The sequence below is a fragment of the Cucumis melo genome, chromosome 8 (assembly GCF_025177605.1).
Source record: "Cucumis melo cultivar AY chromosome 8, USDA_Cmelo_AY_1.0, whole genome shotgun sequence".
NCBI lineage: Eukaryota > Viridiplantae > Streptophyta > Magnoliopsida > Cucurbitales > Cucurbitaceae > Cucumis > Cucumis melo.
In genome coordinates, this window is record NC_066864.1 from 20,626,853 (window position 1) to 20,698,941 (window position 72,089).

At 33.4% G+C, this 72,089-nt stretch overlaps 2 protein-coding genes and 1 long non-coding RNA gene across 7 annotated transcripts; 2 read left to right on the forward strand and 1 right to left on the reverse strand.

Annotated features, from left to right (window-relative positions):
- Positions 1-16,230: 16,230 nt before the first annotated feature.
- On the forward strand, positions 16,231-29,468 carry LOC103486104 (1-acyl-sn-glycerol-3-phosphate acyltransferase BAT2, chloroplastic). 2 transcript variants are annotated; one of them, XM_008443949.3, is made up of 7 exons: positions 16,231-16,684; positions 16,778-16,821; positions 26,797-26,863; positions 27,623-27,814; positions 27,931-28,337; positions 28,484-28,585; positions 29,120-29,468. In XM_008443949.3, the coding sequence occupies exons 1-7, from the start codon at positions 16,630-16,632 to the stop codon at positions 29,339-29,341; spliced, it is 1,089 nt and encodes a 362-aa protein (XP_008442171.1). In that variant the 5' UTR covers positions 16,231-16,629; the 3' UTR covers positions 29,342-29,468. The 2 variants fall into 2 exon arrangements, with proteins under 2 accessions (XP_008442171.1, XP_016899552.1); XM_017044063.2 differs by lacking the exons at positions 16,231-16,684; positions 16,778-16,821; positions 26,797-26,863 and adding an exon at positions 27,509-27,535.
- Positions 29,469-32,344: 2,876 nt separating this feature from the next.
- LOC107990567 (uncharacterized) lies at positions 32,345-33,852 on the forward strand. The gene is made up of 2 exons (XR_007823248.1): positions 32,345-32,799; positions 32,896-33,852. It is a non-coding gene; the product is annotated as an uncharacterized LOC107990567 (long non-coding RNA).
- A 25,348-nt stretch (positions 33,853-59,200) lies between these two features.
- LOC103486102 (putative pentatricopeptide repeat-containing protein At4g17915) lies at positions 59,201-64,038 on the reverse strand. Of its 4 annotated transcripts, none has more exons than XM_051089421.1 (4): positions 63,744-64,038; positions 61,911-63,405; positions 60,950-61,137; positions 59,201-60,451 (listed from the first exon to the last, which is right to left on the reverse strand). In XM_051089421.1, the coding sequence occupies exon 2, from the start codon at positions 63,367-63,369 to the stop codon at positions 61,999-62,001; it is 1,371 nt and encodes a 456-aa protein (XP_050945378.1). In that variant the 5' UTR covers positions 63,370-63,405; positions 63,744-64,038; the 3' UTR covers positions 59,201-60,451; positions 60,950-61,137; positions 61,911-61,998. The 4 variants fall into 4 exon arrangements, with proteins under 4 accessions (XP_050945378.1, XP_008442169.1, XP_050945379.1 ...); XM_008443947.3 differs by having other exon boundaries at positions 60,950-61,226; XM_051089422.1 differs by having other exon boundaries at positions 61,870-63,405.
- Between the last annotated feature and the right edge of the window lie 8,051 nt (positions 64,039-72,089).

The following is a 72,089-nucleotide window of genomic DNA, read 5'->3' on the forward strand; positions in this document are numbered from 1 at the left end:
AGAAAGGAAGTAAAAGAGAAAGAGGAGAAGGAAAAGTTGAAAAAGAAAAAGGAAGAAGAAAAGAAGAAAAAGGAAAGATGAGGGGAAAAAGCAAGGGAAGAACGCGAAAAAGAAAAAGAAGTCTCCTCACCCATGGTGCAAACGGAATTTGAAAGGGTGGTAAATAAAGCCCAAGAAAAAACGGAGAAAGTTAGAGCTAGGCTTCTCAAAATTAAGGTAAAGGCACAAAGAGCTATGGCCTTAGCCGAAGGAAAGAAAGAGATTAAGTTGAGGCAGCCAGAAGAGCTCCTCAACAAGGTGGATAAATTGGCCCTCTCTGTGGAGAAGGGTAAGGAAAAAGAAAAGACCTTCGAGGAATTTTACAAGGAATTTGAGAAGGAGATAGACGAATTTAGTCCTTTGGAGGACAATGTGGTGGAAAGACCTGCAAAGAAGAGAAATGTTACAATGAAAAAGAAGGTCTTGAGAGATCAATTTGCCAAGAGGCGAAAAGAAAAGAAAAGAAGAGGTCCTCAGAAAGAGAGTGAAAAAGAGGTCGAGAGAAGTGAAAAAGAAGGGTCCCTCTCCGAGAGACATGTTAGCATACTGTTCATGAGAGAGAAGGGACTCTACCCTTACAAGAGGAACATGTCTCAATTTCTCGAAGCACCCATTAGGGTATTTAGATGAAAAAGATTTTTCCAAGGAGTGACTGCGATAAGACCTAATGTAATAAATTTATTCTACGAAGGCTATATTAATACATAAGAACACTATGCAGAGGTGAAAGGAAGAAGAGTGAATGCTAGCCCTAAAGCAATCAATGCATTATACGAGTTGAATAATAATGAGATCGGACATGTTTTATTTAAAAACCCAAAAGAAAGTGATTTGCAAGAAGCACAGAAAAGGTTGCTTGGCCTAGGACCAAGTGGGACAGAACGCCAACTAAAAAGTACTAGCTCTTCTTGCATAACCTTAACACTACAGCCAGTGTGTGGTTGGTGTTCATAAAGAAAAATATCATGCCAACTTGCCATGACAACACCATATCCTTGGAACGGATTATGCTCTTATACTGCATTATGATGGAATTTTCGATGAACGTGGGCAAGATAATATGCGATCACCTAACAGCTTGGGTTAGGCATCCATGCAGAGAAAAGCCTTTCCGCATCTCATTGAGCAGCTCTGCATCAAGGGATGACCTAAATTAGAAAATTTTCCTCAAGTCGAGATAAAGGATGGAGTATGCTCTGCAACACTTTGCTGCACTAGCGCCCTTCACCAAAACAAAGCAAGGTTAAAATGCCTGAAGACCAAACAAGAGGGTTAAAGAGAGGTTATGGAAGTGGAAACGAGTGAAGAAGAAGTAAGGGAAGAAGAAGAAATCCCCTAGAAACATAAGAGGCGAGGCGAGAAAGAGGCTTCAAATTCAAAAAGAGCTAAACCTTCTAAGGCCAGGGATTCTAAGGAAGCCTTACCTCGCTTGTCAACAAGTAGTCTCAAGAAGAACAAGCCCAAACACCTTTTCAGCCACAAAATCGATACACCAAAATCCTTCAAAGCCACAACATCTTATTATATCCCGTAAATCTAAAAATTTACTCCCTTTAAATCTAAAAATAAATCACCTTTACCACCCGATGAGATTTTATCCATCTCTTCCTCACCAATGTAAGAAACCAATAAATATCTTGTCATTTTTTTGGATAACACAATAAGAACATCCATCCCATGGCAAAAGGATGCTCTTAAAACTCTTCAATTAAACCTGCTTGACCAAACCAAGCCATATAGTCGTGAGGAGTCTAACCAAGAAATGCTTGAAGGTTCACGTTCAGTCTCGTTAGCATTCATTGACGACGTGTTTAAAGGGTCTGAGGAGGTGACACTAAGTACTGAGGCATGACCAAGAAAAGAAACCCTCAACAAGGTGATTGATGACCCACTCCAAGAGGAAACAGTAATACCCTCTAAGGAAGGTGGCAAAACAAGTCTACCTTCACCACTAAAGGAAACTCCAAGTACCTCAACATAGAATGATCTGCAAAAGGACGGCGGTGAAGGAAAATGAAGAAGATGTTGATCATTACGTATGTAAGCCAATGGAGAGAGGATTTGAAAATGTAGTTTAATGTTAGAGAAACCTCTAGGAGATGCATTTGCGAGGTCAAAAGAAACTAAGCAATTTGAAACTCAAGGTTGACAATGCAAATGTTCATCTCCAATATGAAATTAAAGAGCTTAAGATGCAGAATCAAAAGCTCCAAACACAACTTCAAGTAATCAGAAAGCAAAATCAAACAATAATGGGTTTGATTGACCAAATCGCAGTGTAGAATGATGTCCACATCAGAGCTTCACTGAGATATCAACACTTATTAAGGAGCAGCACCATTCATGTGCTTGAGGTTCCACCAGAGTTAGTATGGCCCCTTACGCGACATGGCTCTACAATTCGCGATGCAAGAAATCATCCTCCACCACCACCGTAATCTTAAATTTGGGGGTGTTCATATTTTAATTATCTTCATCTACAATTTTGATTATTACTTATGTACTTTATATTTCCAATATATTTATATTATTTACAAAACATGTAAAACTTTTGAAGCAATTACTATATGTTTAGTCTTTCTTGGCACAAACTCGACTCTCCGTGTCTATGCACTTTAATTTTCCTTTACAATTCAAGGATAACTTCAATGAAATAACCTATGTGGAATAAAGTTTGATTTTCTATATAGATGTTTAACTTGTTAAGGAAATTAACTTAGGAAACATGTCTAAAGTTTATTAGGTGAGTAAGTTTTACCTCAAACCTCTTTTGTAAGATTTTTCTGCAAATAATCTTATCAATCAATTTAGACAATGAGAACATTGCCTTGAGGGTGTACAAGGTCCGAGCTAAATCTTTTGAAACTTTTTAAAAATCCATTAAGGCGTCCAAAATAAGGCGTTTTAACATAAAACAAAGCAAAGTAAAAAATTGTGCAAAAACGGCAAAATTTCTTTCACTTTGTTATTCAATTGAAATAATAACTCCAATGTTGCCTCCTCTCAACAAAACTAAAAAGTATAGCTTCAAAGTAAAAGTCTGGGAGTTGAGTAATAAGAGACAATAAGAGTTATAGTTGAGGAGAGGAATAGACTCATAGAGTGCCTAACATTTCTCACTCAATGTCAAATGCCAAGTAAATAAGAAAATAAAAATATATATTCTTTTTCAAAGGACTCAGAACTCTTCGAAAATTTTAGCCAATCCTAAATTTTGAAAATAAGATTTTTGTGAGGAATGAACAAGGGTATTTTGAGTATTAAGCTTGCTGCTTTTTGAACCTAGAAATGTTTTCAGGAAAGTACACGATGAGAGTAGACACTGAATAACAAATAAAACTAGCTCGCATTTTGAGAAGTTTAGAAATGCAAAGAGGAAGGTAAGGTAAGTCTTTGAGATGGAATGATGCTTGGGGACAAGCAGTATACAGAGTGATGCTTGAGGACAAGCATTATTCTAAATTTGGGGATGTGATAACTTGCAGAAATAAAAGTTATTATAGTCTCTTAGGTAAAATAATAGGATTAAAATGCGTAGTAATCGTGTCAAAATGCGTAACTTCTATTGTAAATTCGTAAGTATGTAGAAATACATTCTATATAAGTCACCATGCATGTTTTACTTTGTTTCCAATGTCTTAAAGCAAGATTAGGAATAAAGGAAGACTAGTGAATCGTAGAGGAGCTTGTACAAAGGCTACGTAAGAAGACCTTGTCTAGCATATACAATTTTTAGGCAAGATCCACATCAACATGCAAGGAAGGTTCACTAGAGACAAGAATGATAGCAAGAGTTGATGTGACTTGACAAGGCTGCATTCAGCGCTGACATGTTCAGAAGGATAAAAGTTTCCCACTGAACGTTGCTTATAAAAAAACTCCTTCACTACCAAAAGAAGGGGACAACTTCGACAGAAGTTAAATGTATCGACCCAAACCCTAAAGAGTGGTAGAAAGGTGTAAGACCCGCATGAAAATTAAAAACAAATAAGTAAATTTTGGTTAAATGTTTTGAACTAGGCATTTTGAAGTAAGAGTAGGCAAGGAGAAGTGGAGGACTAAGGTAGTTCGCAAGGAAGACTTTTGAAGTTTAAGTGCTACTATGCGATTAAGGCATTACGCGAGAAGAAAGGCTAGGCAAGAAGAAGTAAGGAAACTTCTCAGAAATTTCCTAAGTTTATCTAATAGGTCACATGTAGAGATTAAGTTAAGCATTTTTAGGTTAAACCTTAAGCTTACACATGCACCACTAAGGGTAGGAGATGGCAAGAGGGCAAGGATTTGAGATCAGACTATTAGTTGTTATTCTGCTTATTTGAGAAGGAAAACTAAGGAGTTATAGTGTTGCCTTTTTGTCAACACGAGAAGAGGAGGAAGAAGAGTAATTAGGGTTGGAGTAATCCAGAAGTGTAAGTGTTTTCTTTAAAGTATTTGAATGATTTTTAAGCATTCTTATAAGTTCTTTGATGGTTTGAAATGATGATTTCAATTTAAATGTTTCTAAAAGAGATTTACATGAAAACCTTGTACGTTTCAAAGTATGATTTATGTATTTCAAAGCATGAGTTGTTATGAAAGGATTTTCAAACCATTAGTTACTTCCTATCAATGAGCTAACTTTTATGTGCACATAAAAACTTAAGGCAACCATAGGGTAAAAGGGGCTACATGGTAATGAGAAGCTGGCTTATACGTTGAAAGGAACGTATTAAGCTTAGCGGTCTAAGCAACAAGGACGAGTCTGTATATTCTCGGATGCTGTTATTACAGTAGTCTAAATGTGAAGTTACGTGACCTAGTGTAAAGAATGATTCGGGATCCATGGCTAGAGGAATGAACAGTAACTAATGAGTGTTATACAAAAAGAAGGTTTATCTAAGACTTACATTTTTAAATCTCATCTTCCAGGAGTCGGGCGAAAAGGCCAAGTAAGAAGAGTTTGAAAGGCTTGCTAGGCGAGGAAGCTGCCAAGGTGTTTTACATTTTTTTTAGTTTTTAGAGTTGTGTGTATATATAGTTGTTGTAAAGTTATTATATGTAAAACGCTTAATAAAGGATAATAAAGTCTTACTTTTTTACTTCTCTGTGTTATATTTTCATATCGCCTAAAGATTTTTCTTAAGTACAAGTTAAGATTTAGGAAGTTTATGAGGCGATTAAGCACAACTTAAGAAAACTCAAGACTGAGTGTCTTTGGTGTTAGACACGTAAAGGATGCTTAAGTCGCACCACATCTCACATACCAAGCAAGGATGTGTGTGGGGCGAGGTGTGACAAAAAGAGTAGTCGTTCCTTCGTCTGTAAAAGGTTTTTATTTTCTTTTCTAGTCGGTTCGTGAGTGAGAGCTCAAGACAGAGTAGAGAAGATTCCATCACTTCTTTTCCCCTAACTTGAAAAGTCATTCTCTTTACTTCCACTTTTATATTTCTTTGTAATATATATGTTCATATTGTACAGTAGTCTAAGTCCTATATTCTTTAATACATTGCATGTTTATACCTTTTTGATCCATCTTTTCTTCATTGTTCATTTGTCAATGTGTTATGCATAGCATAGTCATGTGATAAGTTCTTCATAAGAAGCTTAACTTATAGAACTTGTCGCGTTAGTTGCTTAATGACTTTCGATTGCCAACAACTTGCTTGTTTGTTGTTGCGAACTTAGTGAGGTACTATATTTCATCCTTTATAATGTATCATTGATTCAAAATCATTGCATGCAAAATGCTCCTTGTGAATCTCTTCATTATATTAAAGCTATTTCATTGTCGTGTACAAGTTTTTCTATTGTTTGCTCAAGTATAATTGAAATAATAGGTTTATGCAAATGATCCAGAGTCGAACACAGGGAATTAATATCAACAATTAGTTCTAGGATTTACTCATCAATTTGGCGATATAAAAGAATAATAAATAATGAATAAATGAATGTGAACTAAACTAAAACTACTTATGTACTCTAGAGATTCTATAAAGGGGAGTTAAATGGATGTGAAATGAAGATGCAAACTAACTTGTATGAAGAATGAGTGAAAGCATTGATGCAATATAGCTCTTATAACTAGTCTATGATTAAGGCAAGCTCCTCTCGAAGTCTCTAAATGCCACACTTGTCCTCTTTTTAGGGTACAAATGACTCAACCTAGTTAGGCAGATATATCTAGAAGGATTTACTTATAAATGTATAGAGCTTCGCGATTAAAGACAACAACCTCTCGGTGCCTATTGTCCACACTTGTCCTTCTTTCGGGGTACAAATGATGGAAGTTATCTCGCCAAAGTGGAGTTTATCTCCAAACTCCTCCTCGCGCGCGTTAGACATATTCTTGCTACTTGCCCTCTTAGGTAGTTGACGATAAGCACTGGCCAAGTGATGAAAATAGCTCAACTAACGCGATAATAGTTATAAAAAAAGCAACTTATCAAAAACTTATCACAAGACTAAACTACAAATAACACATTGATAGATGAACAGTAAAGAGATGAATAGATTAAAAAGATATAAACATGTAATACATATTAAAGAATGTAGGCCTTTGGCCATTGTACTATATGAACAACATATATTACAAAGAATACGAAGATAGAAAGAAAAGAGAGTGAAAATGTTTACAAGTTAAGGGAAGTGGGAAATGGACTTCCTTTCCTTTAAATTCTAAGCTTTCACTCACAGTCTTGTTAGAGAAGAAGAATATGACTTTTACAAGTGGCAAAAAGGCTCCTTTCTGCCACTCTCTAGGTTTTGGTCTCTTTGGACCTTGGGTCCATTCAGACCTCTAGCTGGACATAAGCATATGACTTTTCACATAGTCGGCCTCCCTTTTCTTGATGGTGATGAAGTCCCTTATATAGGAAACTTTCAGCTAGAAACTTCTATTCTTCTGATCCTGTCAATGTCGAAAGTCGCCATTGTCAAGTTACATCATCCCTAACTACCATTTTTGTCCTCTAGTGAACCGTCCTTGAGTGATGATGAAGCTCCTCACCTAGCATTTGTTCTCACCAAATGGACTCTTCTCGCGTAGCTCTTGTGTGATATCCTCTGTGATTCACTAATCTTTTATTTTGCTTTTATTCCTGTGTTAAGACTCTGAAACGCAGTAAAACAGCCATTTACGCTTATGTAAAGCGTATTTCTAAATACTTATGCTTTTTCAACGTAATTATGGAGTTTTGATACACTTCTATTACATTTTGGCCTCCTTATTCTATAAAAGAGGCTACAAGAACTTGTATTTCTACAAGTTATCATTAGTTGAGCTATAATCATCACTTGTCCAGTGTATATCGACAATTAGTCGAGAGAGTAAGTAGCAAGGATATAGCTAACTCGCGTAAGAAGAAATTTAGAGACACATTGATGAGATAACTTCCATATCTGTGTCTCAAAAGGAGAACAAGTGCGGGTGTTTAATACCGAGAGGTTGTCACCCTTAAAAGAGAAGTGCTATAAGTTGTTTAAGCAAACTCTTCTAGATAAGTCTTGCTTAACCAAGCCTTATCATTTGCATCCCAACAGGTAAGCAAGTGTGGTGTTTACAATACTGAAAGGTGCTCGCCTTAATCATAAGTTAGTTAACTGGTCTCTATTGCATTAAAATTATCGCATTGCTTACTTGCCGAAGTAACACATAAATGTTCCTTTACTCTTTCTTTAATACATGTTAGTTCATATTTCCATCTCGTCACCATTTTGATTCCCCCTTTTTATGAATTCTATAGCATAGATAGTAGATATAGTTTAAACTTGCACTTTGCCATAACGTATAAATAGTAAAATATACCGTCCGAATGAAGAAGTAGGCCTTGGAACTAAGTTCTAATATCAATTTCCTGTGTTTAACCTTGAAATATCCAAGAAACCTATTGATTCGCTTATACTTAGGCAAACAATTGGAAAACTTGTACTCCACGAGGACTTAGTAAGTACACGATGAAGAGAGACATAGTGAGCATATTGCATGCAATGATCATAACTCACCGCATAGAACTAGATATAAACATACATAAAACTAAACACTAAGCTCGAACTGACCAACCACTTAATCAACCCCAGGACAATGCAGGTAAAAGGAAAGATCAAAGACGAGGAAGTGATAATGTTAATAGATTGTGGGGCAACTCACAATTTTATTGAATTTATCTACGAAGGAAACATCAAACTATGGAGTAATTTTGGGCTTGGGTACTGCCATTAGAGGGAAGGGGGTCTGTGGAAAAGTAGAGTTGTTGGTAGGTGATTGGAGGATAGTTGATAGCTTCCTACCGTTGGAGCTTGGAGGGGTAGACGTGATCTTAGGGATGCAATGGTTACATTCTTTAGGAGTGATAAAGGTGGACTAGAGGAACTTGAACATGAAGGTCGTAAGGTTATAAAAGGAGATCCAAGGTTGACTAAGACCAGGATTAGTTTGAAAAGTATGACGAAATCTTGTCCCTAGGCAATCAAGGCTTTTTCATAGAATGTAGAACTATGGAAGGGAGTTTGATCGTAGCATAGATGTATGAGGGGAAGAGATACCTACAATCTATGGGTCCATTCTGACATTGTTAGTTAAATATGAGGATGTTTTCAACTGGTTAAAGGAACTACCACCTCAAAGAAGTATTAAGCATCATATACCTTTAAAGAAGGGAATGGATCCGGTTAATGTGAGGCCCTATAGATACTTTCGTTAACAGAAAGAAGAAATGGAAAAGCTAGTTGACGAGATGTTAGCCTCGAGGGTAATTGGGCCGAGCAACAGCCCCTACTCAAGTCTGGTGTTGTTAGTGAAGAAGAAAGATGGAAGTTGGAGGTTTTGCTTTAACTACCAGGCCTTGATAACATTTTCATTCCAGATAAATTTTTTATTCCCGTGGTTGAGAAGTTGTTCAATGAATTGATTGGAGCTCATATGTTCTCTAAAATTGTCCTCAAGGCAGGCTATCACCAGATACAAATGAGTGCAGATGATGTGGAGAAAACAACCTTTAGGACTCATGAAGGCCACTACAAATTCTTAGTTATTCCCTTTGGGTTAACTAACGCCCCATCCAGCTTCCAATCCTTAATGAATACAGTATTCAAGCCATATTTGAAACGACTTATATTGGTATTTTTTTTACGATATCCTAGTATACAACAAGGACTTGGATGAGCATTTACAACATCTTGAGTTGGTTAAGGAGATCTTAAATGAAAATGAATTATATGCAAACTTAAGGAAATGTAACTTTGCAAGAGAAAGAGTGGGTTATCTCGAGTACATAATTTCTAGAAAAGGGTAAGAAGTGGGTTTGGTGAAAATTTGAGCCATCAAAGAGTGCCCAATACCTACAAATAAGCAAGAGGTACGAGGGTTCTTAGGTCTCATTAGCTACTTTAAAATATTCATGCAGAACTATGGGTATGTAGTAGCTCCTTTGACTCAGTTGCTAAAGCTATGAGCATACAAGTGGTTAGAGGAAGCACAATTAGCCTTTGAGAAGTTAAAAACAGCAATGATGACTTTACCAATATTAGCACTGCCCGACTTCAACCTTTGCTTTGAGATTGAAACAGAGGCTTTTGGTTATGGGGTTTGTGTCGTCCTAATTCAAGTTAGAAGGCCTATAGCTTAATTCAGCCACACATTGTCAATACAAGACTAAGTAAAACAAGTGTATGAGAGGAAGTTAATGGTTGTTTCCCTTGCGGTACAGAGGTGGAGACCTTACTTGTTGGGAAGAAAGTTCCTTGTTAAAACAGGTCAACAATCATTCAAATTCTTATTAGAATAGAGAGTGATAACAACCATAACATAAAAAATGGATAACCAAATTATTAGGCTACATATTCGGAGTGGTTTACAAGCTTTGACTAGAGAACAAATTAGTTGATGCTCTATTAAGAGTACCCCCTACAGTTCATTTAAGTCATATATATGCCCTAACTTTATTAGACTTAGTAACTATTAGAGAAGAGGTGGAGAAGGAATATAAATTGAAAGAGATCATGGCTAAAATAGATGAACATGATGAAGAAGTCTCTGATTTTTCCTTCCAACAACGAGTACTGAAGTATAAGGGAAGACTTGTATTGTTGAAAACATCAACTTTATTACCCACAATCTTGCATACTTACCATGACTCAGTGTTCGGGGGGCACTCGGGTTATCTTAGAACCTACAAGAGGTTGACAGGAGAATTATACTGGGAATGAATGAAACAGGATGTGAAAAAGTATTGTGATGAATACCTGATATGCCAACGCAATAAAACTTTAGCTCTATCCCCGGTTGGCTTGCTGATGCCCTTAGAGATACCACCCTTAGAGATACCAGATGCTACTTGGAGTGATATCTCCATGGACTTCATTGAAGGTCTTCTAAAAGTTGTAGGGTGGGAAGTGATTCTAGTAATGGTTGACAAATTAAGTATGTTTGCGCACTGTATAGCTCTAAAACACCCCTACAGGGCCAAATCAGTTATTGAAGTCTTTGTAAAAGAAATAGTCAGATTGCATGGTTAACCGAGATTTATTATATCTGATTATGACAAAGTATTCCTTAGAAATTTTTGGAGTGAAATATTTCAATTATTAGGGCTCAAATTGAACAGGAGTTCAACATATCATCCACAGGCGGATGGTCAAACTAAGGTAGTGAATCGAGGGATTGAAGCTTACTTGAGGTGTTTTCGTGGAGAGAAATCGAAAGAGTGGGTGAAATGGCTGCATTAGGCATAATACTAGTACAACACCACATATCAAAGTTTAATCGGAATAACTCCCTTTCAAGCCGTGTATGGACGACTGCCTCATCCATTGATATATTATGGTGACATGGAAACACCAAACTCCATGCTTGATTAGCAATTAAAGGAAAGGGATGTGGCGTTGGGTGCCTTGAAGAGGAACACCCCAGAATGGCTCAAGAAAATATGAAGAAATTTTCAAACATGAAGAGAAGAAATGTTGAATTCCAAGTGGGAGATCTGGTGTTTCTGAAAATCAAGTCGTACTGACAGACTTCTTTGAGGAAGAGGAGAAATGATAAATTATCACCAAAATCTTTGGTTCGAAAAGAATAGGCCAGTTGCTTATAAATTGGAATTGTCAGCTACTTCCTCAAAACATCTTGTGTTCCATATATCACAACTAAAAAAGGTAATTGGTGACCATGCCAAGGTAAATCAACTTAAGCCTTATATGAATGAAAATAGGAGTGGTTGACAATACTAGAAGGTGTGTTTTGGTACCAGAAAAATATTGGAATTTATATCCTAAAACTCATAGTTTGTAGATAAAAATTATATTCTATTCAATAAGGTAGTTATTGAAGACTTATTAGTGAAAATAGAATACTGAATTCAATAAACTAAGGTCCCAAGGCTATCTACTATAGACTTGAACTTTATTTAGAGACATAAACATGGATCAAGTTCGAGTATATAGCCCAAACGGTCTATAGTGTATGAATAAGGTTGCATGTCTTATTTTGGGAACATCATGGATGCGGCCTGCTTTATAGTTACAAACGATGTGATCCTAAATTGTTCATGTAGAGACATGGGAGTGAAAATATCAATATCGAATATCAAATCCATGTATCGATGGAAATTTAATATTGAATCCATGAATATGTGAAAATATTGATAGAAATATCAACATATCGATGGAAATTTAAAATTATGGTTTTAACATAATATTTTAGGTGCTCAGAAATTTGGTGTAAAAAATGGATTAACAAGAGTATTTCTTTAATTTTTAAGTTTAAGGGTATCTATCAAACTTTTCAATAGTTCATAAATGTCACGCCTAACTCCTACATCCTATGCAAAATAATAGTGGCCACTACCAAAATGATGCGGGTACAAGGCTGCAAGTTCAACACTGGATGTTGTTTGCTACCTCGGGGGTAGGGGGAACAGAATAGATATTTGAAAGGTTAGATGAAGACACCTAGTGAGTGAGGTCTTTTCACAGTCACTTGTATAAATCAGTTTTTGTCGTATTATCACAAAAAAATTATCAGGGTAGGCATTATAGCAAAACATGATTTCATCATTTTATTCACAGTTTATCACGTCTTATGCCTCTCGCATACCAGATGGTTATTTCGTGGAATCATCCGTATTTAATTTCATCCTTGTACCATTTTCCTCAGCTCAAGTGTTTACCACACTCTTTTGCCAAGTTGCGGCTATGCGAAGTAAACTCAACGATTATAGCAAGTTCCATCAATTCCTCTATGTGTGATGCGTCTTCCAATATCAGATCACACAACAAGCAAAGAGCATCTCATACCAGATCACACAAGTATGAAACATCCTATTTAAGATCACACAACAAGAATAGCCCATTTTATTCTAGATCATATAGCAAGAATAAAGCATCTTATCTTAGATCACACAACAAGAATAAGGTATCATATCATCAAGGGTATAAGTTGACTTAATTTGAATACAATCATCAAATCTCAATATTTTTAGCATAAAGCAATACAATATTCAAAGAGTATAATATCATAACATTCCTCAAACCCAGAGTTATTCAAGAAACACTTCCTTTTCATAAGTACAAATCACTTACGTGTGTGAGGAGAAAACATGTTGAAAATCATATGATTCATGAACTAGAAGAGATGATCACTAAAATTTCAAACATGATTTCAGAAATTCTTTTATTTATTTGGAACATTCAGTAAATAGAACCGTTCGCTGTCACTGTCGACTAGTCTCCTAGTTCAGCTTCGCAGGCTGAAACCTCCCTACTCGTTCCAAAATCTTTGATTGAAGATAAGCTCGTTCCTCGTCTTGAGTCCTTAACAATTCTCTAGTTCTTTCTCAATAAAGTCAAGGTAAAAGCAACTTCAAATGCCCCAAACTCTCTATTTATAGACCTTCATGGCGAGTTTTTCATACCGAAATGATTTCTCTAACTGACAGTGGAAAATGACCCAATCCTAAAATGCCACGTTCCTCTGTCGACCCTTATCCTAAACTCAGATTGGGCTATCGGGTCCCATCAATCGTCGATCTACTGATATTTGAGTCACATCACTATCTCTAGGTGAGGTAGACTAACTTGTCCGTTTGATCATCGCGTACCCTCTTCGCGTAAGGATCCTTATCGCATAACTCATCCGTAAATTGCACTTTACTAACATGGGTCTCCTCGTGCATTTTTCTTATCTCAGGGCTTTTATCGCATTAGTGATTTGCGATCAGGGTTTTACAATAGATATTTCTGAACCACACTAAAAAATTTAAGACAATTTTTAAACATTTAAACGTTTAGAGGTATTTTTTTATACAAACCATAAATCTTAGGAACATATTTTATTATGGGCAAATGCACGTTTGGTCCATGAGATTTGAGGTTGATGTCTATTTAGTCCCTAAAATTTTAAAATGAACACTTTAGTCCCCAAGGTTTGAGAAATAGTTCTAAATGATCCCTAAAGTTATTTAGACCATTAGTTGACTAACGACGTGCCACTAAATATGATTAGTTTTGCAAAAATATATTATAATATTATTTTCTTATGATATTGCATTCCTTCCCTCTTCCATTCTCTCTCCTCCTCTCCTTCAACCTTCTATCACACACCTTTTTTTTTGTTAATTTCTAGAATTAACAAGAACAATTTCGAAGCTCCCTTAACTCAAAGCCATTCTTATCTTGCAAGCGAGAATTTTCGACGAACATAGAGTTGGTTTACAAAATACAACAAATTTGTTTCCTTTTTTTTTTTTTTTATCTCTATTTATTTGCTTCATTTCTTTCTCTAAATCTCGATTGTTTTTTTATTTTCCAAAGACCAGTCTCCCATTTTTTTAAGAAAATTTTCATATTTCTAGTCCCTTACTTCTTGTCACTATTAAATTCTGTAATTTTTACTTGGTTTTGGAGTAAATCCATCCATTTTCTCCATACAAATTCAAGATTTTTTTGTGTGTTTTAAAACCCTAACAAGTTTCATGGAAGAAAACCTATCTGTCTCAATCAAATCTTTTGATTTATAATGGTAGTAATATTTCTTTTCAATTTGCAAATTTATTGTGAGGAAAAAAAAATGAAAGCATAAGAGTGGAGCTTGAAATAGGATGAAAGTAAAATGAAAATTTCATGGCAGAGAAGAAGATAGGAACCTATGGAAGTTGGGATTGATTTGGGAGTAAAGAAAGAAAACTAGACCAAAAAAAATGAAGATAAATAAAAAGAGAGGAGGGGAGAGATTGGAAAAGGAAAGGATGACTAACTTTACAAACCATTTAGAGCTATTTCTCAACTCTTAGGGGGTGTTTGGAAGAGGGAAAGGAGAAGAAAAGGAAAGGAACTCCTTCCCATGTTTGGGGTAAGGAATAAGGGGGGAGAAAAAAATATGTTTAATCCCCCTTATTCCTTCTTAAGTATTCTCTTTCTTCCTCTCAATCCTCACTTTCTTTCTTTGCTATTATTATTATTATTATTATTATTATTATTTTAAATTAAGAAATTTATTATTATTATTATTATTATTATTATTAATTTTTTTATTATTTTAATACGATATTTCAAAATAGAGTTGTACGATATAGTTGATGTTCATCATTTAATTGTATTCGAAAAAAACATTTGTCTCCCATATATCATTTCGTTTCAATGCAATTACGTTGGTCATTGTTGTTTTAAATCGATTGTTAACGATATGTAATTTTTTGATATTGCATTTATAACATTAATTTAAAGAAAATATATGTAATTTCTGCACGTAACCATCAATTAATTTTTTAACACGGAAAGCTTCGTACAAAACGATCAAAATTGACATCGTATTTACGAAAACTAATTAAACATGTTTTTCGATAAAAATTTCAAATTTCAGTAAATAAAATACAAATATTTGTGTATTTTATTTACAATATGAATTTTAAAAAAGAGGTCTTTTTACAAATAAAATAAAGCGGCAAAATATTTACAAAGTATAGAACAATTCTGAAAACGGAAAAAGCCTACAGGCCCACCGTGTAAAATACAAAAAATGCTCCATCAACAGCGCGCGTGTAATATATTTGGTACAACAATGCGCGCGTAATATATTTAGTACATAATCGTTTAAATTTGGATATTGTTTGGTACACGATTGTTTAGATTTGGTCATTTAATTTGTCAATTATTTTTTTTAATTCTATCGTTTGATTTGGTTACACGATCGTTTAATTTGGTTAAGTTTAAAATTGGTTACACGATCGTTTAGATTTAGGTAGACAAATTGTTTTTCTTTTGGTACACAATCGTCAAGTACACGATTGTTTAGATTTGGATAAACGATTTTTTTTTTAATTATTTTGGTACTCGATCGTTTAAATTTATCCACATGATGGTTTTTTTATACGATCATTTATTTTTTTTACACAGTTGTTTACATTAGGCTACTTCAATCTAAATGATTTTTTTCAAGATTCTCTATACACGATCTTTTAGATTCTGCTATTTTTTGTACACGATAGTTTAGATTTGGTTATCCAAATTTAAACGACGTAAAAAAAAAGAATAAATGAAGAAAGACGATGGAAAGGAATCGTTGAGGAAAAGAAGATGATGAAAGAAATCGCAGCGAGGAGGAGAAGAAAGATGGAAAGACAAACCTAGAATATTTAAAAAAGGACTAATTTTATGGGCTTTGTTATACGAGCCGTATATAGTTTGATACTTTGTTATCTTCATGAAAATTTTCCTTAAAAAAATATATTTGTACGAATTAAAAAAATAATAAATTTCTTTAAATTGATTGTTAAAGATACGCAATTTCCTGATATTGCATTTACAACATTAATTTAAAGAAAATACATGTAATTTCTTTCGTATGTAACGCATAATACAGAAAGCTTTCATACAAAATGTTCAAAGTTGACATTGTTTTTGTGAAAACTAATGATACACGTTTTCGAATAAAAATTTCAAATTTCGATAAATAAAATACGAATATTTGTATATTATATTTAAGATACGAATTAAAAAAACTACATTTATACGAACTAACAAATATTATAATTTATTTTCGTCGTACCCTTTCCATTTATTCCACACTTCTATTTCTTCGGCAACAAGAAGGTTATCACTTTTGTTGATGATGCCCATCCCAAGAACCCATAATGGTTAAGAAGACTGACAATGACGTAAATATCATTATAACAACTTATCTCAAGATTAAAAATATTAAATATTCCACACTTCTATTTCTTCGGCAACAAGAAGGTAAAAACGCTTTTTGCCCGCTTCTCTCTCTTTTCACTTTCTGAATCTTCCGCCATTTCTCCCCATTCAACTCTCTTTGCTTCTGGTAATAATCACTCCATTTCTTCCATCCCCAACTCCATTTCTTCTTCATCTTGTTGATTTTATCCATGTTTTTCGTCTTTTTCTTCTGAATCATCTCTGTCCTAACCAAATCCATCTCATTCCTTCTTACTTTCTTCCCATAAATTGTGCTTGTCGATGTTCGTTTCCTGATCCCTTTGACTTGTCTTATGGTGATTGAACTTTTGGGTTGTTGTTTATCTTCTCTTAATCCTCAATTTGTCGTGAAATAGAGTTTCTCTATTAAACCATCATTCTGCTCATGCTTTGCTCCCGTTTTTCTCCATGGAAATTGTTTCTCTCTATCACCATGCTTTTTCGCTTCCTCTTCATCGCTCCGGTATTTTCTGTTTCTTTATATCTCTCGCCTTATGGTGTTTTTACAATTTTATGTGTTCCTGATTGATGTATTTCTATTGGATCAAATGTTTAGGTTATCAAGAACTTGGGCTTTTCGGTACTTCATCTTCTCTGCTGGTAGGCAGTTCCGTCAATCTATTTATCACTTTTGTTTCATTCTATTTGTTTGTTTTCTGTATATTTGTTGGAAAGTCTGCACTCGGTTGGGCTTATGATGGAGATAAGAAAATATTCATCTTATTACGTTTGTCTCAATATTGTAATCATGAATCAAGTAGGGACTTGTTCTCTGGAATGCTTTTTGCGGCTAACCTAATGCAAGATGAACTCTAGTGTTGCTAGTTTACGAGGCAAAAGCAATGAATGTCTAAACCATAAAGAACACAAAAAACATTATCTGACTGTTTTCTCCGTTTGATCTGCTAGCATGGGAGCCAAACATTTGGGAAGATTTTGTGGCTCTAAGTTTTGAATTGGGATGTTATCGAATTGCTTTGTGAATTGAAGTATTATCTGGGTTTTAGCACAATTGTTTATAGGACACAAACTTAATTAAGAAAAAAGAGATAAAACAGTGGGGAGGAGAAATCTCCCACCAAATCCAGGGGGTTTAAAAAAAAACCACAATTTGTATTGTATAAATGAACAATCATAATTACAAAACTCTTTTGGCGGAGAATACCACGTCGAAGAGAAAAACAACTGTCCCAAAAGTCCTGAAAACAACTAGAATCTCCTTGAAAGTTTCTGTGCTTATTTTTTAGTCTCAGCTTCCAAATGATTTTATAGAGCCTTAAAGATGTTCACAAAGAAATTGAAGGGAGGCAGAATGGTTGTCTTAGGGAAGCTAGTAAATGTTGAAAGAGAGTTCTACAACTCTTAAAAACGTAGAGCAATGTAAAGTAAGATCGATTTTGTCTTCTATAGCTCTTGCACAATGCCATTACCACCAGCTGGGAAGTAAAACAAAGTTTAGAAACCTTTTTGAATTCTATGGCAACAAATTAGCCAGTCTTGGGCAAGACCCAAAGGAAGAAGTTTCTCTCTTAGGAACTTCAGCATTCTAAATGCCCCTACCTATGTGGAATTGAGTCAACCATGCTCCTTTAAAGGCTCATGCTGGAGAGACTTTCTAGAAAACACTCATTTCAAGAGCCAAGTTTTGGAATCTGACCGCTCTGAAATTGCAGCTCCTTTTTTCAGACTCTCAAGGAATGGATGCACAAGACCAAGGAAACTAATCATAATCTTAATGAATCAAGGAACCTAATCCTAATTGTAGTCAATTAAGGTTTGATTTTTCTTTTCTTCTCTTCTCTCTCTCTCCCCCTTGGATGAAAACAACAAATGAAGTTATCCTAATTTACCGGAATCCTACTACATCAATAAATACACAAATATCTATAAAAATATGAACTCCAATAGAAAGTTAACGCAGTCCTCCGAGAAAAAAAAATGATGTTATAACCTCGAGAGATTCTATACCATTTTTTATGACAGATTTCTTTCTTTCCTTTTTTTTTTTTTAACTTTTGGCTATAGAACTCTAAGGACCCTTTAAACTTAAAGTACCTTTAAGGCATGCTAACCATTCACAATCTGCTATAATGTTATCTACTAGTAATCCTCCTCGAGGGATGGTCTCATCATGAATCTTCAACCCCATTTTGTTAGGAGGCTGAAAATGTAACTGCCAAGGGTATTGGGTGATCTATTGATGAGGGCAGTGTTTTTAAAGGCTCAAGGCGCACTAAGGCGCAATGGTCCTCTGGGGCCTAGGCGCAAGGCGCACAAAAAGGCGCAGGCTTTTTTTCATGAGGCGCACTATATATATATATATATATATATATATATATATATATATATATACATACAAAATTGAAAGGAACAACAATGTATAAAATATAAGTAAATAACCAATGTGGAAATGAGAATTAACTCTAATGTATAAAATATTATAATATTAGTTTTCTACCCAAAAAACAAAACACAATAGAAAACTAATCAGAATTCAACAACAATCGAAATAAAAGTTCATTCCTAAAGATCAAACTCATCATCACTAAATTGATCCTCATCTTCATTCACTCCTTCGTTGGACTTATAGCCATCGGTATCTTCTTCGTTGGACTTATAGCCATATGTAAAACACGTAATAGGTATAATAGTTTTTTTTTTTAATTACAGCTTAGCCCAAATAATAAAGCCCGCGCCTTTGGGGCTTTTGTGCCTACTGCGCCTGGAGGAAGGCGCGCGCCTCAGCCGTGCCTCTTCATCTGCACCTCGCCTCTCCACAAATAAGCGCAAGGTGTGCGCCTTGCGCCTAGGCGCGCCTTTTAAAACACTGGATGAGGGGGCATGTTGAAAAAAGTAAAGGTTCTATGGGGTTATGTGTTCAAACTGTTAGTGGCCACCTATGTTAGATATTAATATCCTGCAAGTCCTCCTGTTAGAATGGTCTAAACTCTAATCATTCTATAACATTAGTGCTTGATTGGACCTCTCTAGTTTTTCATCGGCTGTGACGTGGGTAGTTTCTTGTTTTCTTATTTAAGGTTGATGGTTTCCGTTATAATCCCAAAAGAGGGACATTTGGAACCAGATTAAAACAGCTATGATTCCTAAATAGCATCTTCTCTCATGAAGCACGGACATATTTTCTTTTTTTTTTTGGAGAGTGTCAGTGTTGACCACGTTCGACACCAACACATGCCTGACACGCAAAATTTCATATATTTTCTTTTTTATTTTTTTTTAATTCCAACACGCTTTGACATGCACAGACACGTGGGGAGGGACACACTGGCATTTTTCAATATTATTTTTTAATATCATTAAAATACATTTTTCAAAACTAAAACACATTCCTTTTATTGCATAACTATTCAGCCCTTTCGTCAAAATCAAACCCTAAGCACTTTCACTCTCCTCTAGTCCTCTCCAATCTTCAACGTTCGGCCCCTCCCCTCCGATCAGACCAGCCGTGCTTGCCCTCTGTTCTGGTTACTTCCTGTCTCGGTTTAAAGGCTTTTCCCTTCTTTTTTTCTTTTTTCTTTTTTGTGTATCAATGTTTGAGGAATGTTTCAACTGGTTTGATAGAACACAAAAAAACACACATATATCCTTTTTCATTCATTACTTCATAGTAATATGTAGTCCCAACGGGGAGGTTGAAATTTATATGAAACATGGTTTAGGCCTTGGGCTTTTGTGGTGCATTTTTTAAATATATATATATATATATATATATATTTACTATTTTTGTATTTATTTAATGTGGAATTTGTAGATATATGGTGTGAGTTTTTGGAATATTATTTGGAATTTTCAATATGGTTTAATCAGATTTTTGAGACATGATTTGCTTTGGAAAGGTGTATCTTAATGTTTTTGGTCTGAGAACATTTTTTTAATGAATTCATTCTATTTTTTATGCTAGACGTCATCTTCCACCTCGTCTACATCTACCCAGAGTCAATCATCTACAAAACATTTTGTTTTCAATGAAAGTGTGATCTCTATTTAGGATTTTGTATTCGTATCGTAGTTTGGAACTTTTTAATGAAATCAGACAATTAATGTACTCTTTATTTATGTTTTAAAGAAGTATTGTTATGTGCTAACGTATATGAGTGCTTTATTTACAAGTATTATCACATATATTATTTAAAAAAATAAAAAAATTATAACGTGTCTTTAACGTGTCGTCACTTTTCTAGAAATTGGTCGTATTGCCATGTCGTCACATGTGTGTCAATGCCCATGCCTCCTAGATTTTCTCTAAGGGAAGTAGGTCGACTCTCATCCAATTTATTTTGTGTGAGATCCCAATTTACTTCCTATCCGTACCTAGAATCCATGTTGCTAGTGGTAGCTTTAACTTTGGAAAAGTTCTTTTTGTGGGTAGTAGTTCACAAGAGTGGGAGTTGGCCGTTCATTTGGTCAGTGGAGAAAATAGTGTTGAGGTTGGATGATCTAGGAAGCGTATGTAATTTGAGACTGTGTAAGAAGGCCTTGTTGGTTAAACTTGATGCTCTTTGGCATTGGGTTATTATGAGCAAGTTATAAGTATGGTCCTCATGTTTTGTGTGGTTACTCATGCACGTGGGCCGTTTTTTGTGGCCTTGTGTGCATGTCATAGAAGTCTATCAACTTTTTCCCATCCAGAAAAATTAACTCGTCCTCAAGTTAGACAGACAATTGGAACTCATATGGGACAAGCAAGGAAAACAAAAAGCTACATTGTGAAAGTATTGCTAATAGTCATTGATGTAGGAAGATCTACATGACAGGCCTTGTTTCCAAATTTTTTCAGAATAGGAAATGACCTGAACTTCTTATTGGAAGCTTAGAAAATGAACCAACTTGAAATCTGTTCTTGTGAATTTACACCATCACAAGGCCATCGGGCTGAAAAGTAATGTGGTGACTATGAATATCAGCTTGAATCTTATACCATTCATTGGAGCAATCAGATTGTTCAGAACTTCTCATGAATCTGATGAATACGGTCAACTAGTGGTCAACCTCGGCACTAAGATCAACATTAGGCAAAAAGGCAAGACGGAATTGATCAGACTTCTAAGGATAGAAGCAAGGAAAGGAAGTGGAGAGAAAAAGTGAGACTAAGAAGGAAAGGAATGCAAGCGCAATCAATGAACAAAGGAGGAGGTTCACTTTACCTTGTTTTCATGTGCCAGGCAAAATAGGGATTTGAGTCCAATTGGGCAGTAGGATATGGAAGGACTGCAGCCTTGACCCAGAAAGTAATTTAGGAAGGTCAAATGTAAGATAAGTAGGATAAGTATAGATAACCTCAAATCGACTCTTCCCAGTGGATCAATTTTGCATGTTAATTGTTATTATTTGTAAATTCAGCTTTTCGAAGGGAAAGATCCTACTTCCTAGGTTGATCCCCGCTTAGGCACTAAATGAAGAGAGGTTGCCTAATGTTCTATTAGTCACTTCTATTGACCATCTGTTTGAGGATGGCCAGCCAAATATGATGTAATTAGTTTATATTTTAGTTGGTCGTTATAATTAGTTGGCTGTTATTAGGTTGGTTTAAACTGACTGTTATACTGTTATTTTAGTATAAATTCTGTTAGTTTGTTATTTTCCAGAATGAATGAAAATTTAGTAATTTTCAAGAACCCAGTTTTTGTCTTCCTTTTCAAGAACACACATAAACCCACATCAATTGGTATTAGAGCTTCATCGATGAAGGGAGCTGTGACCGGCAAGAACACCTCCGACAAGGGAAAGGATGTTGTGCTTGATGAAGAGGAGATCCCATCCCTACGCACCTCGGCTGCCCATTTGATGGCCATTGAAGAATGTGTGGTAGATCTCAACGATCGAATGGGAAATCTTCAAACCACTGTGGAATGACTTGCTCGCCGGTTTGAAGTCGCATTGACTGCCCTTCCCAACAGCAAGAAATCGGCAACTAAAACCATCAAGAAGTTCGATGCATCACCGGTCAAATTTCCAGCCAATCATGCCACGAAGACCCCCAAAATTCCTTAGAAACGTCTGACGAAGACCGAACTTACCTCAGAAACCACTGACTGCAAGAACCCATTATGGGTCTTCAAGATTCAGAAGCCTCCGATGAAGGGGAAGAAGATTTTTGGCCACTACAAAGGGAAAGAAGAGGGGGCCGTCGATAGAGAGAGATCAGGAACCAAATTCCAGTTTTCAGAAGGGCCGAAATAGAGGGGAGGATTGTTTGGAAGATCGATTAGAGCCTACCGATACAAAGGAGTATGAAGGAGAGAACTTTCACCAAGACTTCAAGATGAAGGTTGACTTATCGAATTTCAGTGGCAAATTGGATGTAGAAGCATTTCTTGACTGGGTTAAAAATGTGGAGAGCTTCTTTGAATACATGGAGATGGTCGAAGACAAGAAAGTTAAGATGGTTGCATTGAAACTCAAATCGGGTGCATCGGTTTGGTGGGATCAAATCCAAGTAGGCAAGGCACCCATAAGAAGCTGGCCAAGAATGCTAAAGATGATGATAAAACGCTTCCTACCTGCGGATTTTGAACAAATTCTTTATCAATAATACCAACGATGCTACCAAGGTAACAGGAAAGTGCTAGAATATGTTGAATAATTCCATCGTTTAAGTGCAAGAACCCGGATGAACAAGAGTGAGAACTATCAACTAGCCAGCTTTGTTGATCGTCTCAAGGAAGGTATACGTAAACAACTTGACTTGCAACCCATAGCCACGTTATCAATCGCTATTTCTATGGCTTTTAAAGCTGAAATGAAGCTGGAAAAAAGAAAGATAATCAGTGGCACCAAGAAGAACCAGTCGGATAAAGCATTCACTTCGTACCAACGAAAGAATTATGACAATATCAAGCAAGGTCAAGGCTCCAGTACATGAAAGGCGAAAGAAGAACAACCTTCCAAAGCCAACCAAAGTCCAAGAACTCAAGAACTTTTAACAAGAAAAGCGGTTCAATCAACTACCGAAGACCGAATTTTTGATTTTGCTACTGGTGCAACCAAATAGAACACTTATCTAATCAATACCCCCAACGAAAGACGGTCGCATATGTTGAGGAAGAAGAAAGCCAAGAAGACGGGTCAGAGCTTAACTCCGATAAGGAAGTAAATGAATTGGAACCAGATGAAGGGGAGCAACTATCTTGTGTGATACAGCAAATCCTCCTAATACCAAAGACGGAAACTCACTTGCAACAACACTCATTATTTCGTACATGTACCATTAATGGTAAAGTTTGTAATGTCATAATTGATAGCAGAGTAGCAAAAACATTGTCTTCTTAAAGCTTGTCCAAGCGCTTAACCTTAAACTTGACCACATCCACATCCTTACAAAGTCAGTTGGATCAAGAAAAGCAGCAAAGCACAGATAAGTTCAACTTGCACCATTCCTCTTTCTATTGCTACTTTTTTTGAAGATCAAATTTTTTGCGATGTTCTTGATATGGATGTATGTCATATCTTGCTAGGATGCCCTTGGCAATATGATCTACAAGCAATACATCGAGGAAGAGAGAATACTTATGAATTGACTTGAATGGGGCAAAAGGTGAAACTCCTACCTTTCACAAGCCCAACGGAAGGATTAGGTTCCAAGACCAAGAAAGAAATCAACATCCAAGAAAGTGGAAGAATCATTGATAAAGAGGATAAAGAGGTGTGGGCCTTGATAGTTAAAGATCAAGCTTCAACTCCCTCTTGCAAGAAGACAATGAAGACATTGAAAAATTGCTAGAAGAATTCCATCAAGTGTTGGAAACCTCCTATAACTTGCCACCACTATGGCATATTCAACACAACATCGATCTTATTCTGGGCTCTACCCTCCCAAATTTACATCACTGTAGAATGAGTCCAAAAGAGTATGAGATTCTTCAAGGACAAATAAATGAGCGTCTAGAAAAAGGACACATAAGACCAAGTTTGAGTCCTTGTGCCGTTCCATCCTTCTAACCCCCAAAAAAGACGATTCATGGAGAATTTGTGTAGAAAGTCGCGCCATTAACAAGATTACAATCAAATACCATTTTCTCATTCCAAGAATGTCCGACCTCTTTGATCAACTCAAAGGAGCAAGATTTTTCTCTAAGAAGCACTTAAAGAGCGGATACCATCAAATTCGAATCCGACCAGGAGATGAGTGGAAAACGACATTCAAGACTCAATAGTGGCCTCTTTGAATGGTTGGTAATGCCATTTAGACTATCTAACGCTCCCAACACGTTCATGAGGTTAATGGCTCAGGTTCTATGCCCTTATCTTAATCAATTCCTAGTAGTTTATTTTGATGACCTCTTAGTTTATAACAACACTTATGATGAACATATATCTCCCTTGCATGAACTCTTTAAAACACTTCAAGAAATAAACTTAGTATTAATTTCAAAAAGTGCTCATTTGTTGTTAAAGAAATATACTTCCTAGGTTTTCTCATTAATGAGTTTGGAATATCTGTAGATCCCAACAAAATTAAGGCAATAATAGATTGGCCTCAACCAAAAACAGTAAAAGATTTGCAAAGTTTCCTTAGGCTTGCTTCTTTTTATAGAAAATTCAATAGGAGCAGTCTTGTCTCAACACACTCATCCAATTGAATATTTTAGTGAAAAGTTAAGTGAGGTAAGACAAAAATGGAGCACCTATGAACAAGAACTCTACTCTTTGGTAAGAGCCTTAAAGGTTTGGGAACACTATCTTTTAGGCCAAGAGTTTATTCTATTCTCCGATCATTTATCGCTCAAATATTTGCAAACACAAAAAAACATAAGAGGTCTCCGATCATTTATCGCTCAAATATTTGCAAACATAAAAAAACATAAGTAGAATGCATACTAGGTGGCTTTCTTTTATTCGATGTTTTAATTTTGTGATAAAACACAAGGATGGTAGTACCAATGTGGCAGCGGATGCCCTTAGTAGGAAAGCCAACCTACTCATTATTCTAAAAACCCAAGTAGTTGCATTTGACTCCTTACCTACACTTTATAAAGACGACCCTGATTTTGGTCAAATTTGGTCCTTTTGTGTTGATCATGTCAATTGTAATGACTTCCATTTGACTAACGATTTTCTTTTCAAGAATAATCTTCTTTGTATTCCTAGAACATCTCTTCGTGAAGCTTTGATTAAAGAACTTCATGGCAATAGTCTTGTGGGACATTTTGGCATTGACAAGACGTATCAACTATTGAGCGATTGATTTTATTGGCCTCAACTACGCCGAGACGTAACAAAAACCTTCAAACACTGTTTTACATGTCAAACTGCCAAGGAGTAGAACACGGGACTTTACACACCTTTACCCATTCCCGAAGGCATTTGGGAAGACTTATCCATGGATTTCATCTAGGCCTTCCAAAAACTCAAAAAGGGGTACGACTCCGTTTTTGTTGTAGTTGACCATTTTAGCAAAATGTCCCACTTTTTACCTTGTAGGCTGTTTACATAGCTAACCTATTCTTTAAAGAAATTGTATGTTTGCACGGAATAGAGCCAAAGAAGATAGGATCATATCCAATAATAAAAATTTTTGGAGATAATGCATAAAAGATCGATCTTCTCGATCATATACACGTCAACCCTATCTTCAATGTAACCGACATCTTTGAGTATTTCCCACCCAACCAGCTACATCTCTCAACCTAAAACTTGAGGACGAATTTTTTCTCCTTAGAAGGGGAAATTGAATGGAATTAGTTTATATTTTAGTTGGCTGTTATAATTAGTTGGTTGTTGTAATTAGTTGGCTGTTATTAGGTTGGTTTTAAACAGACTGTTATACTGTTATTTTAGTATAAATTCTGTTACTTTGTTATTTTACAGAATTAATGAAAATTTAGTAGTTTTCAGGAACCCAGTTTTTGTGTCTTCCTTTCCAAGAACTCGCACAAACCCACATCAGAATAGTACATCAAGTTCGTCTCCAACTTTTCTCAAAAAAACTTTGTATATTTAAGACCCCTATGTCTTGAGCAATGTTTATAAAGTAGATTAGCAATGTTTAAGGCATCTAATGATTTTTTACAAGGTATAAAGTGTGTCAATATAACAAAGATATTACTATAATAAAATAACCCTAAGATATTACACTAATAAAATAACCCTAATATAACAAAGATATTACTATAATAAAATAACCCTAAGATATTACACTAATAAAATAACCCTAATATTATTAAGTATAACAAACATCTTTACTCTCATCTTGTTCTTCCTTAACTTCTTCAACTTCTTCATTGCTTTCTTGAATTGTTAAATTTCGTCTTTGAGGGCAATCATTTGATAGATGACCAACTTGTCCACACCTAAAACATTTATCAAGGTTAGGTCTATTATTAGGATTAGATGATTTATTGGTCAAAACAGCTTGCACTCACTCAAAATTCTATGTTCAAGGGTGAGGGTGAGGGTGTTTGTAGAAGCATGGTGAAGGGGCATTGGTAGGATGGAGACGGAGCTAGAGATGCTCCATCATGGTGTTTTGCACCATTTCTACTCATTGTGGTGTTTTGGACCATTTCTACTCCTTTATTTGTTTTATTAGAATGTTAAATATCATTTTAATTGCAGATGAATGGGTTTAGGAGTCTTCAATATAGTTCCTCTCTACATCAACAAGCATATTTGGGAAATACTGGTAAGTTATTTCTCGCTCAAAAATCTTGTTCTAGTTAACATACTATAACCTTTTTTTAGTACTCAATAGTTTCCACTACCTTTTTGTTTTTGACGATCTTTTAGCAGCATTTAGCTGGCCCAGACCAACAAAATCCTGTAACTTATGATATTGTAAAATGATCCTTGCTTCATCATTTCATCACCAAGTATAATGGTTTTTCATCCTGGGCTAGATACAGCAGAAGAGTTCATAAAACAAATTTTTTGCATAGGCTGTGCTTGCATGTGCAGTGAAATGTGTTAGAAATTGTGGAATCGTTCGTGGCTAAAGCTTGCTTGATGATTTACTATTGAATGATCGAGATTATCAGGAGATGACATGTTGATAAACAAACGGGAGCACAATTTATTTTATTCTATTTGAAAATTTTATGTGGCTTATTTTGGTCATCTGCTAAAAATCTACAACAATGCCAGAGATTCTATACTTCTCGACTTTGTCATCAGGGTATCACCGAGTTTTAATACACTCTTGATATATTTGCATAATCAATTGGCATGAATTTTCCTTTTAATGAAAGGGCCACTTCATTTGCCTTAGCTGCGTAAGCATGTTATTTTGACGCATATTTTAATGAAATGCTACATAAAATTTGAATTTTAGGAGACTGCTGAAATCTGATGCTACAGGGTTGGTAAACCAGTGTTTTCATTTGTTATTATTTTCTTATAGAAAGTTAGTTTTAGCCAAGGCTTTGATGTTTCTCTTCATCTACAGCTCAATATTATTGCTTCTCCTCGATCATCAAAAAACGTGCCAGGGTCTCTTGGTGTTATCTTACTCCAAACGAGAATTTATACAACCCTTGGCACAACAACCTGTTCAGTGGAAAAAGAAACGGTCGATACATTATTGTTAGGGCTGAACTTGCAAAAATGGGGACTCATGAAGCTGGTTATCCATTATCAGGTTTCTCTTGGATGAATTTTGTTACTTTCTTGTCCTGTTGCCTTTTTTTTTTGTCTCTTATCGTATATGTCTAATTCCAATTTTGTTTTGTTTCTTTTTAACTGCCTAAAGAGCAGTAGTACCATTGAGCTCTAAAGTCAGAGGAACGTTCTTTTATGCTACTACTGCAATCACTGCAATTTTTCTCTTTATGCTTATGCTGGTGGCGCATCCATTTGTGTTATTGATGGATAGATACCGCAGAAGGATTCATTATTCAATTGCCAAAATGTGGGCAAGTTTGACCATTGCTCCATTTTTTAGGATCAAATATGAAGGGTTGGAGAATTTGCCATCTACTAATTCTCCTGCTGTGTTTGTTTCCAACCATCAGAGCTTTCTAGACATATATACACTTCTTACCCTGGGCAGAAGCTTTAAGTTCATTAGCAAGACTGCAATATTTCTCTTTCCTATTATTGGTTGGGCTATGTTTATGATGGGTGTCATTCCTTTGAAGCGTATGGATAGCAGAAGCCAGTTGGTACTTTCTTTGTTTATCTGTTTCAATTCCGCGCACTTTATTTGTTAAAATACAAATTTGAAATTAAATTTGTTGGACCTTTTTCTCTTTGTTGAGAATCTTGTTTTTGGGTTATTATTTCAAAGTTTGTTAATTTTGTAATGAAGGACTGTCTGAAGCGATGCATGGAGCTTATAAGAAAGGGTGCATCTGTATTTTTCTTTCCAGAGGGAACACGTAGTAAAGATGGAAAATTAGGCACTTTCAAGGTAAGTAAACATTGTATTTCAAACCATTGCGGTGGGGGAATAGTAGTGTCAATTTTTGGTCATGAAATCTTTACTTTCTTTCACAAACTGAGTTTGAAATATTGATTTCATTCATAATTATGAAGTTAGTGCTTGTTTGCTTGTTTGGGTTGCTTTGTATGTTTTCTATTTAATCATTTCTTTAGGTTGCTTTATATGTTTTCTATTTAATCATTTGTTTGGGTTGCTTTGTATGTTTTCTATATAATCATTTGTTTGGGTTGTTTCGTATGTTTTCTATTTAATCATTTGTATGGGTTGCTTTGCAGTTTTTTAGCAAGTTTACTTTTTGTTAAGCATATTTTTTAGTAAGGTTACTTTTTGTTAACCAATATGCTTGATCTTATTTAGATCTTTAGTAAGCTTATTATATATCTGAAATTAAAGCCAGTGGTTTGGGGGAGATTTATACTTGTGCTTGACTAGAAAGCGTTAAAATATCTGTTTGTCTTATTGATTGTATAGTTTTTGAATGTTTCTGTTTATGTGTCTTAGAAAGGAGCATTCAGTGTTGCGGCGAAGACGAAAGTGCCAGTTGTACCCATTACACTGGTGGGAACAGGTAGCATTATGCCAGCCGGATTTGAAGGCATCTTGAATCAGGGATTTGTGAAAGTTGTTATTCATAAGCCCGTGATAGGAAGTGATCCAGAAGCATTGTGCAATGAAGCTAGGAATGCAATTGCAGATGCATTGAGTAAACATGTTGACTGCTGAGCTTTTCCAATGAGTAATTTTCGGTTTCGTTATCGTTTCAGTTACTGATTTGGTATATTTGTTGTGTTGACAAGGTAATGATCTCTATGTGATTTCGATTTCAATTTTAGTTTATTACTTCACTTCAGCCTTTTGCTTATTATCTCATCCACTTTAAAGTGTTTCTTTTAGTTAGTTTTTGGGCTGTTTTTAGTATTTAGTATGTTTCTTTTTGGACGCAAGATTAAAGGGTGGACAAGTAGCATTCTTAAAGGCAAACTTAAAAGTATAGAAAAGTTAACAGATAATAATCATAATAAGAAAATCCCTATTGATTGTTTTTAATATCAACATTTATCAAAAAAATCTTTTTTGTTGTAAATCTAAATTAAACTTCAGCACTGCAATTAAGCATATTAACAAAGGGTAACGAATTAGGAAGGATCAGAACACTTGAAAACTCCAAAGGGCCTGTGAATCTGAGCGCTCTCATAAATGGCAATTGTTTTCATATAATTAAGGAGATAAATAGAATCTCCTTGTAATTATGCAATCAAAAAAATCAATTTTGAAAAGAAAAATAAAGACATTTATTTTTTAAAAAAATGTAACTTTCATTTGACAAAAAATTAGTTTTTAAACCTTAAATTTAGTAACTAATTTATTTTAATTTTTTCTCCAAAGAATGTATAAATATGACCTATTAGATACAATGGTAAATTAATATAATAGTGTACGAGATGAAACTATAGTTTCTACATTTTAAAATTCGAGGACCAAATGTAGTAATGGTGTATTGAGAATAATTTATTGGATAAAAATTAGATAACCTTGAAAATTTATAAAGAAAAATTGTAATATATATTAGATTAGTTAATTTATAACTCTACGGGAGTTTTCGTTTAAAAAAAATGAAAGAATTTAAAAAACGTGAATAAAAGTCTTCAAATTGTAAATATGATTTTATTAGATAGAAGGTAAGAATCTTTATACTTCTATATTTTCTTTGGTTTGTTATTTTCATTTTTTTCTTAAAATTGTATTCTTCATTTGAATTTTTATTTTTTATTTCCTTCTAATTTTTTTAATATCACGGCCCTTCTTTTGGTTTTTTAGATGTTTTTGTTTTAAAATTATATTTATAAACATGTTAGTTCAAAAGATGCGATAGGTAAACAAATACTTTTCCTTTCTTTTGGTTAAAAAAGATATCCTTTAATTTGGCTGTACATGATCAAAATTTGTTTTTATTCTTTTTTTCACACGTTTTCTCTTTTTTTAATTTGAATAAGGTTAAAAAACATACTATTTATAAAGTGAAAATTGGATAGATATTTTTTCTTTTTAATTAAGTTTATATAAATACTTTTTAATTTGATTGATTTGGAACACGATCAATCTGTTTCCAATATATGTGTATATAATTATTGTTTCTCAATTACAATTTTTTACTAACTTTATTTACCCGTTACAGATGTGATTGCTGTGGTTGTTTCACAAATATTCACTTTGTCAGTTATACGAAAACAATCAACTAAGATTGTACTAAAAGAAGTGGTCATTCAATTAATAAAAGGTATGTAATAAAAAAAGTAAACTCTTTTCAAATTTTATTTTATAACTTTCTGGATTTACTAAATTTAATATATTTATAAAATAATATAGGATGTGTACCATTAAGATGACATTGTGGAGGGATCTTGCTGAGTATGAGTATGAAGACAACAAATAGATAATTATTCAATTATTATTGTTGCTTCAAATTTGAAAGCATTTTTTTTACTAAGGCATTACTTTTTTTTTTATTAGATAAGACAATTTTCTTGAGGGTATTTCAAGAAGATCTTCAAGGTTTAATTATAAAAAAAAAAAAAAAAAAAAAAAACTTAAGAACGAGAGTCAAATAGAATATTAGGTCATTTTTAAAATTACTAGCTTTTTGTGAACGATAAAAAATAAAGTTAAAGACAAGAGTTATTAGTGTTCAATTTTTTTATTCACTTAGGTTGATGTCTTCCAAAATATTCCTCATGCAGATATTCATTGATTATATTTTTTTTTTCTAAATTTATAATCTTTTTAGTATAGAGTTTTAAAAACTTATATATATTTTTAGTATTTAGATTTCTTTTTGACAATTATAGTCGCTTATTTTATTTTTATTGCATATTCATATTAGGAGAACTAAGTATTCTTCTGCGTTCGGGACTCATATTAACCCAAATTTTCAGAAACAACCGAATTCATTAGAGAAAGGTAACCAAAAAATAAAAAAAGATTTACTATTGCATAACTTAAATCTCTTACATTTAATTAATAATAATAATTTGCATAATCAAAAAAGATTGAAGGGCAAAGATATCAAGTAATGAAGCAAATAATAGCTTTCTATCTAGGAAAATGTGGTATATGTTTTTTTATGAAGAATTATTTTAAATCCAGCAAATGACGAAGGATGTCTATTCCATTTTAGAAGAAAACAATTTTTCATGAGATTATATTTTTTAATGACAATCAACAAAGCACGAGAACAAACCTCATGTTGGAATATATCTACCACACCAAATTTTCTCACATGACAATCACACGTGGCATTGTCCAAAGACTTTCATGAAAACAACTAAAGTATTAGTTGGAGATAATGATCACGATAATACATGCTATTTCATAAAAAATATTGTTTACAAAGAAATTCTTTTGTAATAAGTGCATACATACTTATTTTATATCTAAAAGTCTCTTATTTTAACTTATATAAGTATTGTCCATATTCAAAGTTATGAAACACGTGCAATGCACATAGTCCAACATTGCACAGACACTAATATAAATTTGGATTTTAATGACACTAGTAATCAAAATATTGTATCGTTAAATATAAAAAAGGTAGGGTGGAAGTAAAATGTGTCGTTCAAAATAACAAATGCAGAATTTTTAATGACACATCTTTTGCATCGTTATTTAATTTTTCTTGACAAAAAAATTGCGTCGTTAATTAACAACATAATTTGTGTATCATTAGAAGGTTATCCAAATAAAAAAAAATATAGTTTTTCTCTTTCTTGACACAAATTTAAGGTGTCACAAAAAAAGCCTTAACTTTTCATTTGCGACGTGGTTGCTCTTTGCGCCTTATCAAAATTTTTTCACCGCCGTCTCTCTCGAACAATCCAACCGATCGTCGCTGTTGTCTCCCCATGCCATCCACCGCTCGCAGACATCCGTCATCTCCCCTCAAATTGATTTCTACCATCGTTAAAGGAACCGCACCGCAGACGATTTTCGGCCCCCGTCGTCTTCCTCCAAAGTGTCGTTAAAGCTGTCATTCCTGAAATCGGTTTCCGACCTCTGATTTCCAGTCGCAGATGCTTCAGCCTCTGGTTTCTGATTTTGACGTTGCTCCATTTGGAGATTGCTCCAATTCCCCTTCATCAGATTTTCCCCTTTTCTCCATTTGGACGTTGCTCCAATTCCTTCCGGTGAGTTCATTTTCTTCAATTTTTTTCCTTTTAATTTGTTTTCGCTTCCATGGTTATTGTTGTATGTATGTAATATATCTTGTGTTTGATTTCTAGGTTATTCCCGCAATTCACTTTTTTAGAGATTGTTTTCCACTTTTTCGGGGTTTGGATTGATTAATTTTTGTTCTCAGATATAGTTTAGGTTTAGGGATTGTTGAGCAAACTGGTGATTATGTTATTGAAGTTAAAGAGTTTAGGTAGAACAATAAATGGAAAAAAGGAGAGTTGTTCATAATGGATTTGATGGGAGGATGAAGAGAGGGATTGTCACTACTACAAATTTGGGTTTTAATGACGTAAATTTTGCATCATAAAGACTTTCAACGACACAATTTTCGCGTCATTGAAGCCACTGTCAAGAAGACTATTTAACGATACTTTGAAAAATATGTCATTAAATATGCTTAGATGACACCAAAATTGTGTCATTAATACCTTTACCTTGATGAAATAAATATGTCATCGTTATCTATAACTCGACACCAATATATTATCATCAATACCCTTACATTGACACGCAAATCATGTGTTATCATTATCTATACCTTGAAACTAATCAAATTCTAGCAAAAATAAATTTGAAAAAATACACCGTTCACAGTCTCAAAAGGGAAGAGAAAGAGAGGAAATTAAAAAAAAAGTTACATTTGAAGACCAATTTGACATAATCGTTTCCTTAGCTTTTTTTCAACCCTTCCAATTGATCTCAATCTAACATATCCTCTAAACAAAATTCTCCTTTGCTTTTATAGGGCAGTGAGGGCAGGGATCGTGTTTTGAGAGTGGAGAAGGTGGGAGAGTTGTGAAGAGGGAGAGGGAAAAAACCGTGGGAGAGAAAGATGAAAAATAGGGAGAAAACTAATGTTCATTTTTTTTTTTAAAAAAAGAAAAAGTTAAATTCAAATTGAAATCCAACTTTCAAAATAAAATAAAAATAAAGTAAAATAAAGTAAATAAATAAAATAAATAAAATAAATAAATAAACAAAAAAAAAAAAAGTAAAGGATAAAATGTTGTACCTACAACCTCTTCGAATTCGAAGATTACCTTCCTATTGCATAAAAAAAGATTGTTGGAGTTTTTGGGAGAAAAATGATAGAATGGAGAGAGAAGAGTTTTGCCAAAATGAAATTTAGAGAAAATTTTAGTAAAAATTGGAGTTTGATTGATGAATTTTGAAAGGGTAGTGGTCAGTAGAAAAAATAAAACATAAAAGAATATGTAGGGAATATTAAGATAATTTGTAACAAAAATCATGCAAATTTAATTCACAAACAAAAAAGTAGAAATAAAGGGAAGAAACACTCAAACAAGTTAAATACCCATTGCTCTCTTACCTCCCCTTCCATTGGATAACAAAAAAATGTTGGAGTTTATTCTTATGACGCAAAATATATGTCAAGAAAAATTAAATGACGACGCAAAAAGTGTCATTAAAAATTTCTGTATTTGTTATTTTTAATGACACATTTTACTTTTATCCCACCCCTTTTTTATTTTTAACAATATTTTGATTACTAGTGTTGTTTAAACGCAAATTTATACTAGTGATAAGCCAATATATTGATGCTAATTGCTACAGTACGCCGTCTTCCCATGTTAAATGGCATGACTAAAAAGAGAGCCAAAACTTAAAAAGGAAGAACGTTCTTTTCTTCAACACTTTTTTTCTTCTTCTTTTACCTCTTTTTATTCAAATGAGAAACAGTCGATCATAATTTCATTGGCATTTTGAAATTACAAAAGAGCACAAAGCCAATGAGAGTACCTTGAAGCTAATCGTTTGTGCAATGAGAGAGGTAAGGTTGTAATCACAAAAAAAGAAAAAAAAACCCCAAGATAGAGAAGTGTAGATACGATGTGAAAATGTTGTGTAAATTCCGTTTCTCTATTTTGAAAAGTACGACTCCATATAAGATCGCCTTTTCAAATTATATCCTCAAAGCCACATGGCAATTAAAGGATTTTAACACATTCATCTCCAAAATATAATGATTGGGCAAAGTCGTCGCAAAACACCAACATGTACATAATTGTTTCAAAGGTTACCACAACAAATTAAAGGACGCCCCAATTTGGAGCGAAAACCATCCAAGGGGTCTTTTTAAGCTTCTGTGGCTAACCCTCCTATACAAAAACCGAATCTTCTTGGGTACATAGTGCCAAAATGTTATAATAACAAAGATGATCACTGATTTTTCATCTTTGTTCACTTTTGGTCGCATTCCCAAGTCCCAAAATTCATATTCAACACAAGCCTCCTTTTGGCTGGAGAGAGCAAATAATCTAGGGAAAGCAACTTTTCGGGGTGTGACCAACCCAATCCTTACAATCCATGTTATTAAACCGCTTTTGTAGGACTATGATAAGTGCTATAACATAGTATGAAGATATGACTTATGTATATGCTGCTAATAAAACATTTGATAATGATTTTATCAAAGCTATAATTTGTTTGTATCCCAAAAATAAATAATGTGTTATCTTTTTAACATATAATGCTCTATTTTTTAATGATATAATATAGTATTTAGAGTTATAATTGTATGCTATAACAATGTTATTATTGTCATAATAACCTTTTAAAAGCATTTCTTTTTTGGTATATAAATTTTTCTATAGCTTTCTACTAATGGCTATAAATGTTTTGCTCCCAATATTTTGTAAATTAGTTAGATTTTTTGATATGTCTCACTGTGGGCTACTCATGTTTAATTGAAATTCACACATGAAATACCTCATACCACATCAAATACTATAACTTCCTTTCATAAACTATTAACATTACAAAATAGAGTAAGTTTCTTACAATTAAGTTGTCAAAACTCCAAAATTATACAAGCTTGATAACAGTATTCAGTCAATGTAATAATTACAAACACAAATCAATTCTCAGAGTACACATCACTAAGTGTTAAAGAATCATGCTGTCATGTATGTAACTGGGCTGTCGTAGCCAGTTCTTTTTTGCTTTGGTAAATTATCATTTCACCCGCATACGTAGAATATAAAACATATATCATATCAATGTATAGATATTGAAAAATAAATAATAGTGAATTTAAATCTAGGGGTGTTTAACTAAGTAAAATAGTAATGAGTAGCTTTTTCTAGAATAGTATATAGATCAAAATATGTATAACACGTTGTTTTGGAATTTTGCAAATATGGCAAAATTTTTAATTCTTAAAATATTTTTTATTTTAGTTTGTTATTATTCTCAAACTACCCTTAATGTATTTCTTCTTCCACATTTTAAAAGAAAACGGTATTAGGTAGTTTTTTTTTAGAATGGTATATAGCAAATATGACATACAATTTTAAAATTTTACAAATATGTTAAAATTCTCATTTTTGAAAATATCTTTAATCTGAAATTTGTTACTATTCCCAAACTACCTTTCAAGGTATTTCTTCCACCTTTTTAAGCCGTAGTCATCTTTTCTCCTACGTCCTCTGCAATTTAGCTTTCCTCATCCATAGATTTCAAATGGTTTTTAAAATCGACAAGGAGATGTTTTCATTCGTGAATTGCTTGTCAAGTCATTCAAAATTTATGTGAAGATAGATTTCTGATTTAGAGTTTGTCCTTCATTATTGATTATTTCGATTTCGTCCTTGTGGTTTTTGCAGTTCGATTTTTTGTACTTTACAATGTTTTAAACAACTTTTGAAGTTTTATTTCTAATTTTGCTTCTTTTTTTCTGGTTTTAAAGTTGATGTACTACAGTTAGGCATCCATGAATTCTTTTCTTTTCTATTGTATTAATATTAATTTTAGGATATCAACGATACATTATTGATTTGCAATCTGATGTATAATGGTTGTTGATCCGAGGAATTTACTTCATCTATGATTATTCTCTGCTTTTTTCGATGTGAATTTTGGAGTTGAATATGATTTCTAATGATTGTGTTTTATTAAGTAGGTTTTGTTTTGGCTTTACTTTGTATGTCAATTTTGCATATCAATGTTGAGATGTACTTATATTATATATGTATTAGTTGCTTATCATACTTACTAAGTGATTTTCATTTTTTTCAAAACTTTTGCAGTTCATTGTAGTTATGGTTAAGTATATAATAAATTTTGTATCATGTGTATCAATTGTATAAACCAGTGCATTATTAAGCATATGAACGATATAACTCAATGTATAATCAAGTAATAACAACAAAATATATTAGTAGAGTATATCAACATATCAGTAAAGTGAATCATTATTAAGTATATCAATCAAGTTTACAAGTGTATATCAATAGTGTATCAAATGTATCAATAGGACTTCAAATTAATCAATCAAGTATATCGATGAAGAATACTAAGTGTATCAAACATATCACGTGTATCAAGCGTATCAAATTCGTTGATATACCTATAAATGAAGCAGAACAAGTTTATCAGCAGTGTATCAAACTTATCAGTGAAGCATTTAAGTGTATCAAACTAATCAAGTGTATCAAGGTCTAGGGGATATCAAATGTACCAAGAAGAATCAAATGTAACAAGGAGCATTATAGGTGTATCAAGTGTATCAAAGAGTATTGGGTGTTATGAGTATATCAAAGTCCAAAGTGTATGAAGAAGTATCAAATGTACCAGGTGTATCAATAAGTATCAAATGTATAAGTGTCTCAAGAGGTATCAGATGTATATCAGTAACGAGGGCATTTGTGACATTTTACATCTTGTATATGTGGGCTGAACTTTATTTTTGTCAATTTTGAAAACAATAATTAATGTGTGCGCTATGGACTTAATTATTATAACTTGTTTTGTTTTTTTTTTTCTGTTTTTTTTTTTAACAAGTGGCCCATATTAAGTAGCAAATAACACCATACATAAATCTCATTTGCTTTGTAGCTGCTGTTGCTAAGCAATGCTAAACAATCAATTCAAACCACACAAATATCCATGAGCTTTACCACAAAAGTAATAGAAATTATCAAGATTGACCTCTGTCCATATCATGAATCAGATAAAATTGATGAGAAAAGATGTCTCATTTGTAAATGATCAAATAAGTCCAGTAAGATTTAACAATCATTGAAACTTAATATATGAGCAACCCTTTCTCTCTTAAGCATACAATTTCATGTAAGTGGGTCCATTCTTATCCAAAAACACTCTCCAAATTAATCAAAGCTATCAAAAGGAATCCCCTCCTAATTCTAATATATTACAGAGAGAGTGAGAGAATATCAATATAAAACCACTATTTAAGAGGTCAAATGGAAAGAGACACTATAAAGATCAAGGTAACACTTGTGCGCATATGGTCTCAAAAAAATGAAGCAATAGAATAATAAAAGCAAACGAGGAAAGAAAGCTTGACTGAAATATATTTCAACGTTTTATATCTCACCTTAGCTTCTATCAAATTGGAAGCTTGAAACTTAGAAAATTCCCTGCATATATATTCACAATAAAATGTCAAAACCAACCAATCATCAATCTAACAACCACATAGTTTGCATCTATCTCATACTACACGAACCTATTTATACATTTACCAAGTAACAATGGTGATTCTTACCGCAACAAGATTATCTTACAAATTAGAAGTTTGAAAGTTTTTTCGTTAACTCTTCATAGCACAACCATATAAACATATTAATTGTCTTCTCTAAAATACTTACATACCATTATATACCAAATAAAAGTATTAGAAGGAAAAAGATCGAAGAAAGAAACCAACAATGAGAAAATATTAGGATGATCTCAATGTATGTATACTTTAAGGACAAAAGAAAATAATTCAAATTTCATGAAATTCCAACGTCTCAACTGTTCAATATGGCAAAAGTTCAAACACATATGGTGGAACCAAAAAATGTCAATTTAAAAAGAAGTTTTAACAGTGAAACTCAGAAAAAAAAAATTAAAAAAAAAAAAGTCTCAAGGAAACTTAATTAGAAGAAACCTCATCCAATAGCATTGAAGAGTTCCCACATATTTCACTTCTAAGGAAAGGTTTGAAGCCAACTATCTTTCGGGAAAAAGCACTTTGAAAGAGCTTGAAGTTGCCCAGTTGGATGAAGTGAAGGCGAGATTATGAGATGAATTGAGTCAAACAATGAGAATGAGTTTGTGAGTTGTTGTTTGAGGTGAAATCAACATTGAGATCTACAAGGCTCCATCAGAAGCAAAACAAGCAAAACAACATGTACCTATCACACTCCTTGGAGCTCCTTCCCTAAAACCCGAACCTAATTCCAAAAGGGGGTACGAGGGCTGGCAAACATTGCCATATCTTGACAACACTCACCAACAAACTAATCTGTCTAACCTACTAACTAGTAGTCACAGCAAAAATGCATGCTTGAAAGGAACATCAACACAAGCTACATGCTTTTACTGTTAACTTGGACTACTAGTTGCAACTTTCGTGATACATTAGTAGAAACTTAAACATGATAATAATCTTTTCACTAGTCTGACCCACAACTTTAAAACTTTAACTATAAACATGATCATGCTCACTCTAAACCTAACTTACAAATCCAAGACTAACTCCCATTATATTCTAACAATTTCTATCATTCTGATTGAATTGGCAGCAATAAGTTCAGCATTAGAGAATGCACAATCCATACCTAAAAAGCGAGGAACCATTTGAAAGGATAAGTTAAAAGACATAGTGACTGACGACTTTTATAAAACATGATTTCTAAACTAGTTATGCATAAATCTTTGGTTTATAGAAACATTCAAACACTTGAAAATCATTTCATAAATATGATACTCGATACATTTGGTAACATTTCATAAACATCATTAGTCCATTAAACCACAACCTGTTCTTAACATGAAACCAAGGTGACGGTAACACCTCATCATCAAAAGACGGCCTAGGTGACGGTAACGCCTCATAGTCAAAAGACGACTTAGGTGTCGAAACACCTCATTGTCAAAGACAAACTTCTCTCAATATAGGAACAATTTTCACTGTATCCTTCTCCTCATAGGCACAACAAAGTGTACCTTCCCCGATGTATTTAAACATAGGCTTGTCAGCCTTTACATCAATGGCGAATTAACAAATATGTGTGTTGATAACTTGTAGATATATAAGTTATTATAGCCTTTTAGATAGAATAATAAGACTAAAACACATATGAAATGTGTCAAAACGTGTATCTTATGTTGTAAATTCATAAATATTCGGAAATACACACTTTACATAAGCAATCAAGCTTATTTTACCCTGTTTTTAGCGTCTTACGGCAGGATTATGAACAAAAGAAGAAGCTAGAGAATCACAGAGGAGCTCGCGCAAAGCCTAGGAGAGAAGACCACATCAGAACACGAGAAGAGGTTTACTAGAAGACAAAAGTGGTAGTTAGAGATGATGTGACTGTTGGGTTTTATGTCCTAAGGACTCATAGATGTAAAGATAATACATTGACCATTATTAATAAAGTTCTATTATTACAATTTCAATAAGTGTTATTGATTTTATTATTAGTTTTCTCTTAATAATCTAAATACAATAAACTATCATCCTAAGTTGGTTGATGAGTCTTGAACAGTATGTAGAAACATACAAGGATCAATATTTGAGATCAACTTAAGAGTCTATAGTATAAGAATAAGGCTGGAACCTTATCTTTGTAACACTATAGATACGACTCACTTTGTATTTGATACAAACGCAATGATCCAACGCGTTTGTGTAGGTGACATGCGAGTGAAGGTATCCTATGTAATGAGTTTTCATAAGATCGGACCGCAAAATAATAATCACTAGATGTAACTCCATTAACTAGTTAGGTTTCTATTTCATTAGGATGACCTAGGCAACTTAGTCTTAGTTTTAGGTGTATTAAGAACTCCTGGGTGCGAGAGATTGTCCTTTGATTTGTACAGGTGAGAGTGGCCAGATTGCCAACTCAATATGCTTATCATTTTGGGCACAAAATCGAGTAGGGAGCTGGGAACATAATCACAGAAGATAGAATTCACTCATTCCCAACTTTAGGGTAAGTAGATAAGTGTTCCTTAAATGGTGTCTCCGAAATTTAAATAAAGGGTCCTACTTTCTCTATGGCACGAGAAGGGTTTCTGATTAGTGGTTGGACCATAAACAGATTGTTCATTAGAGGAGCATCGATATTTACGGACTAGAAGTAACCCAGGGGTAAAACGGTTATTTGACCCAACTGGTGTTACGAACAGTTGTGAATGAGTAATTGGTATTGATTTATATCCATGGACATAGAAATATATCTATAGTGAGTTGAGCCAATTAATCTCATATTGTTGTAGCTTTTGATATGTAGGTCCATTAGGTCTCCTTCTTAGCCCATAAAGGGTAATGAGATTTAATTGTATTGATTGTAATTAGAAATGTTCAGATTTACTTTGAGAATTAATATAATGTATGGTGATACATTATAATATAAAGTTTATATTTTAATTAAACTTTATTATATAAATTTAATTTTGGATATGATTTGAAATTAATTTATGAGAGAATAAAATATTTGAATGAGCTCAAATATTAATATTTAATGTGAATTAGATCAATATTAAAACTATAGGTTAAAATTTAATGTGTATATGATACATATTAAAACTATTGGTTATGAGAGAAATTTATATTTCAATATGATTTAAATTTAGATTAAATTAAATATAAGATATTTAATTTATCAATTAATTAATTGAAGAATTAATTAATAATTTAGTTTAATTTTATCTAATTAAATTAATTAAATTAAAACTATAGGTTATGTGAGAGATATTCATTTAAATATGATTTAAATGAAATATTGATTAAATATGATTTAGTTAATTATTAAATTAAATAAATTATTTTTAATATTAATATTAATTTAATAATAAGTTATTAAATTAATAGGAAACGAGAGTGGTTTTCCCACGTTCCCATTTTTTCTCTCAACTTCCCTCTTCTTCAAGGAGATATCGAGTACCATTTCACAACAATTATGAGAGAATTTTGATAATGCAATTCTCTCTGAAAAATTTCCTTCCAATTGATTCCGACAAACCAATCTCTAGCTCAGAGAATAGGAAGGTCTCCAAGTGGTAGTGTCCTATAATTGGAGATTGGCAGATCTAGAGTCATGAATGAGAGTAAGTGTTCTGCCTCTTCTCTGTAATTTTCTTTTAATTTGAAAGAATGCTTAGCCTGTAGGAAATCTTTTCTATTATTTGCCAATGTATTTGGTATTTTTAAAATCCTAATTAAATTGAGTTTATGGTTCTGTTAAATGTTTCACTATGTAAGGCTCTTATCCCTTTAGTGACTTAATAAAGAGGCAACTTTCGACATTGACATGATCAGAAGATTAGATTTTCGTCTAAATCTGCCTATATAAAGGATTCCATCTCCATCAAGAAGGCAGGTCCGAATAGGCCAAAAAGAAGGTCTGAGTGGACCAGAAAGGTCGTTCGTGTGAAGAGCTAAATGTCTATGAATCATCTAAAAACTAAAAAGTGGTGGAAAGGAACTTGAATAGGCGAATAGGCGAAATTGGCCGACTGTGTGTAAAGTCATATGTTGATCTTCAGCCAAAATTTAAAGTGTGGTGGAAAGGAGTAGCCTTTCTGCCATGTGTAAAAAGTCCTCTACTTCTTCTCCAACCAGGCTGTGAGTGAGAGCTTAGAGTTTGAAGGAAAGGAAGTCCATTTCTTACTTTCCCTAACTTGTAAACAATTTTCATTCTCTTTTCTTCTCATTTTTGTATTCCTTGTAATGTATGTTGTTCATATTGTACAATGGCCTAAGGCCTACATTCTTTAATATATATTGCATGTTTATACCATTTCAATCCATACATCTCTTTATTGTTCATCGTTCAATGTGTTATTTGTAGTTTAGTCTTGTGATAATTTGTTCATAAGTTGCTTTACTTATAACTCTTATCGTGTTGGTTAAGCTATTTTCATCACTTGGCCAGTGCTTGTCACCAACTACCCAAGAGGGCAAGTAGCAAGGATATGGCTAACGCGCGTCAGGAGAAGTTTGGAGACAAACTGTGACGAGATAACTTCCATCATTCGTACCCCGAAAGGAGGACAAATGTGGACAATAGGTGCCGAGAGGCCACTGTCCTTAATCACGAAGTTCTATACATTTTATAAGTAAATTCTTCTAGATATATCTCACATAACTAGGTTGAGTTGTTTGTGCCCCGAAAGGCAGACAAGTGTGGTGTATAAAGACTCAAAAAGGAGCCCGCCTTAATCATAAACTAGTTATGAAAGTCATATCGCATCAAGCCTTTCATGGTACAATCGCCTAATCATGCATAGACATTCATCCATCCCTTCTCATACAAGTTAGTTTGCATCTCCATCTCGCATCCATCTAGTTTCTCTTTTACAAAATCTTTAGAGCACATAAGTAGTTCAATTCACATTCATTTATTCATTATTCATTATTCTTTTATATCGTCTAATTGATGAGTAAATCCTAGAACTAATATTTAATATCAGTTCCTTGTGTTCAATTCTGGATCATACGGATAAACCTATTATTTCGCTTATACTTATGTAAGCAATAGAAAAACTTGTACACGATGAAGACTTAGTTTCAATATATTGAATAGAGACATTGGGAGCATTTCGCATGTAATGATCATGGTTGAACGCATAATGAAGAGATTCACAAGAAGCATTTTATATGGAACGATCTTGAATCAATGACACATTACGAACCACACAAGTCTCATCACAAAATCAATAAAAGAATATGTCTTTCACTTAACCATTTGGATCCAGAGAGGCGAGCAAGTGTGGTATTTAAAGACGTCGAGAGGTGCTCGCCTTAATCATAAGCTAATTAAATGAGCTATACTGCATCAAGGTTCTTTGATTACTTAAACGCCTAATAATGCATAGACTCTCCTTCACCTTTCTTTTATGCAAGTTAGTTCAAATTCCCATCTTGCATTCATTTTAATCCCTCTTTACAGATTCTCTAGTGTAGATAAGTAAATATAGTTTAAACTTATAGTCTCTCGTACTGGTTCATTCTCTTACATCGCCTAAATGAATAGTGAACCCTATAACTAAGCTTTGATATCAATTCTCTATGTTCGACTTGGAATATCATCCAAAAAACCTATTGATTTGCTTATACTTGACAAGCAATAGGAAAACTTGTACTCAACGAGGACTTAGTAATCACATAAGTGTTGGATTTTATGTCCTAAAACTCGTAGATAGTAATATAATCAATTGACCGTTATTAATAAAGTGTTATTATTATTATTTCAATAAGCATTATTGATTTTATTATTACTTTTTTCTTAATAAATTAAATCCAATAAATTAACATCCTAAGCTGTTTGATGAGTCTTGAATAGTATGTAGAGACATACAGGGATCAATGTTCGAGATCAGCTTAAAAGGTCTATAGTATAAGGATAAGGCTGGGTACCTTATCTTGGTAACACTATGGATACGACTCACTTTGTATTTGATACAAACATAATGATCCTACGCGTTTGTGTAGGTGACATGTGAGTAAGAGTATCCTATGCAATGAGTTTACATAAGACCAGACCACGAAATAATAACCACTAGATGTAACTCCGTTAACTAGTTGAGTTTCTATTTCGTTAAGATGACCTAGGTAACTTAGTCTTAATCCTGAGTGTATTATAAACTCCTGTTTGCATAGGATTGTTCTTTGATTTGTACGGGTGATAGTGGCCGGATTTTCGACTCAATATTTTTATCATTTTCGGGACAAGACCAAGTAGGGAGCTGGGAACATAATCACACAAGATAGAATTCACTCATTTTCGACTAGGTAAGTAGATAAATGTTCCCTTAAATGGTGTCTCCGGGACTTGAACAAAGGGTCCTACCCTCTCTATGGCACAAGAGGGGTTTCTGTTTAGTGGTTGGACTATAAATAGGTTGTTCATTAGAGAAGCACTAATATTTAAGGACTAGAAGTAACCCGGGGTAAAACAGTAATTTGACCCAGCTTGTGTTAGGAACACTTGTGAAATACTAACTTACTGGAATTGGTTTATATCCGTGGACACAGAATATATCTACAATGAGAAGAGTTCAGCTGTGAGTTTTTAGTGGAGTGTACACACAGTTAACAAATATTGATTAATGTGGTTAATGAGTTTAGCTAATTAATCTCATATTGTTGTAACTTCTGATCTGTAGGTCTATTAGGTCCCCTTCCTAGCTCGTAAAGGGCAATGAGATTTATTTATATTGGTTATAGTTTGAAATGTTGAAATCTACTTTGGAAATTAATATAATGTATGATGATATATTATAATATAAAGTTTATATTTCAATTAGACTTTATTATATAAATTTAATTTTGGATATGATTCAAAATTAATCTATAAGATAATAAAACGTTTGAATGAGTTTAAATATTAATTTAATGTGAATTAGATTAATATTAAAACTATAGGTTAAAATTTAATGTGTATATGATACATATTAAAACTATAGATTACAAGAGAAACTTTTGAATATGATTCAATTTGAATTAAATTAAATATAAGATATTTAATTTAGTAATTAATTAATTAGAGGATTAATTAATGATTTAGTTTAATTATTTAATTAAATTTGATTTAATTAAATTAATTAAGTTAAAGGGAAACTTTTGTAAATGTAACAAAACACCAAGCTATTTACGACCTGTGTAACAAAGCCCATAAAGTTAGCCATTTTTTAAATATTTCAGGTTTGCCATTCCATCTTTCTTTTCTTCCTCGCGATTCGTCTTCCTCCTGCTATTTCGTCTTCTCCGTCTTCCCTTGCGATCTTGTCTTTTTTCTTTCCTCTTTTTTTTTTCTGCGATTTCTTTCTATCATCTTTCTTATTTTTCAATTCTTTATTTACGTCGTTTAATCTTTCCATCGTTTTTCTTATTTTTCTCTTTTTTTTTTCTCTTTGATTTCTTTCCATCATCATTCTACTTTCCTCTTCTTTTTTTCGTTGCGATTTCCTTCCATCGTCTTTCTTCTTTTTCTTTGTTTTTTTTTACGTCGTTTACATTGGGATAACCAAATCTAAACGACTGTGTACAAAAAAAATAGCAAAATCTAAAAGACCGTGTACAAAGAATCTTAGAAAGAAAATCATTTAGATTGGAGTAGCCAAATGTAAACGATTGTGTAAAAAAATATAAATAATCTTGAAAAAAATCATTTAGATTGGAGTAGCCAAATATAAACGATCGTTAAAAAAAAAGATCGTGTATAAAAAATCTTGAAAAAAAATCATTTGGATTGGAGTAGCCAAATGTAAACGATCATGTAAAAAAAGTAAATGATCGTATAAAGAAATCAAAACGATCGTATAAAGAAATCTAAACGATCGTATACCAAAAGAATTAGAAAAATCGTGTACTAAATTAAAAAAAAATTATTTAGATTTGGATCCCCAAATCTAAATGATCGTGTAACAAAATTAAACGATGAAATTAAAAAAATAAATTGTACCCATATCTAAACGATCGCGTTGTAACCGGATAAAAAGCTCTATGCAGCGGAAAATTAATAGAGACCATAACTCAATTTTAATTGAAACCTAAAAATACTAGTACATTGGCAAAATCTAATTTAATCTAAATATTAATGGTTAAGCATGATAAAAAATTACATTATAGAGAATTACAGAGAAGAGAAAACTTACGATTGTGGACGACTCTGTATCCTGGGTCCTTCCTATCTTTAGGATGAGATTTGGTTTGTGGGAACCAACCGAGAGGAAATTTTTATATAGAAAATTTCTCTTTCAGAGAGAATTGGAGAGAATTCGCATTCCATAATAGTTCTATGAAAAAATTACGTATAACTCCCCCTTCTTCAAACTGAAGAAGAGGGAAGTTGGAGAGAATCAGGAAACGTGGAAAACCACTCACGTTCTCTATTAATTAATTTTATTAAATTAATAATATTAATTAATTAAATTATATTTAATTAATATTTCATTTAAATCATATTTAAATGAATATCTCGCCCATAACCTATAGTTTTAACTTAGAGGTCTTTTCAAAAATATAAAAAAACGGCAAAATATTTACACTCTATAGAACAATTTCAAAAACGGAAAAAGCCCAGAGACCCACCGTGTAAAATATCAAAAATGCCCCGTCAACCACGCTATCAACAACGCGCGCCTAACATATTTGCGATCGTTTAGATTTGGTTATTGTTTGATACGCGATCGTTTATATATGGCTACAAAGAGAGTACCACATGCCATGACCTTGTCTCATCGCATAGATACACTACACACAACTCTACATTGAGAACACCCTAAGTCCGAGATAAACAAGCATGCATGCATGGTCATAGAGAGCACATATAACATAAGAGCATGGATTTATTAAAACATGCTTAAAAAACATAGCTTGAAACATATGCTTGTTTAAAATCTTTCTTCAAATCTCATAGTCATAAACATGCTTTTAACATAACATAAACTTTAGAAATCAAGCTTAAATTCATGTTTTGCTAAATCATGCTTTTAGCTTTCAGACACTTACATGTTTGGAAAATCTATATAAAAAAAAATTCAGTAAGGTCAAACATATATTCTCAAAGCATACTTTAAATATCATTAATAAAACATGTTTAGAAGCCATTTTAGAAGTTCATTTTGTCACTCACAAGCTATTGCTTGCAGAATCTTGAAATCGTACTTAAAAATCTTAAGCATTTAGGTAAAACATTTTAAGACAAGTCACTCACAAACTTGTGATCTAAGAAGCACGGACACAGACGCAAGACACGGATATGACAGGACATGGCGATACGCCAATTTCTCAAATTATAGGACACGAACACGTCGGGGATACACTATTTTTTAAAGATAATTTTTTTTATAATATATGTAAATTTGTCACAAAATACTAAGCGTCTTCATTTCCTAAAAAAAAAAAAAAAATAAATAAATGTTCTTCACTAAAAACAACATAAAATGTCGTTGTCTAATTGTCAATTGTCAAGTTAATATTTAAACATTGTAATTTGTAGGAGTACAAAACATATTATGTATATCTACCATTCAACCTATACCTAAGTTAGCAATTTAACCTAACAATAGTAAATGGAAAGTGATTTTCCATACAAAATAATAAAATATCAAATCTCAATGACAAATTCATCCTTATCAACACCATCCTCTTTAAAAATTTCACCCTTTAACTCTGAATCATCTAAAGATAAATTAGCTACTTCAAGCATGTCCACATATTTAAGCGAATCAAAAGCATCTCCTGCAATATCCCATGACTTAGTTTCTCCTTTTGAATATTCAGGAGTTTTTCTATACAAAAGACAAAGATTAATGTGAATAAATACCAATTTCTTTCACAACATGAAGAGGATGATGGTTGTCCTAAAACTTTAAAAACAATCTTTTGAAGCATTGGTGCATAAGTCCCATGAATTGCCCACCAACTTCTAGGATCTATAGTGTATCTCTCGCATATGGAATCATAGTCATCAAAATCTCTAGTTTTGTAGAAAACAAATCAAATTCTACATTCACTTTTGCATGATCCTCAAGACTACTAAAATACCTCTCCATACACCTCGTTCTCTCTCTAGCTAGTACAACATGAAGTGGAGTACTATTCTTGTTCCGACGATCAATGAGAATGTTATACACGACCTCATAGAAATAAGAGAATTCACTTGGTCACAATCCTTCATGTTTATATATCGACATCTTCACTTTTTCGATCATTGTATCCCACATGTCATCCACTAAATGTAAACAAGGTGTGTTTGTATCACAAGTTCTAAACATGTCATATATGGGTGAAGCAATGACAAAATATAATTAATTTTGTCCCACCAAATGTCGCATCAACTCCTTTACATGTCTTGCCTTCACCACATCATTTTCTCTATAATTTATCCCATTTATCGTTGATGACCATAGCTTGTAAGTCGCCTTTAATAAGCTTAAACCTCTTAAGCATAATAATAACGAATGCAAAATGTGTTTTAGCTATTAAAAGCAATTTAAGAGGCACAAATTCATTAAACATGGCGAGCCTCATGGAATGGTTCATGATAAAAAATTTCACTGCCATGACATCCCCAACAATATCTGAAATCCAACTGCACTCTCCATAAACAACTTGAATATTTTCAACATTCTTGGCAACACAAATGTTTTTCAAGGCAAGATTTAGTATATAAACTACGCATGGTGTCCATATAATTATCGAAAATTGTGCTTCAATAATTTGTCCAATATCTTTGCAATTGGGTGCATTATTCGTTATCACTTGAACAACATTATCATAACTGACTTCATTAATCACTTCCTTCATCAAATTTGCAATGAAAGTAATTATCCTTAATCTCACCGGAGCAATCCACCAATTTTAGAAATATTGGTGTAATGATCCAACTTTTTATACTAAGTTGAGGTCATTACCTTAAAGATAAATAACAATTTTGACAATTTCTTGAAAAGAGGAAGACTAAATTTTTATTAAAAACATAATACTAAAACATTAATACATAGACGCTGAAGTAAAACTGAGTTCCCATATAACATGTAACAAATCCTTCTGTGTTGCTTGCCAGATTTCCTCTACCTTTATCTTTGCCTGAAATATTAAACATAGAAAGAGTGAGTTTATACATATACTCAGTAAGGACCCGCTACTAGTCCCGCTAGGTGTCTGTTAAATTTCTATTAAAGTCCTGTAAATAAGTACCCCTAAACTAGCGCGTTCCTGGACACACGCAATCTAATGACTTCGTAGGAACATCTCTAGTCTTCGGTGAACTCAAAGAAACAATTAGGAAAAAAATGGTCTTTGGTAAACTCGAAAGAACACCTAGGACAAACTAATCTTTAGTGAATCCGAAGGAACACTTAAGACAATCAGGCTGTAAGTGATCCTGTTAGACCACTCATATACTAAACATCTCATGAGACTAGTGATTCCGTCGAATCACATAGTCATAAAAAGTTGGTGATCCCTAGGGACACCCATGTATGGGTACGACTCTAATAGACAAAGTTAACAGAACACCTATCCGTAGAATGTAGCATATCATAAACATGACATGAATATTAATCATAACGTCCTTAATCATGTGGTTAACATATCATGCATTATCATCAACGTAAATAAGTCATCATCAACATACTACCAGTCATAAACGTAATATCAGTCATCATCATCAATCATCAATATAATATCAGTCATCATCAATAGCATCATGTTATGCATTTTAGCTACCATCAATGCATAACCATAAATACATGCGGTCTCTTAAATTTAGTTCGAAGGTCTAATAGTAGAATCTCTTACCTGGAGATTTTAGCCAAACAAAGTCCTCCATAGTTAATAGTAAAAAATTCTCCAATTAATTTGTTCCTAATCATAAAAGAAAATTTCAATATCTTAGTTAATAAAATTAGCAATTGGCTATCATCCAAAATTCTCCAAATTAATTAACTTTCTAAAAAAATGGGGTTGAAACCAATTCAACCTCGATTAAAAAAAATCCAAGATTAAATCTTCAAAACTTAGTCAATTAAACTTTTAAAAGAAACCCCAATTAAATCCATAATTAAATTATTAATTCAATTACCTTAGCTTACCAAGGTTACTCAAATGAAGGTTGAAAAATTTTCTTATTCTTGATGGAAAAATTTATCACTTTAAATCTTTAAGCTTTGTCAATGGACCAATCATAACAAAAACTGATGAGGCATTGACAGCAAAGGGTTATCTTAGTGAAGAAGATGAAGAACCTTTTTCTTTTTCCTTTTCTTTTTAACTTAAATATTCTAATGCTATTTATAAATCCCAAATAATAACAATAATATTTATAATTTCCTTTTCCTTTTAGAATATATATATATACCAAAATATACATATATTTTTATTCTCATTATCTTTTCTCAATAAATTCCTTAAATGCATAAAATCTTATGCATTTATAATCATTAATAATAATAATAATAATAATAATAATAATAATAATACTTCTGCCAACAAAATTGTTTATTATTATTATTATTTTCCCACCAAAATGTAAATATATATATATATATTTATTTATACCATCATTCTCTCTTCTAAATAAACATATCATTTTTTTTGTCCAATCAAATCAACCATCTCTCTTCTCATGGATTATCTTCTTTTCCAAACAAATATAATTATATTCCGTCATATAATCAACTTCACTCTTTATTTAAACCAAACCAAATAATTAATATCATATTCCACAAAAAATCTAAATTATTAATTAAATATATATGTCTATATATATACTCAATTAAATCCAATTCCACCAAAACCAACTTTTCACTTCAAGATCTCAAATTAACTTAAATCCTCAATTCTTTTAATCAACTAAATATTTTCCAATAAATCACTCATAAATTCCAATCTGAATTAAATAACCCAACCATTAAATTTTGGCTCCAATTCTTAATATAACACCCAAATAATTTAACATAATTAATAAAACTTTTTAAAGATTTTGAATGTTACATTCCTTTTTCCAATAATTATATTTCAATATATAACTATGAATTTTCTTTTTAAATAAATCCAATTCATTCTCTCCTTATTTACTCAATCATAACAACCTCTCTCCAGAATCAATATTTATCTTTCTTCAAAATAAATAATTATTATTTATATTTTTCCAAAATAATTAATTATTTTCCACAATAATTAATCATTATATATCTTTCTCCAAAATAATTAATTATCTTCCACAATAATTAATTATTATTTATCTTTCTCCAACAATAATTATTCTTTTACAAATAATTATATTTTCCCAAAATATAATTATTTTACTTTCTCTCCTTTAATAAATATATTTTTTCTAAAATACAAATTATCTTTTCTTTAAATAACTATATTTCAACAAATATAATTATCTTTTCTTTTTCCATAATAATTATATATTTATATATTTCCACATATACATATGATTATCAAATCTCCAACAAACTTTCCACTCTGCAATTTAATTAAATAACATCCATAATTATTTAATTTAACTCAACTTCAACAACACTAAAAATCCACAACTTTACTTAATCCTGTTAACCTACCATTTAATCAAAATCTCAACAAACACCACATGCCAAAAGCTCTAATTAATTAAATATTCATCCAACAGATATTTAATTAATTTCAATTCTCACATAATCAAATAATTCTTCTTTTTAAATGAATTTAAAATAATGCCCAATAAATTAAATCTAATTAAACAAAACTAGGATAATTAACTCCAAAAAATATCTTAATTTTGGGAGCATTACAATTGGCTTGCCATTAGAAATGGCCATGAAGTTAATCAACGACCTTCTTTGCGAGTCACTCTAAACATATCGCCATCACTCACAATGCTCACTCCCTTTTTCTGTCATTCACCTTTAGTATGTATCAACAGTCTTTCAATATTAGCCTTTTTTCTTTGGAGTAGACTAGTCCTCAACATATTATATCCTAGATGCTTATATCCCGACAATGGATTGTTTGCAGCATTAGTAAAGGCACCAATAAAATGAGGGTTCCTCGCTAAATGAAATTGCAAACCCCTTGAATAAAACATTTGAACAATAAGCACATTCAATTGTACTTGTGATGTCTTGTTGAATGATTTTTCAAGTGCACTTGTATTACCCTTTCTTTTCTTGTTCTCACACGTAAAGCTATTTGAATTGCTCACATCCATTCCCCTAATTTATATGAATGAAGATGTCATTGGCAATGAAACATTTTTTGGAGCTTTTCTTTCCATTTGAGTTTTTGCCTTATCCTCTAACCTTTGCATATCCGCTAGGTTTTAAGAGTGACCTCTAGACATGACCCAATTCCTTAACCAACTATCCTAAGCAAGTGAGCTCTTACTCTTGTTTGTTTATGAGCTCCTCATTATGATGTGACAAAAAATTGTATTGCCATGAAAAATTTTCACCCCGTCACTTAATTAACTTCTTAATCTTAGTCACATATTGCCATAGAAGTTTAGAATCATCTTCAACGGAGCTCATTTCCATGGAACTAGTTACTCCTAACATTTAAGGAAGAAAAAAAATAAATTTTAAAGTTTGATAATGATGTGATATGTAAACAACTATGGGTATTGACAATAACTTAAAAAAAAACATTTGAAGTTGGTTGTAAAAGACAGTACACAGTAGACACCCAACCCAACAATATTTGAAAAAGATTAAAACTTTTGAAAAACACAAGCTAAAACTAATAGAAATTAACTAAAACAAGACATACTTGATAGTTGATTTGGTGTATTAATACATTACTGACAAGCAGTAGCCATGAGCGGGAATAGAAACAAAATTTCGACGGTAGACGACAAGCAAGGAGCAGCGAATCTGACAGTAGACGGTGAGCGGGGAGCAGTGATATCGACCGATGAGGAGACTTGGGTGTGGCTCTTTGCCGTTGAAGTTGGACAAAACACATAATGGAAATGAAAGAAGTGAGCAGGAGATGAAGACTTGGAGGCGTGAAGTGCACGTAAAGGAGATTGGATTTTTTATGTGTATATAATCATATTTTTATATTTTGTTCATAATAAAGTATGTGGGCTTGGGCTTCACCTAAAGTTTGGGCCCATTAGACTATAATTGAGATTTGAGCATGTCAAGACATGTCTAGAAATTAAAAAAAAATAAACAAAATTTAGAGTATCGAACACGTGTCCCCAACGTGTTTGAACCAATATGTGTCCCCCAAGTGTCCGACATCGATACCACCTCTAATACGAAGTGTTCGTGCTTCTTAGCTTATTATTCAACCCTTGGCTTAAAAATCCTTCAAACTTTACTTGTCCTGAAAATTCCATAGTTAAGCCTATAAGTTAATCCCTTAACCATAGAAAATATTCAAACCTTACTCAAAAATTCCAAAAACATCAAAACAGGCCCAAAATAGTATAATGACAATGTTGGCCGCATGGTATGGGAGAAGGCAAACCGTGTACGCACACAGAGCAGATGCCTGATCGCGTGCTTGCCTTGCGCACACACATTCTATACGAGCATGGCCACATGACGCTGTGCTATGCGTTCCTTTCACGCATTCGCGCCTTCGCATAGGGCATCTTGTCTCACATGCGCCTACACTTCCTTAGCAATGATAACTTATAGAAATAAAAGTTATTAAAGTCTTTTAGATAGAATAATGAGACCAAAATACATAACAAATGTGTCAAAACGCTTAGCTTATGTTGTAAATTCATAAATATTCGAAAATACACTTTACATAAGCATCCGACCCTGTTTCACCAAATTTAGTGTCTTAACGTAGGATTATGAACAAAAGAAGAAGCTAGCGAATTGTAGAGGAGCTCATGCGAAGACTAAGTAAGAAGACCACATTAGTAGGCGAGAAGAGGTTCCTTAGAAGACAAAAGTGGTAGTTGAAGTCGATGTGACTTGACATAGAGGCAGCTTTTGGCGTGACTATTCAGAAGATTAGATTTTCTACATAAATCTGCCTATATAAAGGACTCCATCTCCATCAAGAAAAGGAGGTCTGAATGGACAAGAATGATTGTTCATGTGAAGAGCCAAATGTGTGTGAGCCGACCAAAAACTAGAGAATGGTGGAAAGGATTAGCCTTTCCATCTTCTGTAGAGAATTTCTTCATCTTCTCCGATTAGTCTAAGAGTGAAAGCTTAAGGTTTGAGCGGAAAAGATCTCATTTCATTTTCCCTTAACTTGTAATGTCACTTCTAATCTTTCAATTCTTTCCATTCTTTGTATTTTATTGTTATGTATTTGTTCGTATTGTACAATGGCCGAAGGCCTATATTCTATAATAAATTGCATATTTGTACGAGTTTCAATCCTCCATCTCTTTGTAGTTCATTTATCTTGTTGTTATTTGTAGTTTAAGTCCTATGACAAGTTCTTGATAAAAAGATAACTTATTACTCTTATTGCATATTGTTTATCGCCAACTACCCGAAAGGGCAAGTAGCAAGGATATGACTAACATGCGCAATGAGGAGTTTGGGGACAAACTTCACCTTAGCAAGATTACTTCCATCATTTGTGTCCCAAAAGGAGAACAAGTGTGGGTATATGATGTCGAGAAGTTGTCATCCTTAAAAGAGAAGCGCTATAAGTGTTATAAGTGAAGCGTTCTAGATATATCTTGCTTAACTCAGCGTAGTCATTTAGATCCAAAGAGGTGAACAAGTGTGACGTTTAAAGATACCAAGAGGTGCTCACCTTAATCATAAGCTAGTTAACTGAGCTATATCGCATCAAGGTTCTTTGATTGCTTAATTGCCTAGTAATGTATAGACTTTCCTTCACCCCTTCTTTTATGCAAGTTAGTTCACATTCAGATCTCGAATCCACCTTAATCCTTCTTCAGATTTCATCTCAAGATTATTGTATGCAGAAAGCTCCTTATGAATTTCTTCATCAGGCAGTATAAAAGAATAAACTATACAGTGTAACGAGTGTAAGTTTAAACTATATCTACTTATCTACACTAGAGACTCTACAAAGGAGAATTAAGATGGATGCGAGATGGAGTAATGAACTAATTTGCATAAAAGAAGGGGTGAAGGAAATCCATGCATTACTAGGCGATTAAGCAATTAAAGACCCTTGATGCGATATAACTTAGTTAACATGCTTATGATTAAGACGCGCTCCTCTCGGAGTAGACACCACACATGGTCACCTTTCGGGATCCAAATGACCAAGCTACGTTAAACAAGTTATATCTAGAACACTTCATTTACAAGACTTATAGATCTTCACGTTTAAGGGTGGCAACCTCTTGGTGCCTAATACTCACACTTGTTCTCCTTTCGGGATACAATTGATGGAAGTTATCTCACGAAGGTAGAGTTTGTTTCCAAACTCCTCCTTGCGCGCGTTAACCATATCCTTGCTATTTGCCCTTTCGGATAGTTGGCAATGTACACTGGCCAAATGAAGAAAATAGCTCAACTAACGCGATAAGAAATATAAGCTAACCTTCTTATCAAGAACTTATCATAAGACTTAAACTACAAATAACACAAAGATGCATGAACAGTAAAGAAATGGAGGATTGAAATTGGTATAAATATATAATGTATTAAAGAATATAGACCTCATGCCACTATACAAAATGAATAAATACATTACACCAAAATATTGAAAATGGAAAGAATAGAAATGCTAATACAATTAGTTAGGGGTAAGGTAGGAATGAAATCTTCTTCACTCAAACCTCAAGCTCTCACTCGTTGACTGACTAGAGAAGATGAAGAAAAACTTTACAAACGGTAGAAAGGTTATTCCTTCCCACTACTCTCTAGGGTTCAACCCATTCAGACTGGCTATTGGCCTATCTGGGCATCGTTTTCTTGATGGTGATGGAGCCCCTTATATATACAAATGTAGGCGGGAAATCTAGTCTTCTAAACATGTCAGCACCGAAAGCTACTTCAATGTTAAGTCACATTAACTCCATCTACCACTTTTGTCTTCCAACAAACCTCTTCTCGCCTACTGATATGACCTTATTGCCTAGTCTTCTCGCAAGTTCCTCTACGATTCGTCAGCTTCTTCTTTTGTTCATAATCTTGCAATTATACATTAAAAACAGGGTGAAACAGACATGAAAGCTTATGTAAAGTATGTTTCCAAATATTTATGAATTTACAACATAAGCTATGCATTTTGACACATTTCTTATGCATTTTGGTCACACTATTCTATCTAAAAGGCTACAATGACTTGTAGTTCTACATGTTATCAGTTCTCATGCCTTCATGTCCAACCATGTCACATAGCTAATTACCAACTTTCAAGAGAACTTTCTTTCTTCTTTTCCAACTCAACTTTTCTCTTCTTTCGCCAAATTCTTGTGAATCTTAAGGGTCCTTAAATCTAGGGTTTACAATAATTAAGAAAGTTATCAAAAGACCTAATCACGAGCACTTCAACCTGTAATAATCACTTCAAGTTTCACTCAGTATGCAATTTTTTAAATCTGAGTGTTTCTCAAAGCTAATAGTAAAAGATTAAGTGATACATCAATAGTGTCTAGGATGTTCCCCCTTCAATTGCATTCCTAAATTTCTTGGCACAACGAACACGTCTCAAATTTATCTTCAATCAACCATTCCTCTCCAGATTAGTTATATATTTCTATTCAGACTTTATATATGATGTGTTTATGTCGTCCATCCCTACCTCATCATCCTTTAATGATATTCTATGGTAATAGTTAAGCCATTCATTTCTCCTAACCTATAAAAATCTAATTGACACATTTCCACGCTCTTTTCCTTTCAAAACCAAAATCTTCTTCATACATTTGACTGTTGCAGACTGAAACATATGCCTAGGTGAAGCTTAACCCGAAACAAATTAGTGCCTGGAACAAACAATTTTGAACAAACCATTTTCATATATTCAATAAGACATTCTATGATAATAATTTTAGAACGTTAATATTAGAAGGTTAGCATTCTGAACAAACCATTTTATGTTGTCTTATTGAATACAATAAGACAACACAAAATGCATCAATTTAGTCTAATCATATATTTGATTGACAATAGATAAGTCCAGGTGTATAGGTTTAAAATTCAAAAACATACGTGTCCATAAGCTGAGAAAATTTCAAGTAAGCAGATAATTATAATGAGAATGTGGTAGTAAACGAGTAATTATAATCATGCTAATAACAACGATTATAATATCAATAATAATAGCTATAGAACGGACATGATGTCAAGTCAAAATCAATAAGTATCAAAGTATATATAAGCAAGGTCGTTACAATCAAGCAGAAATATGTTCAGAAATGAAATTTATTGCTAAGGGTAGGTTGCACTTACCTAGATTTGTCTTGACAAAAGGAAATGATTTAAGAGGATTAAGGAATGATTTTTGCTTAATTAAAAGGAGATTCTTGCAAGATCAACTTCAAAGATTTCAAGAAAAGAGACAATCACACCTCAAACGTTTAGTGTATATTCTTACAATAACAACTAAAGTCTAATCTTCCTCTTTAAACAAGATCAAAGTATCTTTCGCACCTTTTTTTTTTCTGAAACAATTTGCAATTAATGAATTAATTGGATTTAATTGTGCACAATAAAATTGATGCAATCAAATTCAAAAATTTTCAAGAAAAATGGGATTCATCTAGAATTATTCTATTTCAAGATTTAACATGTTGCAATCAAGAATTAGATGGAGTTTTTGAGTACACAAAGCTAATCAAATTAATCTTTCATTAATTTTTGGTGAATCAAGAACAATATCAAAAATTAAATTGACAAGAATGCTTGTAATTAAAAGAAAGAATTATGTTGTATACAAGAAAATTAGGGATTGAACAAAAACTACAAGAAATTCAAAGATTTGATCATATATAATTAATAAGGAAAAATAAAAGAAAAATTCTCCAAGAATAGAAAAGTCCTGAACCCACTTACCTTTTGGTGATTAACCCTCCATTAAAATATAATTCTAGAAATTAAATGAGAGAACAAAGAAAAGGAGGAATGAAGGAGTAATTTCTAGAGTTAAAGAGAGAGTTTTAGGAGAATATAAGGTTTATTTGAGAAAAAAATGGTGAATTGGTGGTGGATTTATGATGAATTTGGGAAAAAATAGGTATATATAGAAAATATTTAGAAATAACCGTCACCAAGAGATTCAAACTTGCAACCTCACTCGCATGTGTTCCAATTGACGGAAAAATAAGTTATTTTTCGAATTTTTGCTAAATATTTCGCATTTGCCACTTAAATTCTAAGAAAAAATGGAAATGCAGCGGTGGAGACTCGAACTCGGGTAGGGAGGAGACGCACAACCAGTAAGCAACACATGGCGAAGGGAGAATGGTGGGCAGACGGATGAAGGCGAGTGTAGGAAGTTTTAAATAATTTCGAATTTCATTCGCATTGGGTGAGTTTCAAACAATGACGTCTAAGGCACACAAAGAGGATCAAAACGACAACGTTTTGGCTTTGAAAAATCCAAAAAATAAACGCTTCATTTGGGGTTCGAATTCGTGAGGGTTGTTAACCCATGTTGATAGTTGATGTGTGTCACGACTTTTTAGATATTTATCAATTTGCCCCTAATTTTTGTTTTGCTTGTTCTTCATTCGGACTATGTTTTAGGTGATTTTCATTGCGTTAGGTTCGTATTGGAGTCTTCTTTCATATTCTGCATAAAAATATCAAAATAATGAATATATGTATACTATAGATTAAAAATAAGGTATAAGTAAATGGGTCAATAATTGTCCCAAATAGATAAAAAAAGAGACGATCTCTAAAAAGATAAAACTAACCCGCCAAAGTGATTTCACTTTGTATAGTATCTATCAAGCCAAGGAATTTAAAATTGATTCTAACATTTGATTGACATGCAAAGTCCAGTGCAGAAATTGATTAACTGCCACACCGTCAAAAGGCAAGTGGCAATAATCATCCGGATATCCATCAGCACAAAGTACACTTTTCCTTTGTATTAAGATCTCTAACTATGGACATAGCAAGCAAATGAAGGGAATGAAGAGCATTTGGAATTACCCGATATTCAAGATGTTTATCAATGGAGAAGCTCCAGTTATCTATACAAAAACGAGACATGTCAATAATTACAGAGTAGACACTGAGGGGCTTCCTTTCAACTTCAAACTGATTGATTAATCAAAACAAAATTAAAGATTAAAAAAATATTGTTATCTCTTAACTAGAATGGATTACACCACTCCATTTCCATGTGCAAAGCACACAAGGTGAGATAGATTCACAAATTGCCCTTTTCGGAGGCTCAAAGTTGGAAGAGAGGAGTCTCAACCCATATGGCCGCTAAGGGGCGGAGGCAAGCAGAAAGAGAGTGGAAGCTAGCGACAATTCGAACTTATTTGCACTCTCAGTCTCCATTTCCAGACTCCCAGATCTAGAAATTTGTGATCGAGAATCAGGTAGAGTCAAAGATCAACCGGCGAGCTGATGAGATTCATCCCCTCTCTTAACAAAACCAGTTATCGTTTTACCAGGATCTGAAACCACTTCAATTTTTTGCACAGAGAGGCATAATTTTCCCATCTTCTTTTGTTTGTAGTTTCAGGGGATCTTTCTTCTAAGCTCCAGTAAACTCAACACTATCAAATCAAATCCATCATTCAACTGAGATTAATCAATAGAAATCCAAGGACCAACCAACAACAATGATTCAGAAGAAACTCAACACTAAGTAGTTTTTTCTTTCTGTGAAACTTAAATCAAAGAACTTGCCGCCCAAAACCACTATACCCAAAGGACCTTTCCCAACCCCGCTTAGAACCAAGATGCTTGAAGAACCTCAACCACCCAGAACAGTAGGTTGGTACCAGATCTGTCGCGTAGACTCACTCTGCTTTGCCCGCTCGTTGCTCCCTCCATTAAGCCTCTACTAAATCAACATTTGTGTCCTATTGCTAAGAGTTTGTCGCCACCAGATTAGATCCGCCACTGTTCCCTATCCTCCATCCACGGATCCACCACTGGTATCAGATCCACCGTCGTTGATCTTCGTAGCTTATTGTACCCAAATTTGATGCAGAAGGCGTGGAATCTCATCTTCACACATGTAGAGGTCCTCTAAAACAAGAATTTTTAGGTCGGTAAGAAAATATACAAAAGTGGAGGGGAGGGGGAAAGAGAAACAAAAAATTGAAGAGTAAGGGAGACCGCGAAAGTTGAATGAAAAATAGGGGATAAACTTTTTAGATCCCCTTTCCCCCACTTTTTCTTGCCATTCTTTTTTCAAAAAGAAATTAGCATGTTTTTCTTTAAAAAAAAAAAAAAAGAATGTGGCAAAAAAAAGTGGGGGAAAGGGGATCTAAAAAGTTTATCCCCCCCATTTTTCATTCAACTTTCGCGGTCTCCCTTACTCTTCAATTAATTAGCATGTTTTTCTTTTCAATTCCATAGGCCATTTTGGAAAAGGCTATATCCAAAGACTTAGAAAGACCTTTTTCTTGTAGTGAATGTGAGGCTGAACTCTCTGATCATAACAATCAAAGACAGAAGAACCTTTACTTCAACACTTCAACACTTGACGCCTAAAAAAATCCGTATCAAATTCGAAAAACTTACCAATCTGAAAACGGAATGATTATAATCAAGGACAGCCTCCGTTGAGGCAAAAATCTCTGATGCAGCCCTCACTTTGCAGGTATTTCATCTTCCATGTGTAGCCAATCATTCGGAACAATTGGCTAGTCCTCACATGGTTTTCTCGTCTAGATTTCTTCAGATGATGAGTGCTGCCTGTCTCAAACATCCTGCCATCATTCGGAACAATTAGCTAGTCCTCTCATGGTTTTCTCGTCTAGATTTCTTCAGATGATGAGTGCTGCCTGTCTCAAACATCCTGCCATCACATTAACCAGAAATAAAGAGTTGACACAAGCAAATCAGACCCAGGGAATAAGGAAAAGCAACAGTTTAATATAGCGATTGAACAGAAATATATATACATATAGGTAGATGGATAGATAAATATAATAGTTGCATTTTGTGCCAAAATAAACCAGCAGAAAGGTGATTTAAGTCAAACAAACTAGCTACATAGAAGAGTAAAAATGGAAAATGATATTCAAAAATCAAAGTCATAGAAGACTGAATAACAGTGTATATAACTGTGTAATCATTTGAGAGAGAGAAAGAGAAAGAGAGATAAATAAACAAGCAGAAGGGTGGCGATTCATGTCAAAAAAATAAGTTATGCAAAAGAGTCTCTTCCTTTTCTTTCTTTATTTATTTTTAGTAAAAATGGTACAGAGAGGTTTGAACCATGGACTTTTTGGTCCTCAGCATACACATGTGTCAATTGAACTAAAGCTCTTGTCAGCTTCCTTTTTCTTTTTTTAACGAAAACAAGAATTTTCATTGATGAAATAAAAAGAGGTTAATGCTTAAAGTACACAGAGAAAAAGTAACTAGTTATATTGAAGACTGCAAATGAAATGATATTGTAAACCCAGAAGACTGAATAACAGTGTAAGTAACTGTACATTCATTTGAGAGAGGGAGAAAGAGGGTTAATGTATAGTACTTGATGCTTGCATCGCCCACGAAGAGAAAAATTGATTTTCAGAGTTGAAGTAATTATATAATCTGGTGCAATATTCAGACCCAGATGATCAAGGAAAAAGTCGAGCCAAATGTAATTTGAATTTGAGCTTCCTCGCTTCACTTGTAAATCCTGAAGAATAAAGACCATCAATAACTGCACGTCGTGTAGCCCTAAGAATCTTTATGCCACCTCTTGAACATGAAATCAATAACTTCGACGCACAGCGGAACCTCCTTGCCTTGCAAAGATTGTGCACCAAGGAGGTATAGGTAAAAGAATCCCTTGTTTCCATCGATTCAAACAATCTAATTGCACGGTCAATCTGTCCAGCCTTGCACAACCTGTCAATTAGACAATTTAAGGCTACCAAGTTTGACGCAAAACCTGTTGTATACACACAATTCAAATGTTGCATGGCCCCCTCAATATTACCAACCCTGCACAGCCCATTAGTTATTATAGAATGAGTGTAGTCGTCGCATTCTAGTCCCCGTGACTCTATCTGATCAAGCAACTTATATGCAGCCTCTAACTTACCTTCTTTACAGTATAAATTAATGAGTGTGTTATAAAAAGTCATATCAATTCCTACATCATTCTTTATCATCTGTTCCGTACAAGAATTTGCCTCTTCAAACCTGCCTAACTTAAGAAAAGCACCAATAACTGTGCAGTAAGCAAAGCCATCGAAAGCATATCCTTTGCTTTTCATCTTAGAAAAAATCTCAAATCCATGTTCATATTGCCTAGATCTAAAGCAGCTTTTCATCAAGGTTGTGTATGTTACAGCATTAGGCTCAAGACCCGAATCCACGGCCTCATTGAGCATCCTTATAGCAGCCCTCAACCTACTCACCTTGCAAAGACCATTAATAAGAATATTATATGTAACTAATTGAGGAATGAATCCATGGCGTTGTAAATTTCTGAATAACATAACAGCATTACTTGTATATCCATGTTTACAAAGGCCATTAATCATTGTATTAAATGTAACCGGATGAGGAGAAAGGTCTTTGAGTATAATGTCCTTGAAAACTCTATAGGCTTCGTCTGGCTTTCCTAATATGAAGAAACAGTGCATCAAGGTGTTGTAACTCCATATATCAGGAGTGATACCCGATTGAAGCATTTCTTCAAACAGATCAAGGGATTGTTCTAATGAGAAATTCCTAGTAGCACCAGCTATCAAAGAATTATAAGTAATAACATCTGGGCTTATACCAGCTTCCCTCATTCTATAAAGAACAGAATAAGCAGCATCCATGCCACTAAATCGACAATAGCCATCAATCAATGTATTGTAAGTCACTACATTAGGGAGAACTCCTATCCGTATGCCGTCTATTATAACAGCTTCAGCTTTCTGCATTTGCTGAGATTTACAAAATGAGGCTACACAAATATTCAAAAATTTTGTAGAATATTTACAGACCATTCTTCTGAGGTATATGATCAATTTAAGCTCCAAAACCTGCCAAAATCCAGCAAATGCAGGTGAAAACATGAGAACACAAACAAAGAAAATTGATTCAGAGAAGAAATGAAAAAAAAAATAATAATAAAGAATTTATGAGAATCGTGATTTGAATTTTTAGAATTAGACCAATTCCATGAGTAGGAAAATTAATATTCCCATTCGCATAGAAAGAAACAAGCAAAACAATGGATAAGTCTCGATAAAATAAAATCAAAACACAATACATCCAAACTATAATTGATAATGAAAATAATAAAAAAAAAAAAACTTGGTGAGCATGTCAGTAGAAGGAGAAGAGGAAAAATGAGGTAGAGGTAGGTGGAAACTAGTACCTTTGAAGCTCAGCTACAAAGATTGCGGACATTAACATCCTCCTCCCTGAAGGAGTCCGACAACTTCTTCTCCAGACAGCAGAGCACAGTATTAACAGAGATAAAGAAGAAATCACGATGATTAAAAAAAGTTCAAGAAATCTAAATTGAGAAAGAAAAGAGAAACAACACGAATCAATCTAAAAAACAAAACATTGATCGGAATTTGGAGTATTTTAGTGGGTTTGTAGCTGCTGGTGGAGCTCAATCCAATCCAAGGGTGCCCGAATAAAACCCTACTATGGGTTCATCTTTGTGTAAAAATTGGAAAATCAACTAAACTAGCATTATATTTCAAAACTAGCACTATATTTCAAAACTAGCACAGTTTTAAAAAATTTATAATTTTGTTTTTCTCGGCCCGAAGAGACCTCGAGATTCTTATCGCCTAAAGTTTGAAATTAAGTCCAAGTGTAAAGTCGCCAACCAGTTAAGCTAAGCTTAAGAACCTAAGTTGAGCATTTTGGCATTTCGCATTAGAGGCTTCAGGATTGCTCGAGTTACGTCACGTATTGGCTTGCAAGTTTTAGGATGTGTATAGGGTAGGTGTGACAAATTATGGTTTCTTTACAACAAGACTTAAAACATAAACTTTAGGCCTTCCACGCCTAGCACAACTTCTTTAACTTAACGCCTAGCTTGTTTACCTCAATGCATAACAACTCACCTTACCTTTCTTTACTTGGGCTCAATGCCTGATAACATGAGGAAGGGAAAACTTAAAATGTAATTCAAAGACTTAGTGAGTGAGAGTTTAGAAGTACCTTTTTGGGGAATACAACATATTTACAAAATAAATATCATTTTCATAAACATAGATTCATATCACCTTATTTCATAAGCCACAGAAATCACACAATAGTTTCCTCTTATTCCTTTTTTAACAAAACATGAACCATTCCTCCCCTAGACCTGGGAGTCTTCCATGAGCATCTAACCTCCTCGACTTAGGATTCACTTCACCACAGTCTCGCGTTAGGCCAAGGGATTTCCACCAGCGTCTTTCCATCAAGAACATGAACCATTCCTCACTCAGACCTGGGATTCACTTCACCAACATTTAACCGCGTAGACCTGGAATTCACTCCACCAGCTTTCATATTAGACCTGGGATTTCCACTAGTGTCATTTGGGGAATTTCCCTGGTTCGCTTCACATTACTTCAACGTCTTCACTTAATTAAGACCACACATAATGATTAGCTTCTTTATATCAACAGGCTACAAGTCTTACTCACATACATCATACAAGTATCACAATCAACAAATAAGAAGTGTTAGCTTAAAAGCTTTATTTTCAATAGACAACATCGCATTAGTAACAATCTCATACAATAAACATCGAACATAAGATCATGAAGGAATGCTTTCAAAACAATTCTTTCTTTTTATAAGATCACTCACAAAAACGCATAGCCTTAGTTTCGTTCCTCCCCTTGAATCCCTGATCTTCTCGCCTAGTGATTCTATCAACCGACTATTCAACAGTTAGCACTTCCTCTTAATAAATTATCATAATAACAACACTTAGCAACTTTCTCTTCCGACCCTTCAATCTTATCTATAATAGCCTTTCAATTCGGTGAGTCATCTTTACACTTTACACATGTCGGCTTCTAACTCATCAGGGCATGCAATCAACTTAAGCTCAACACGTATCCAGTTGTCAACAAAAGACTAGACATTTCCCTTGAAATGCTAAACTTATCTTTCGGAATGCTAAACTCTTTCTCACCTGACTTTACTTCGCGTTACTACACATAACCCTTAACTCTTAGCATTGAACGCGTACTTCTTCCTTGCCTGCTAGTCCTATCGTGTCGCCTAGCTTTAACACAATCTAACCTCAAACGCCTACTTCTTTTCATATTACACTTAGCCAGAATGACCCTTCTATTTCGGACCTGGGCCTCACAATAGCATCTTTCAACTCTTTGACACTAGGAACACATAGTCTGTCTTTCTTAACTATGGCTCCATCTGACCTCAACTAAAGCTCAGCCTCTTGGCTGTACTTGGACTTCCCAAGCCTTTTCTAGAGCTGACTGTCTTCTAGCTATCTTCTCACAATCTTAGCCACTAGAGAAGACCTAACCTAAAACAGAGCTAATACGCTCCCCGAACTCTCTGCATACATAATTACCCTAAAACTCTTAACAAAGCTACTCAAATACCGCAATACAGAACTATTCAGACTTTGAAGGATATGCTCCCAAGCTATTGTTTTTACAATTCCGAGGTAGTTAAGATTCTCTCACCATTGGTAAAATTTTCTTATATTAATAGTTAACATTTTAGTATTATAATGACACTATACGAAGATTTGTACGGTAGACAGTGTAGAACCCCATATGTTAGGATGAAGTGAGGGGAAGGAAGTGACTTGGCCAAAAATTGGTACTAGTTAGCAATAAACCAATAGAGGTTATCAAAAGAAAACTAAAAACAACCTAAGATCGCCAAAAACGTTATGCAGATAAATGTCATACACATTTGGAGTTGAAAGTTATGCTTCGTTTTGGTAGAAAAGGAAAGCTTAATCCAAGATTGATGGGATCTTATGAGATATTGGAATATTTTTTGGCCGATAGCTAATTGTTTAGTGTCACCTACTACAAGAAATAATGCTTTTAATAGCCTTTGAAGATAGCCTATTTTAAATTGGACTATTGAAAAGAAAAAAAAAAGTGGGAAATAAGAAATAATAATATTTATTTCGCCAAAATATTTCCCCAATCCCCCTATTTTTAAGCCCTTTATGACGACTCCCCTCATTCTTTTGGTTAACCAGAGACTACGCGACTGCCATTCAACCCACCCTTAAACGACGACTGCTACTACCTCAAATAACAACAAAACCCACCTTCAAACGACGACTGCTACTACCTTTCCTTTTTGCCATCTCTCTATCTGTCATCATTGGCTCCATTCGTCATCACTTTCATCACACGATCGATTTCCCAAGAATATTCTATTTCTCAACTTCAATCTCTCTGACTTGCGATCTTTCAGCTTCATTTGATCTCTCACCATCGTCCACATGGGTTTCACTTAGGGTTCTTTGCCTACCAGCTCGTCTCTCTACTACTATTAAACACTTGAAGCTAATGATTCTAGGTTAATCTTTTCTTCCTTTCTTCTACATTGTTTTTATGGTCAGGGCATTAAGTGGAATATCAGTATCTCTATATAAACTCTTTTCATCATTCCAAACTCTGAAATATAACTGTTAACCCAAATAATTTCTCCACTATAATGTAGATCTTAAGTTTCACATCCTCTACTGACCTTCGTTTTTCTCCGACGACCTCTACTGACTATCTCTTTGCATGAACGACAAATTAAATACCTTCCAACTTCTATGCTTTTGCATACTTGAATTTTTTTTCTTGCATACTTGGTCTTCAATGTAAATGAATGTGATGTAGAAAGAGTACATATTATTGTAGCAACTTTTGATATATCCTTGCAGTTCATTTGCCAATGTTTGTTTACTGAGAAAATGTACTTTAGAGTTTAGAGTTATGACCTGCATAATGGTTGCAGTTAGGTAAGGAGTTTAGAACTTAAAAGAAAAAATCTTAGTTCTTACACTAGTTCAACTAAGAAACATATCATTAAATTTCCTTAACCCTTGTTTTGCTGTGGTCCCTATTATTTCATCTAAAGAAGTGGCCTTTTTGCTATCTGTTTTCATTTCTTCCTTGACTTTCTTTTATATTCTCTTTTCTCAAGTAGTGACTTGTCAACCAAGTCATTGACAATTGAACTAGTCATCCAATTAAGATTTCTAACATCTAAAAAATGTTAAACAAAAATTGGGTATATTTAAATTGATATGAAAGTAACTAACTCTTAATATTGAGTTAACCTTTAATGCATATTAAACTAAATTAATTTTATTTAATAGTGCACTTTATTTAATAGTGCTACTAGTGAGTATATGGAAGGAGCATGAAATTTTCTGCAAGAAGTGAAGAAAAGGAAGTCAAATGCCAATAAATTTATGTGTCCATGTAAACATTGTAGAAACAATATTAAAGATGTATTTATCCTAATGCAGCATTTCATTGAGTTCTTATCTTGTAAATTTTTATTTAGAGCTTAGTTGTATTAATGCAAGTTACATTTGTTTGATAATGTTTTTTCTTTTGTTTTTATTTATTAGGACTTGAAAAACTTCGAAGTATGTTCTCTTATATCATTTTTGGGGGTCCATGAGTTCTATCGTATTTCTTCATGTGATAAATATTTTTTGTATTCAAGAGGTACATGTTTCACTTGTTTACTTCCCCCCCCCCCCCCCAAAAAAAAAAAAAAAAAAACTTTGGTTGTAGTTGCAACTTGTTTCATCGTCTTTGAATGACTTTTAAGGCTTTTGTCAAGGAAAGAACATCTCTTTTATTTTTATCTTGGCTTCTCTTGAATCATTTGTGTGCTTATTCAGAGGTTCTTGACATGTACTTAATGAATATTGATTAAGGTTCATTTTCGGTAAATGTGTAGATATTTGAAGAATTTGTGGACCATGAAATCGATCACCTTCATTTACATATCATTTTGATTAGATTAGGTCACACATATATGTAATATTACAGTTAATTTATCTTTTGAATTATTGTAAAACCTTTACCAACAATGTAATTTACATTTTTTTATTATCAATATAAAAATCTTTCTAAACATATGTGGGTAATGTTGAATCACATATTTAATTTTTTTTTATAGGATAAATATATGATAGAAAAATATGTGTTGTGAATTGAAAAATAACGATGTCAAACAAGTGTCGACATATAAACCTTTATTAATCAATAATAGTGTTGTGAAAGGACATTTCTTGACAATAATTATGTGCAACGTAACATTTAAACATGACAAAATATTGGTGTTGATTTATAGATAAAGGTGACACATATAATGTGTCAATATAAGGGTATTAATGACAATATATTTGTGTTGAATGATAGACAACGGTGACACATTTAAAGCGTTAATGTAACTGTATTAATGACAATATATTCATGTTAAGGTATAGATAACGGTGACACATTTAAAGCGTCAATGTAAATGTATTAATGACAATATATTAGTATCAAGGTATAGACAATGTGACACATGTAAAGTATCAATGTAAGGGTATTGAAAACAATATATTGGTGTCGAGTTATAGACATCGATGACATATTTATTGCGTCAAGATTTAGGTATTAACTATACGATTTTGGTGTCATCTAAGCATATTTAATGACACATTTTTCAAAGTGTCGTTAAATAACATTTCTTAACAGTGGCTTCAATGACGCAAAAATTGTATCGTAGAATGTTTTTACGACGCAAATTTTGTGTCGTTCAAACCCAAATTTGTACTAGTGAACTACACTACAATGCTTTGTGGAGAATAAAACAATTAGTATGCATTATTTGTCTTCAAAGGTCCAATTTTTGTACTTCCAATTTATCGTATTAATATTCAAATAATTTGATTCTGATAGTTAGCGAGACAAAACCTTAGAAGTGAATACCATATTCTTGGAAGATTTGGCAGTATTGAGAGAGGAAGAAGGGGTTCAATTAGATGGAATTTGAAATGTAGGGTAAAATTTGGTATACACCTTACCAAGTCTAGGTCACAAGATATTGCCCCCCGTTTCTTTGTTACGCCAACTATTAAGTCCGAAAACAATAGAATTGTCCCTCCAATTTACACCATTGTAAGTTACCGTTCCTTATTCATACTACACCTAGGTTTTGAGTTTGAAAGTCAAACTTAGGTTATTTGCATCCTGTTTTAACATTTTTAGGACATTCTTTTAGGTTTTTTAATGGTTTAAAACATATGAGGACTTTTTGTCTTAAAGTACATATGTCATTGGGGTCTTTTAAAAAATATAACAAAACGGCAAAGTATTTACACTGTATAGAACAATTCCAAAAACGAGAAAAGTCCACAGGCCCATCGTGTAAAAATAAAAAATGTACCTCAACCAAGCCGTCAACAACGCGCACGTAATATATTTATGATCATTTAGATTTGGCTATTGTTTGGTACACAATCGTTTAGATATGGCTACAATTTACCTTTTTAATTCTATAGTTTAATTTTATTACAAGATCGTTTAATTTGGTTACATTTAAATTTGGTTACACAATCGTTTAGATTTAGACCCAAATCTAAATAATTTTTTTTTCAAAATTTGGTACATGATCGTTTAGATTTGACTAAATGAATTTTTTTAATTCTTTTTCGACATGATCGTTTATTTTTTTACACGATTGTTTAGATTTGGCTAAATGGTTTTTTTTAATTCTTTTGTTACACGATCGTTTAGATTTGTCTACACGATGATTTATTGCTTTTACATGATCGTTTACATTTGGCTACTCCAATCTCAATGATTTTTTTTTCAAGATTCTTTATACTCAATATTTTACTTTTTTTTACATGGCCGTTTACTTTTTTTTTACATGATCGTTTACATTTGGCTACTTCAATCTAAATGATTATTTTCAAGATTCTTTATACACGATCTTTTATCTTTTTACACAATCATTTACTTTTTTTACACGATCGTTTACATTTGGCTACTCCAATCTAAATGATTTTTTTCAAGATTCTTTATACACAATCTTTTAGATTTTGCTATTTTTTGTACATGGTCGTTTAGATTTGGTTACCCAAATTTAGACGACGTAAAAAAAGAAGAGGAAAAGAAGAAAGACGATGGAAAAAAATCACAGCAGAAAATAAGAAATATGATGAAAGAAATCGCAGCGAGGAAGGGAAGAAAGGCGAAAGGGCAAACTTGAAATATTTAAAAAATGGCTAATTTCATGGCATTTGTTACACGGGCTGTAAATATTTTAGTAATTTGTTATATTTATGAAAGTTTCCCTATGTCATTTATTTTTACTTGTTTTTATACTTGATTCATTTTAAACAAGTTAGAGTTATGGTTTGTCATATTTTGACAAATTTAATATAGCTTAGATTTATATATTTTGGTATTGCAACTAAAGAATTATGGTTTGTCATATTTTGACAAAGTATTAGTGGTTGGAAATATTTTCTTTTTTAATTTTTTGTTGCAATGTTTGATATATTTTGTTATAGCCAAGAAATTCATTCTATATTTGAAAATTAATTTAGAAGCATACGATATTAATAATAAATATGAAGCATATCTGCTGATAAATGTAGCAATATGGGGAGAAATCTTCTTTTTGCCGAACAAAAAATCTTTTCGTTGGTAGAAACAGTTTCTGCCCACAAAACAAACATGGCCAGAAAGTTTATTTTTATCGACGTGATGATGATCGTGGGTAAAAATAAATTTATGCTGACGTTTTTTTCGTGGCAAGAAAATCTATTTTTCCCGACGCGATGATGATTATGGGAAAAATACATTTCCGTCGATATTTTTTCGTGGTTAGATATATTTTTTTTGCCCACGATTTTAATTTGCATGGACATTTCTACCGACACAATGCCACACAACGTGTCCATGCAAAAAAAAACGTCGGTAGAAGCTCTGTCCACGTTTTTCTACGTCAGCAAAGACAAAAATCTTGTAGTGTATTTAAGGAATAGAAGGTACCCAAGGATAAAACGATAATTTGACCCAGCTAGTGTTAGAAACACGTGTAAAGGACTAACTTACTATTATTAGCTAAACAATTATTTCAAATTCTTTTGCTACACGATCGTTTATTTTTTTATATGATCGTTTAGATTTGGCTAAACGATTTTTTTAAATTCTTTTGCTACATGATCATTTATTTTTTTATACGATCGTTTAGATTTGTCTACACGATCGTTTAGATTTGGCTGAATGATTTTTTTTTAATTCTTTTGGTACACAATCGTTTAGATTTGGCTACTCCAATCTAAATGATTTTTGTACACGATCGTTTAAATTTGGTTATCCAAATTTAAACGACATAAAAAAAGAAGAAGAAAAGAAGAAAAACAATGAAAAGAAATCACAGCGAAAAAAAAAAAGAAAAGAAGAAAGACAATGAAAAGATTAAACGATGTAAAAAAGAATAAAAAAAGAAGAAAAGACGATTGAAAGAAATTACAAAATCAGAAAAGAAGAAAGATGATGGAAAGAAATCGCAGCGAAAAAAAAAAGAAGAAAAGAGGAAAAGAAGAAAGACGATTGAAAGATTTAACGACATAAAAAAGAATTGAAAAATAAGAAAATTTATGGAAAGAAATCGTAGAAAAAAGAAGAAGAAAAGAAGAAAGACAATTAAAGAAATCGCAGGAGAAAGAAGATGAAAGAAATGGCAGGAGGAAGAAAAT

What these genes read in the sequence shown, in the direction of transcription:
- LOC103486104 (XM_008443949.3), top strand. Translation starts at nt 16,630, where the DNA reads ATGGAAATTGTTTCTCTCTATCACCATGCTTTTTCGCTTCCTCTTCAT. An exon ending in AGCATATTTGGGAAATACTG is followed by an intron (nt 26,864 to 27,622) that starts GTAAGTTATTTC and finishes CTTCATCTACAG; the next exon opens with CTCAATATTATTGCTTCTCC. An exon ending in AGCTGGTTATCCATTATCAG is followed by an intron (nt 27,815 to 27,930) that starts GTTTCTCTTGGA and finishes CCTAAAGAGCAG; the next exon opens with TAGTACCATTGAGCTCTAAA.
- LOC103486102 (XM_051089421.1), bottom strand. Translation starts at nt 63,369, where the DNA reads ATGGTCTGTAAATATTCTACAAAATTTTTGAATATTTGTGTAGCCTCA.